Source organism: Pseudorca crassidens, chromosome 5 (genome assembly GCF_039906515.1).
Source record: "Pseudorca crassidens isolate mPseCra1 chromosome 5, mPseCra1.hap1, whole genome shotgun sequence".
Lineage (NCBI taxonomy): Eukaryota > Metazoa > Chordata > Mammalia > Artiodactyla > Delphinidae > Pseudorca > Pseudorca crassidens.
In genome coordinates, this window is record NC_090300.1 from 3,858,429 (window position 1) to 3,930,517 (window position 72,089).

Sequence of the window (72,089 nt, forward strand, 5' to 3'; positions counted from 1 at the left end):
TGGGATGTGGAGGGTGGGAGGGAGATGTAAGAGGGAGGGGATATGGTGATATATGTATATGTATAATTGATTCACTTTGTTATACAGCAGAAACTAACACTCCATTGTAAAGCAATTATACTCCAATAAAGGTGTAAAAGGAAAATAAAAAAGAAAGAAGCCCAGAGATAAACCTACACACCTATGGTCAACTAATCTATGACAAAGTAGGCAAGACTATACAATGGAGAAAAGACAGTGTCTTCAATCAGTGGTGCTGGGAAAAATGGACAGCTACATGTAAAAGAATGAAATTAGAACACCCTCTAACACCATACACAAAAATAAATTCAAAATGGATTAGAGACCTTAATGTAAGACCGGACAGTATAAAACTCTTAGAGGAAAACATAGGAAGAATACTCTAACATAAATCACAGCAAGATCTTTTTTGATCCACCTCCTAGAATAATGACATAAAAAAGAAAACTAAACAAATGGGACCTAATGAAACGTAAAAGCTTTTGCAAAGCAATGGAAACTACAAACACAAAAAGACAACCCTCAGAATGGGAGAATATATTTGCAACTGAATCAATGGACAAAGGATTAATCTCCAATATATATAAACAGCTCATGCAGCTCAATATTAAAAAAACAAACAACCCAATACAAAAATGGGCAGAAGATCTAAATAGACATTTCTTCCAAGAAGACGTAGAGATGGCCAAGGAGCACATGAAAAGCTGCTCTACATCACTAATTATTAGAGAAATGCAAATCAAAACTACAATGAGGTATCACCTCACACGTGTTAGAATGGGCATCATCAGAAAATCTACAAACAACAAATGCTGGAGAGGGTGTGGAGAAAAGGAACCCTCTTCCACGATTGGTGGGAATGTAAATTGATAGTCACTATGGAGAACAGTATGGAGGTTCCTTAAAAAACTAAAAATAGAATTACCATATGATCCAGCAACCCACTACTGGGCATATACCCAGAGAAAACCATAAATCAAAAAGACACATTCACCACAATGTTCATTGCAGCACTATTTACAATAGCCAGGTAATGGAAGCAACCTAAATGCCCACAGACAGACGAATGGATAAAGATGTGGTACATATATAAAATGAACTATTAGCCATAAAAAGGAATGAAATTGGGTCATTTGTAGAGACGTCGATGGATCTAGAGACTGTCATACAGAGTGAAGTAAGTCAGAAAGAGAAAAACAAATATTGTATATTAACGCATATATGTGGAACCTAGAAAAATGGTACAGATGAACCGGTTTGAAGGGCAGAAATAGAGACACAGATGTAGAGAACAAATGTATGGACACAAAGAGGGGAAAGCCATGGGGGGGGGGTGGTGGGAGGAGTTGAGAGATTGGGATTGACATGTATACATTTATATGTATAAAATAGATAACCAATAAGAACCTGCTGTATAAAAAATAAATAAAATAAAATGAAAAATAAAATTTTTTAAAAAACGGAAAAAAGTTATTCCCTTCACATACATGTATTTATATGAATGAATTATTTCCATGCTTACATCCATAACAACAAAAAAGAGGAATAAAACCTACCTTGAAACAAAAAAGAAAAAAACAAAACAGAACCCACCAGTTATACAGATGAAAACCCTATCAGGGCACTTGCTCCAGTGGTAGACAATTCTGAAGTTGGTCAGAGGTGGGGAATCATCTCGCATGCAGCCAGCAGCCCCCCCGCAAGGAGTGTCCTCATTACAAGCCTGGGGGACCGTGCCGAGGCATCTGTGAGTAAACGTGAGATGAGCCCCAGGCCAGCTGCTGCTGAACTGTTCCCAACCTTCCCAGGTAAAACACCTGAATATGTACAAGGACTTGAAAGCCTAGAGGAAGGGCCATGGAGCCACACGAGTGACAGCATGCCGGCCGACTTGGTGCCTGCAGGCCAGCCAGGATGGTCCTGGCCCTGGGTGCTCTTCTGGAAGATTTCCATTTCCCTGCCTGAGATACCCGTCCTGTCCCTGCCCCCACTGCTTTTTTCCTTCCTCACCTCTGCCCAGGGAGAAATTCCAGCAGCAGGTATGGGTGACACATCCTCTTCTTTAGCAGGTGGCAGCCTGGCAACTGCTGCAGAAAGTCCAGCAGAGCCCCACTCACACTGGGTCACCCACAAAGCCGTGGCCTCTCACTCCCTCCCACCAGCCCAGCCCCGAGACTGCTGACAGGGCAGAGAAAATGGCGTCAGGCACAGCTGCAGGGGCTCTTGCTGCCTGGAGTGGTATTTATATTGATCTCAACCCAGGCACACCTGGGGAGGGCTGGCCGGCACGGTAAGGCTGCCCAGGTCAGCCAATCATCACCCCTCAGGGGCTCACAGTTGCAGAAAATGGAACTTGCTGAACCGGCCAGGTCCAAGGAACAGGTGTGGGCTCCTGAGAGTCAGGATAGACAAGGGGCTGCAGCTTTGGCTTGTTTTCTAATCATTTTATCTGGCCCATGAGTGGGAGACAACTTCAAGAAAACCCTCTCCTAATGAGAGGAACCCAGGAGTCAGGGAGAGGAGGGGTGGGTGGTGGTTGGAGACAGAGGCCTGGTGCCCCAGGTGCAGTGGAAGTCTCTGGAAGACCAGGTGGAGGGAGGCCGCACAGAGTGATGCCCAGGGTCACAGACCTGTGGCAGCTGCTGTTTGTTAGTTCAAGTCCTGCTCTGAGGTGCTCTGTGTCAGCTCTGAGTGACAGGTGAGCTGGGGGTGCTCTGCAATGAGGGCTATGTGCATGGTTCCTGTGTGCCCAGCCCTGCCACGGTACCTGCAAGGGTAACTCTGTATCCGGGGATTGGTCTGACTATGAGAGCCCCATGGGCTGCTGGGGACCTGGTAAAGGATGTCAGGACAGTCAGTGAAGCCACCGAGGATATACCTCCAGTTGCTCCTAATTCCTACACCCTGCTGGTCATTCTACCAACCACCAGGACATGGTATTCTGTATTAGTCTTCAATGATGCCTTCTTTTGTATTCCATTAGTCCCAGAGTCACAAGAAATTTTGGCTTGTGAGTGGCAGGACTCAACATACAACTAAAACAATACTTCCGGGCCGTCTTGCCCCAAGGGTGCAAAAATTCCCACACCATCTTTGGGGAAAGCTTAGCTAAAGACCTAAAAGTTCTACCTCTGGAAAAGGAAACCCTCCTTCAGTACGCAGACGACATTCTGATCGCCAGCCCTACTAAGGAGGCCTCTGAACTACCAAGCCAATAAAGGATAGAAGTTGTCCAAGAAAAAGCTCAAATATCACAGACTGCGGTGACCTGCCTGGGCTTCATTCTCACAGAAGGTCAGAGAAGCCCATCCCAGGAAAGGGAAGAAACCATTTTCGGCCTTACCCCTTTCTAAAACTAGAAGACAGCTTAGGGGTTCCTGGGGAGGCCAGGGTTTGCTGCTTCTGGATCCCTAACTACAGTCTACTAGCTGGGCCTCTATATGAAACACTGAAAGGAAAAGATGATGATCCTTTTGAATAGAATCCAGAAGTGGCCTTTCAAGAATGGAAAGAGCAGTCAATTCAGATCCTTGCCCTGGAACTCCCTAATTTAGCTAAACCCTTTGACCTTTACATTCCCGGTGAAAGGTGAATCGCCATTGGAGAATTAGTGCAAAAACTGGGACCACTTGAAATGGAACAATGCAAGAATGCCATCCAGGTAGGATAAACTACGGTCACCAAGGGGCTTGGCCCACTGCCGCATCTGGCCAAGATACTGGCGGTATCTAAAAACCTGGAAATCAGCAGCCCAAAAGGCCACCTCCCTCCTAAGGGAAAAGGACCCCACGTGGTGATCCTAACCACCAACCATGCCCTGAAGTTGCAGGGTTCGCTCCGTGGGCACACCGACCTCGAGTGAGGAGGCCCTCCAACTCCAACATCCAGAGAGATAACCGGGGGCAACAGGGCACCATGACGACTCATGTGAACATCACTTGACCTGGAGTTTCTCTCATAAAACAACAAGAGTGTGTCCCAAAAGAGTAGACTACTGCTTGCAGGACTTACTGCACCCAGAGGGGAGCTAATAATCTTGGCGGGGGAACCGTATATCACACTGTCACCATAGAAGAGCCTACAGACACCGTGATGATGGTGGCCAATAAGACCGGCTGGACTCCTGTTTACTTCAAAAGGCTGTTGACTCAGTGGCCATCATGGTCCTTGATCACCACTGACCCTGGACTGTCTGGGAGTTGAGCGGGCAGGGCTCTGACACCTGGTGCTGTTTGTACGTTAATTCAGGGGCCTAATTGAAGAAAGCGCAGACTACTGGTCAGAGCATCTAGGCTGGCAGAAACGGTCAGCCTAAGGTGGCCGAACAAATGTGGGGCGGGGTGAAACCGGCCCCCACAGCGTCTCTGCACATCTCTTTCCTGGACCCTTAAAGGTCATTAGAATCTATAACACTTCCAATGCTGGTGCTCAGGTGGACGAGCAGGGAGGCAGGGGGCCTGGGGACAATCAACGTCACCTGGAGGCTGCTGGGGAGAAGCTCTGACCTTCGCCCCCGGGTATGAGGGCTCCCAACTCAGCACTCAGCAGTTACAGAAGAAGGGTCTGCACCCTCAGCACTCCAAGAATGAGGAACGGGACAAAAGGCAGAGGAGGGGTTTGTCCCCAGCAAAACCCATTAAAAATCCCTGGGAGATAAAAATAGAATCTGGGCAATAAAGTCAAGTCTAACCTTTTTTATCCTTTGTGCTTTGTCTAATTTCATGTGCTCCTAGGGTCCCGCATGCAGAGGTTCCACACCCAGCACTTCAGACCAGATTTCCTAGTGCAGAATGGCTGGGTCAACACCTCAGCTCCTGGGGCCCAGTGCAGACTCCGCGATATAGAGCCTGAGCTGCAGCCAACCCGGCCCTCGAGAGCTCCGCCCCCTCCCTCCCACTGACTCTGACAGGATCTCTACACAGCAGCCCAGCCCACAGCCCACGGGGTAGTGCACGCTCTCACCTCTCCATTCTCTGATCAAAATATAAAGTTTCCTTTGCTTGTGAACCAAACTCAGTCTCGATCTGTTGGCCCCAATGACACAGGGCAGGGGGACACTTGTTGGGGTCCACTCTGGAGGATCAGTCACAGAAATTGAGACTATTGTAACCTCAATGAACAGATGTGTGAGCCAAACTGTAGTTAACATAGAACAGTGTATAAGGCTCGGGTAAAATAAGATGTTTCTAACGCTTCCATTTGATATTTCCATCACTTTATTATAAGCAAGTTCAGTGAAAAGGTTTGTCTTATTTGTCAGGTCAATATTAGAGAAACGAAGTGATTTCTTTCCAAGGATGTACATCTAATAATCTTGGTTAAAGCTTCAATCTTGTTTTAAATGCTTTTCCATTGAAAATGATACCTCTCTTTCAGCTCCCCCATTTCTGAGAAGTATAAAATCTTATAATTTATTATTACCAAAGGGGAAAGGTGGGAGGAGGGATAAATTAACAGTTTGGGATTAACACATACACACTGCTATGTATAAAATAGATCATCAACAAGGAACTACTGTATAGCACAGGGAACTACACTCAACATTTTGCAATAACCTATAAGGGGAAATAATCTGAAAAAGAATAGATATTTTTATTGACATCATCTATCAATGACAGTTAAAGTGTAACCTAAGGGAAGCTGGTGGTGAGTGCTTCTGACCCTGAAGACTTCAATCATCTAAAGTTTGGACTCTGCCTACTTCCCAAGGCCCTTAATGAACATATGTGTAGCCGTAGCTTAAAAAATTCCCCAGTTTGGGTTTCGGGGAGACACTGATTTTGAAAAAGCCCTGGTGTTCTCCTTACATGAATGGGACTCTTCCTACTGCTAAAACATGTCTGTCACACCCCGAGGATGGTATACCGTCTGATCGGGAAGAGTTTGGAAAAGGCATCTCATCTCCTCATCTCCTGGTGCACGGGTTCACCCCTCCAGCGTCTTTACTAACAGTCTCCCCACTTGGAGATGTCAGCACTGTCAACATCCTGTTGCGTACAGTTTGGAATTTGTCCAGAGGATGAAGCAGAAGGATGAGGAACAATGAGAGACAAGTCCTAGGTGTTCAGACAGGCACATGTCACTCTAATTTCCAATCAGGAAGACGAATTGACCAAAAGCTAGGGTTGCCCATGGAAACAGTATAGGGCTTGAGGAAATCCTACTGCTTTGTGGCCAGTTCCCATAAACACAAGTTGAACAATGGAACTCAGGGGCAGTAAAATTCACGAAACTGCAGAGTTGAAAATATCCATCACTGAAAAATGTCTTGAGGAAAGTCAGAGAAAAGGACTTGTAAGCAAGGGAGAATGGCAGGAAAGGGATTTGAGGAGGTAGAAAGGACTCGCCATTAAGCACAAGAAAAGGAGCTGAACATTGCCAACATTGCAGTTGGCCAAAAAGGGTGTATGCGTTTTTTTCTGTATATATTCAAGAAAAGGGCATACACTTTTTTAGCCAACCAAACAGGTGGGCACTGGAAGTCAATACTACAAAAGATATCACTTCGCATCAGTCAGAAGAGCCATCCTCATAAAGCGTAAACAACAGAAATGCAGGACAGGGCAAGGAGAAGAGGGAGCCCTGTGAGACTTATAGTGGAAATGTATATTGCCAACGGCCATTCTGGAGAAGTGTATTGTGTTTACTAAAGCATCTAAAAAATGAGCTACAGAGCATAGGGCACTTGCACTCATGGGCGTATATCTTGAGAAAAACAAAAATCGAGAGGACACAGGCACCCCAATGTTTACCCCCTCTCTGTTTAAAAGATCCTCGACTAGGATATAACTTAAATGTCTCTGGAGGGAAAAAATGGGTAGAGATGTGGTACTTAGGTAGAGTGGAATATTATTCAGCCTGGAAATCAATGAAATATGGCCAGTTGTAACAACTCTGGAGGAGTTACGTATGATCTTTCTAAGTGACATAATTCAAAAAGAAAAAGACACATATCATAAGATATCACTTAAAGGTGGAATCCAAAATGGCTACACATGAAATAAATTACAAAACAAAAACATAGTCAAATATGTAGAAAACATGCATAAGGCTGCTAAATGGGAAAGGTGGGGAGGGGTGAGGCATCACCCAGGAGGTTGAAATTAGTAAAGATACGATTCCAAATACCAAACTGATAATCAACAAGGCCTACACGGTAGCTAAAAGAACTGCACTCAGCACACTCAAGTCACCGGAAAAGAATATATACGACTGGTAAGAATCTGAAAAAGAATTTACTGATGTCTCTCTGTACGTGAATCAAGTGGATGTACAGCAGCAAGAAACAGAGCTTTGAAAATCAGCTGTAACCAATATAGTAATAAATTGAAAAAAATAAACGACAGAGAGACAGAGAAAACCTCTTACAACTTTTCCTCAGGGACGGTGATGCAACATGGATTGAACACATCTAGACCCACAGCAGGATGAGACATAAGGCTGGAAACTGTTTGCGCTAAGAGAAATGTGAGGTTGGGTGAGGAAATGCACACCCTTTAAAGTAATACTACCTGGTGCCCATTCAATGGGTCCCAAATCTGCAGGTTCAAGGGATCTTCCTACAGCTAAAACATGCATGGAAAACCCAGAGGACTGTACACCATGTGATCGGGAGATGTGTCTAAAATGCAGCTCATTTATCCTCTCCTGGTGCTCCTGTTCACCATTCCAGCCACGTTACTTAGAATCTCCCCACTTGGAGAATCAGCACATTTCAACTTCTGTTTCACACATTTTGCAAATTGTGAGGAGGATGAACGGGGAACCAATGAGAGAATAGTTGTAGGGGTTTGGACGGGCACATATCACTCTAATTTCCCATTAAGAATAAGAATTGAAAAAAGGCTCAGCCCGCCTCACCCGAGCCAAAATAGGGCCTGAAGCAATCCTGCGGGTTTGAGGCCAGCTCACAAAAGAGCAACTTAAAAAATGGAGCTCAGGGTCACTGCAATTCACAAACCTGCAGAGTTATAAATGAAAACTAACGTCCAAAAATATGTTGAGGTAAGGCAAAGAAGAGGATCTGAATGCAAGACAGAATTGCAAGAAACAGATTTCAAGAGATAGATTGGACTCGTCTTTAAAGCACATGAAAAGTGGCAGAATTTCGACAATGATGCAGTTGGCCCAAAAGGGCGTATGCGTTTTTTCCTGATTATATCCAGGAAAAAACGCATACGCACTTTATGGGCAACGAAGCAAGCAAGCAATGTGAATGTGCACAACAAAGAAGTCTCATTTCCCACCGGTCAAAAGGGCCATCCTAAAAAATTGTAAAAACCAGAAATGCAGGACAGGCCATGGAGAACAGGGAGCCTTTATACGCTGATGGGCAGTGTGTGAACTGCCGAGAGCCACTCTGGAGAAGTGTATGGTGGTTCCTAAATCATCTAAAAAACAGAGCTACAGAGCATAGGACACTTCCAATCATGGGAGTATATCTAGGTAAGTCTAAAAATCAACAAGAAACAAGCACACCACAGTTTAGGGCTACTCTGTTTACAAGAACCTCAACTTCAGTACACCTTAAATATCCCAGGAAAGAGAACAATGGATAAAGAAGATGTGGTACTTATGTACAATGGAATATCTCTTCACCATGAAGTCAATGTAATAAGGCTAGTAGAAGGATAAAGAGTGGATTTAGGTCCGATAATACTACTTGAAATAAGTCAAACAGAAAAAGAAACATATCATAAGATATCACTTATAGAGGGAGGGTAAATATGGCTGCACAAGAAATGAATTACAGAACAGAACAGTGTCTCACATTTAGAAAACACACTTATTTCAGCTTAAGGGGAAAGGAGAGGTGGGGTGATGCATAAAACCAGAGTTTGAAATTAGCACAGATACCGTTCAATAAACCAAATAGATATTAGACAAGATCTACACCTTGCTCAATGAACTGGCCTCAACACACCCTATACACCACAGAGAAATATATCTGAGTAATAAGAATCTTAAAACCCATGTATTGATATATCTCCATAAGGGAATCAAGTGTGTGCAGAGCGGCACAAACACAGCAGTGAAAATGAGCTAAACCCCATTATAGAAATAAATTTTAAAAACAAAACGCAGAAACAATGAAAGAGAGAAAAATTCTTACAAAATTCGCTCAGGGGCTGTGATGCAACCTGGATTGACCACATATAAACCCACAGCTGGATAAGACATAAGGCTGGACACTTGGGGCTGAGAGGATTGGTGAGCTTTGGTGAGCAACTGCCAAAAGTTTAATGCAATACTTCATGCTACTCATTCCAAGGGTCCCAACACTCCAGGTTGAAGGGAATCTTCCTACAGCTAAACCATGCTTGGGAAACCCAGCGACTGGTATACCATATGATCGGGAAAGGTTTCTAAAACGCACCTCATTTTTCCTCTCCTGGGACTCCGGATCGACATTCCAGCCACTTTACCAAAAATATCCCCACATGGAGAGTCAATGCCTTTAAGTTCTGGTATCGCACAGTCTGCAGTTAGTGCGGAGGATGAATGGGAATAGGGGGAACCAGTGAGAAACTAGCTGTAGCAGTTTCAATGGGCACATGTCACTCTAATTTCACATCAGTAAGAAGAATAAACCAAAGGCACAGCGAGGTGCCCCAGAAGAAGAATAGGGCCTGAAGGAATCCTGTGGTTATGAGGCAAGATCACAAAAATAAGAGCTGAAAAATGGAGCTAAGAGCCACTGCAATTCAAAAATCTGCAGAGTTATGAAGGCCAACTATTTTCAAAAAATATATTGAGGTAAGGCTATGAAGAGGAATTGAAAGCAAGGCAGAATTGCAGGAAACCGATTTCAGGAGGTAGACTGGAATTGCATTTAAAGCATAGGAAAGAGGCAGAACGTTGACAATGATGCACTTGGCCAAAAAGGGTGTATGCGTTTTTTCCTGAATATATTCAGGAAAAAACGCATAAGCCCTTTTTGGCCAACCAAGCAAGCTTGCAAAGGAAATCTGCTCTACAATGAAGTCTCACTTCCCCCCGGTCAAAAGGGCCATCTGAAAAAAGTGTAAAATGCAGAAAGGCAGGACAGGCCATGGAGAACTGGGAGCCTTGTTATGCTGATGAGCGGGATATAAATTGCCAACAGCCACTGGGAAGAAGTGTATGGTGTTTCCTGAAACATCTAAAACACAAAGCAACAGAGCCTAGGGCACTTCCACTTATGGTCCTATAGCTTAGGGAAATTAAAATCAAAACGACACAGCCACCCCAAAGTTTGGGAAGGCTCTGTTTACAAGAACCTCGTTTACGGTACAAGTTCAATCTCGCAGAAAGTGAAAAATGGATAAAGAAGTTGTGGTACTTACGTACAATGCAATATCACTCAGCAATGAAATCTATGTCATCAGGCCCGTAGCAGCATAATGAGTGGATTCAGGTATGATGACTCTAACTGAAATAAGTCACACAGAAAAAGAACCATCATAAGATATCACTAATACACGGAATGTAAACTTGGCTACACAGGAACTGAATTTCAAAACAGAACAGGGTCTCAAATTTAGAAAACCAACTTATGCTTGCTTAAGGGGAAAGGTGAGTTGGGGTGCTGCATAAAACCACAGATTGAAATGAGCACAGATAAAGTTCCTTAAGCCAAATATGGAATAGACAAGAGCTACTCCTTGCTCAACGAAATGGACTCAACACCCCATATTAAACGCCTAAGAATGTTCCTGACTAGTAAGTATCTTAAAACCTATGGATTGCTATGTCTCCGAAAGAGAATCCAGCGTGTGTACAGGGGCATAAACGCAGCAGTGATAGGATTGGAGAGGTTCAGTGAGCAAATGAAGACCCTTTGAAGTCATATTGCATGGTACCCATTCCACGGGTCTCAACTCTCCAGTTTTCAGGGATTCTTCCTTCAGCTAAAACATGCATGTGGAACCCAGAGTATGATCAACCGTGTGATCGAGAGACGTGTTCAAATATGTCTCAGTTCTCGTCCCCTGGTACTCAGGTGCAACAATCCAGATGCTTTACTAACACTCTCCCGACTTGGAGAGTCAGTGCCTTTAACCTCCTGTTTGGCCCAGTTTGCAATTTCTGCGGAAGATGATCAGGAATAGGGAGAACCAATGAGAGACTAGCTGGAGGTGTCTGGACGGGCAAATTTAACTCTCATATCCCACCAGGAAGAGGAATTAACCAAAGGCTCAGCGTGCCGTGCCGGAACCAGATTAGGGCCTGAAGCAATCATGCGGTGTTGCGGCCAGCTCACAAGAAAGCGAGTTGAAGAAAGGAGCTCAGGGGCACTGTAATTCACAAACCTGCAGACTTATAAATAACAGCTATCGTCCAAAAATATACTGAAGTAAGGCTGCCAAGAGGACTTGAAAGCGGGGCAGAATTGCAGGAAACCGATTTCAGGAGGTAAACAGGAATTGCATTGAAAGCATAGGAAAAGAGGCAGAACGTCCACAATGATGCACTTGGCCAAAAAGGGCGTATGCGTTTCTTCCTGAATATATTCAGGAAAAAACGCATACGCCCTTTTTGGCCAACCAAGCAAGCTTGCAAAGGAAATCTGCACTACAATGAAGTCTCACTTCCCCCCGGTCAAAAGGGCCATCTGAAAAAAGTGTAAAATCCAGAAAGGCAGGACAGGCCATGGAGAACTGGGAGCCTTGTTATGCTGATGGGCGGGATGTAAATTGCCAACAGCCACTCAGGAGAAGTGTATGGTGTTTCCTGAAACATCTAAAACACAAAGCAACAGAGCCTAGGGCACTTCCACTTATGGTCCTATAGCTTAGGGAAATTAAAATCAAAAAGACACAGCCACCCCAAAGTTTGGGACGGCTCTGTTTACAAGAACCTCGTTTACGGTACAAGTTCAATATCGCAGAAAGTGAAAAATGGATAAAGAAGTTGTGGTACTTACGTACAATGCAATATCATTCAGCAATGAAATCTATGTCATCAGGCCCATAGCAGCATAATGAGTGGATTCAGGTATGATGATTCTAACTGAAATAAGTCACACAGAAAAAGAAACATCATAAGATATCACTAATACACGGAATGTAAACTTGACTACACAGGAACTGAATTCCAAAACAGAACAGGGTCTCAAATTTAGAAAACCAACTTATGCTTGCTTAAGGGGAAAGGTGAGTTGGGGTGCTGCATAAAACCAGAGATTGAAATGAGCACAGATAAAGTTCCTTAAGCCAAATATGGAATAGACAAGAGCTACTCCTTGCTGAACGAAATGGACTCAACACCCCATATTAAACGCCTAAGAATGTACCTGAGTAGTAAGTATCTGAAAACCTATGGATTGCTATGTCTCCAAAAGAGAATCAAGCATGTGTACAGGGGCATAAATGCAGCAGTGATAGGATTGGACAGGTACGGTGAGCAAATGAAGACCCTTTGAAGTCATATTGCATGGTACCCATTCCACGGGTCTCAACTCTCCAGGTTTCAGGGATTCTTCCTTCAGCTAAAACATGCATGTAGAACCCAGAGTATGATCCACCGTGTGATCGGGAGACGTGTTCAAATATGTTTCAGTTTTCGTCCCCTGGTACTCTGGTGCAACATTTCAGACGCTTTACTAACACTCTCCCGACTTGGAGAGTCAGTGCCTTTAACCTCCTGTTTGGCCCAGTTTGCAATTTCTGCAGAAGATGAACAGGAATAGGGAGAACCAATGAGAGACTAGCTGGAGGTGTCTGGACGGGCAAATTTAACTCTCATTTCCCACCAGGAAGAGAAATTAACCAAAGGCTCAGCGTGCCGTGCCGGAACCAGATTAGGGCCTGAAGCAATCCTGCGGTGTTGCGGCCAGCTCACAAGAAAGCGAGTTGAAGAAAGGAGCTCAGGGGCACTGTAATTCACAAACCTGCAGAGTTATAAATGACAGCTATCGTCCAAAAATATACTGAAGTAAGGCTGCCAAGAGGACTTGAAAGCGGGGCAGAATTGCAGGAAACCGATTTCAGGAGGTAGACTGGAATTGCATTGAAAGCATAGGAAAAGAGGCAGAACGTCCACAATGATGCACTTGGCCAAAAAGGGCGTATGCGTTTTTTCCTGAATATATTCAGGAAAAAACGCATACGCACTTTTTGGCCAACCAAGCAAGCTTGCAAAGGAAATCTGCACTACAATGAAGTCTCACTTCCCCCCGGTCAAAAGGGCCATCTGAAAAAAGTGTAAAATCCAGAAAGGCAGGACAGGCCATGGAGAACTGGGAGCCTTGTTATGCTGATGGGCGAGATGTAAATTGCCAACAGCCACTCGGGAGAAGTGTATGCTCTTTCCTGAAACATCTAAAAAACAAAGCAACAGAGCCTAGGGCACTTCCACTTATGGTCCTATAGCTTAGGGAAATTAAAATCAAAAAGACACAGCCACCCCAAAGTTTGGGACGGCTCTGTTTACAAGAACCTCGTTTACGGTACAAGGTCAATATCGCAAAGAGCGAAAAATAGATAAAGAAGTTGTGGTACTTACGTACAATGCAATATCACTCAGCAATGAAATCTATGTCATCAGGCTCATAGCAGCATAATGACTGGATTCAGGTATGATGATTGTACATCATAAGATATCACTAATACACGGAATGTAAACTTGGCTACACAGAAACTGAATTACAAAACAGAACAGGGTCTGAAATTTACAAAACCAACTTATGCTTGCTTAAGGGGAAAGGTGAGTTTGGGTGCTGCATAAAACCAGAGATTGAAATGAGCACAAATAAAGTTCCTTAAGCCAAATATGTAATAGACAAGAGCTACTCCTTGCTCAACGAAATGGACTCAACACCCCATATTAAATGCCTAAGAATGTACGTGACTAGTAAGTATTTTAAAACCTATGGATTGCTATGTCTCCAAAAGAGAATCAAGTGTGTGTACAAGGGCATAAATACAGCAGTGATAGGATTGGAGAGGTTCGGTGAGCAAATGAAGACCCTTTGAAGTCATATTGCATGGTACCCATTCCACGGGTCTGAACTCTCCAGGTTTCAGGGATTCTTCCTTCAGCTAAAACATGCATGTGGAACCCAGAGTATGATCAACCATGTGATCGGGAGATGTGTACAAAAATGTCTCAGTTTTCGTCCCCTGGTACTCGGGTGCAACATTGCAGACGCTTTACTAACACTCTCCCGACTTGGAGAGTCAGTGCCTTTAACCTCCTGTTTGGCCCAGTTTGCTATTCTGCGGAAGATGAACAGGAATAGGGAGAACCAATGAGAGACTAGCTGGAGGTGTCTGGACGGGCAAATTTAACTCTCATTTCCCACCAGGAAGAGAAATTAACCAAAGGCTCAGCGTGCCGTGCCGGAACCAGATTAGGGCCTGAAGCAATCTATCGTTGTTGCGGCCAGCTCACAAGAAAGAGAGTTGAAGAAAGGAGCTCAAGGGCACTGTAATTCACAAACCTGCAGAGTTATAAATGACAGCTATCATCCAAAAATATACTGAAGTAAGGCTGCCAAGAGGACTTGAAAGCAGGGCAGAATTGCAGGAAACCGATTTCAGGAGGTAGACTGGAATTGCAATGAAAGCATAGGAAAAGAGGCAGAACGTCCACAATGATGCACTTGGCCAAAAAGGGCGTATGCGTTTTTTCCTGAATATATTCAGGAAAAATCGCATACGCCCTTTTTGGCCAACCAAGCAAGCTTGCAAAGGAAATCTGCACTACAATGAAGTCTCACTTCCCCCCGGTCAAAAGGGCCATCTGAAAAAAGTGTAAAATCCAGAAAGGCAGGACAGGCCATGGAGAACTGGGAGCCTTGTTATGCAGATGGGCGGGATGTAAATTGCCAACAGCCACTCCGGAGAAGTGTATGGTGTTTCCTGAAACATCTAAAACACAAAGCAACAGAGCCTAGGACACTTCCACTTATGGTCCTATAGGTTAGGGAAATTAAAATCAAAAAGACACAGCCACCCCAAAGTTTGGGACGGCTCTGTTTACAAGAACCTCGTTTACGGTACAAGTTCAATATCGCAGAAAGTGAAAAATGAATAAAGAAGTTGTGGTACTTACGTACAATGCAATATCATTCAGCAATGAAATCTATGTCATCAGGCCCGTAGCAGCATAATGAGTGGATTCAGGTATGATGATTCTAACTGAAATAAGTCACACAGAAAAAGAAACATCATAAGATATCACTAATACACGGAATGTAAACTTGGCTACACAGGAACTGAATTACAAAACAGAACAGGGTCTCAAATTTAGAAAACCAACTTATGCTTGCTTAAGGGGAAAGGTGAGTTGGGGTGCTGCATAAAACCAGAGATTGAAATGAGCACAGATAAAGTTCCTTAAGCCAAATATGTAATAGACAAGAGCTACTCCTTGCTCAACGAAATGGACTCAACACCCCATATTAAACGCAAAGAATGTACCTGACTATTAAGTATCTTAAAACCTACGGATTGCTATGTCTCCAAAAGAGAATCAAGCGTGTGTCCAGGGGCATAAATGCAGCAGTGATAGGATTGGAGAGGTTCGGTGAGTAAATGAAGACCCTTTGAAATCATATTGCATGGTACCCATTCCACGGGTCTCAACTCTCCAGGTTTCAGGGATTCTTCCTTCAGCTAAAACATGCATGTGGAACCCAGAGTATGATCAACCGTGTGATCGGGAGACATGTTCAAATATGTCTCAGTTTTCGTCCCCTGGTACTCGGGTGCAACATTCCAGACGCTTTACTAACACTCTCCCGACTTGGAGAGTCAGTGCCTTTAACCTCCTGTTTGGCCCAGTTTGCAATTTCTGTGGAAGATGAACAGGAATAGGGAGAACCAATGAGAGACTAGCTGGAGGTGTCTGGACGGGCAAATTTAACTCTCATTTCCCACCAGGAAGAGGAATTAACCAAAGGCTCAGCATGCCGTGCCGGAACCAGATTAGGGCCTGAAGCAATCCTGCGGTGTTGCAGCCAGCTCACAAGAAAGCGAGTTGAAGAAAGGAGCTCAGGGGCACTGTCATTCACAAACGTGCAGAGTTATAAATGACAGGTATCGTCCAAAAATATATTGAATTAAGGCTGCCAAGAGGACTTGAAAACGGGGCAGAATTGCAGGAAACCGATTTCAGGAGGTAGACTGGAATTGCATTGAAAGCATAGGAAAAGAGGCAGAACGTCCTCAATGATGCACTTGGCCAAAAAGGGCGTATGCGTTTTTTCCTGGGAAAAAACGCATAAGCCCTTTTTGGCCAACAAGCAAGCTTGCAAAGGAAATCTGCACTACAATGAAGTCTCACTTCCCCCTGGTCAAAAGGGCCATCTGAAAAACGTGTAAAATCCAGAAAGGCAGGACAGGCCATGGAGAACTGGGAGCCTTGTTATGCTGATGGGCGGGATGTAAATTGCCAACAGCCACTCAGGAGAAGTGTGTGGTGTATCCTGAAACATCTGAAACACAAAGCAACAGAGCCTAGGGCACATCCACTTATGGTCCTATAGCTTAGGGAAATTAAAATCAAAAAGACATAGCCACCCCAAAGTTTGGGACGGCTCTGTTTACAAGAACCTCGTTTACGGTACAAGTTCAATATCGCAGAAAGTGAAAAATGGATAAAGAAGCTGTGGTACTTACGTACAATGCAATATCACTCAGCAATGAAATCTATGTCATCAGGCCCGTAGCAGCATAATGAGTGGATTCAGGTATGATGATTCTAACTGAAATAAGTCACACAGAAAAAGAAACAGCATAAGATATCACTAATACACGGAATGTAAACTTGGCTACACAGGAACTGAATTCCAAAACAGAACAGGGTCTCAAATTTAGAAAACCAACTTATGCTTGCTTAAGGGGAAAGGTGAGTTGGGGTGCTGCATAAAACCAGAGATTGAAATGAGCACAGATAAAGTTCCTTAAGCCAAATATGTAATAGACAAGAGCTATTCCTTGCTCAACGAAATGGACTCAACACCCCATATTAAACGCCTAAGAATGTACCTGACTAGTAAGTAACTTAAAACCTATAGATTGCTATGTCTCCAAAAGAGAATCAAGCGTGTGTAGAGGGGCATAAACGCAGCAGTGAAAGGATTGGACAGGTTCAGTGAGCAAATGAAGACCCTTTGAAGTCATATTCCATGGGACCCATTCCACGGGTCTCAACTCTCCAGGATTCAGAGATTCTTCCTTCAGCTAAAACATGTATGTGGAACCCAGAGTATATTCCACCGTGTGATCGGGAAACGTGTTCAAATGTGTCTCAGTTTTCATCCCCTGGTACTCGGGTGCAACATTCCAGACGCTTTACTAACACTCTCCCGACTTGGAGAGTCAGTGCCTTTAACATCCTGTTTGGCCCAGTTTGCAATTTCTGCGGAAAATGAACAGGAATAGGGAGAACCAATGAGAGACTAGCTGGAGGTGTCTGGACGGACAAATTTAACTCTCATTTCCCACCAGGAAGAGGAATGAACCAAAGGCTGAGCGTGTCGTGCCGGAACCAGATTAGGGCCTGAAGCAATCCTGCGGTGTTGCGGCCAGCTCACAAGAAAGCGAGTTGAAGAAAGGAGCTCAGGGGCACTGTCATTCACAAACCTGCAGAGTTATAAATGACAGCTATCGTCCAAAAATATACTGAAGTAAGGCTGCCAAGAGGACTTGAAAGCGGGGCAGAATTGCAGGAAACCGATTTCACGAGGTAGACTGGAATTGCACTGAACGCATAGGAAAAACGGCAGAAAGTCCACAATGATGCACTTGGCCAAAAAGGGCGTATGCGTTTTTTCCTGAATATATTCAGGAAAAAACGCATACGCCCTTTTTGGCCAACAAAGCAAGCTTGCAAAGGAAATCTGCACTACAATGAAGTCTCACTTCCCCACAGTCAAAAGGGCCATCTGAAAAAAGTGTAAAATCCAGAAAGGCAGGACAGGCCATGGAGAACTGGGAGGCTTGTTATGCTGATGGGCGGGATGTAAATTGCCAACAGCCACTGTGGAGAAGTGTATGGTGTTTCCTGAAACATATAAAAAACAAAGCAACAGAGCCTAGGGCACTTCCACTTATGGTCCTATAGCTTAGGGAAATTAAAATCAAAAAGACACAGCCACCCCAAAGTTTGGGACGGCTCTGTTTACAAGAACCTCGTTTACGGTACAAGGTCAATATCGCAAAGAGCGAAAAATAGATAAAGAAGTTGTGGTACTTACGTACAATGCAATATCACTCAGCAATGAAATCTATGTCATCAGGCTCATAGCAGCATAATGACTGGATTCAGGTATGATGATTGTACATCATAAGATATCACTAATACACGGAATGTAAACTTGGCTACACAGAAACTGAATTACAAAACAGAACAGGGTCTGAAATTTACAAAACCAACTTATGCTTGCTTAAGGGGAAAGGTGAGTTTGGGTGCTGCATAAAACCAGAGATTGAAATGAGCACAAATAAAGTTCCTTAAGCCAAATATGTAATAGACAAGAGCTACTCCTTGCTCAACGAAATGGACTCAACACCCCATATTAAATGCCTAAGAATGTACGTGACTAGTAAGTATTTTAAAACCTATGGATTGCTATGTCTCCAAAAGAGAATCAAGTGTGTGTACAAGGGCATAAATACAGCAGTGATAGGATTGGAGAGGTTCGGTGAGCAAATGAAGACCCTTTGAAGTCATATTGCATGGTACCCATTCCACGGGTCTGAACTCTCCAGGTTTCAGGGATTCTTCCTTCAGCTAAAACATGCATGTGGAACCCAGAGTATGATCAACCATGTGATCGGGAGATGTGTACAAAAATGTCTCAGTTTTCGTCCCCTGGTACTCGGGTGCAACATTGCAGACGCTTTACTAACACTCTCCCGACTTGGAGAGTCAGTGCCTTTAACCTCCTGTTTGGCCCAGTTTGCTATTCTGCGGAAGATGAACAGGAATAGGGAGAACCAATGAGAGACTAGCTGGAGGTGTCTGGACGGGCAAATTTAACTCTCATTTCCCACCAGGAAGAGGAATTACCAAAGGCTCAGCGTGCCGTGCCGGAGCCAGATTAGGGCCTGAAGCAATCCTGTGGTGTTGTGGCCAGCTCACAAGAAAGCGAGTTGAAGAAAGGAGCTCAGGGGCACTGTAATTCACAAACCTGCAGACTTATAAATGACAGCTATCGTCCAAAAATATACTGAAGTAAGGCTGCCAAGAGGACTTGAAAGCGGGGCAGAATTGCAGGAAACCGATTTCAGGAGGTAGACTGAAATTGCATTGAAAGCATAGGAAAAGAGGGAGAACGTCCAAAATGATGCACTTGGCCAAAAAGGGCGTATGCGTTTTATCCTGAATATATTCAGGAAAAAACGCATACGCCCTTTTTGGCCAACCAAGCAAGCGTGCAAAGGAAACCTGCACTACAATGAAGTCTCACTTCCCCCCAGTCAAAAGGGCCATCTGAAAAAAGTGTAAAATCCAGAAAGGCAGGACAGGCCATGGAGAACTGGGAGCCTTGTTATGCTGATCGGCAGGATGTAATTTGCCAACAGCCACTCGGGAGAAGTGTATGGTGTTTCCTGAAACATCTAAAAAACAAAGCAACAGAGCCTAGGGCACTTCAACTTATGGTCTTATAGCTTAGGGAAATTAAAATCAAAAAGACACAGCCACCCCAAAGTTTGGGACGGCTCTGATTAAAAGAACCTCGTTTATGGTACAAGTTCAATATCGAAGAAAGTGAAAAATAGATAAAGAAATTGTGGTACATACGTAAAATGCAATATCACTCAGCAATGAAATCTATGTCATCAGGCCTGTAGCAGCATCATGAGTGGATTCAGGTATGATGATTCTAACTGAAATAAGTCACACAGAAAAAGAACCATCATAAGATATCACTAATACAGGGAATGTAATCTTGGCTACACAGGAACTGAATTACAAAACAGAACAGGGTCTGAAATTTCGAAAACCAACTTATGCTTGCTTAAGGGGAAAGGTGAGTTGGGGTGCTGCATAAAACCAGAGATTGAAATGAGCACAGATAAAGTTCCTTAAGCCAAATATGGAATAGACAAGAGCTACTCCTTGCTCAACGAAATGGACTCAACACCCCATATTAAATGCCTAAGAATGTACCTGACTAGTAAGTATCTGAAAACCTATGGATTGCTATGTCTCCGAAAGAGAATCAAGCGTGTGTACAGGGGCATAAACGCAGCAGTGAAAGTATTGGAAAGGTTCGGTGAGCAAATGAAGACCCTTTGAATTCATATTGCATGGTACCCATTCCACGGGTCTCAACTCTCAAGGTTTCAGGGATTCTTCCTTCAGCTAAAACATGCATGTGGAACCCAGAGTATGATCCACCGTGTGATCGGGAGACGTGTTCAAATATGTCTCAGGTTTCATCCCCAGGTACTCGGGTGCAACATTCCAGACGCTTTACTAACACTCTCCCGCCTTGGAGAGTCAGTGCCTTTAACATCTTGTTTGGCCCAGTTTGCAATTTCTGCGGAAGATGAACAGGAATAGGGAGGACCAATGGGAGACTAGCTGGAGGTGTCTGGACGGGCAAATTTATCTCTCATTTCCCACCAGGAAGAGGAATTAACCAAAGGCTCAGCGTGCCGTGCCGGAATCAGATTAGGGCCTGAAGCAATCCTCCGGTGTTGCGGCCAGCTCACAAAAAATCGAGTTGAAGAAAGGAGCTCAGGGGCACTGTAATTCACAAACCTGCAGACTTATAAATGACAGCTATTGTCCAAAAATATACTGAAGTAAGGCTGCCAAGAGGACTTGAAAGCGGGGCAGAATTGCAGGAAACCGATTTCACGAGGTAGACTGGAATTCCATTGAAAGCATAGGAAAAGAGGCAGAACGTCCACAATGATGCACTTGGCCAAAAAGAGCATACGCGCTTTTTCCTGAATATATTCAGGAAAAAACGCATACGCCCTTTTTGGCCAACCAAGCAAGCTTGCAAAGGAAATCTGCACTACAATGAAGTCTCACTTCCCCCCGGTCAAAAGGGCCAACTGAAAAAAGTGTAAAATCCAAAAAGGCAGGACAGGCCATGGAGAACTGGGAGCCTTGTTATGCTGATGGGCGGGATGTAAATTGCCAACAGCCACTCGGGAGAAGTTTATGGTGTTTCCTGAAACATCTAAAACACAAAGCAACGGAGCCTAGGGCACTTCCACTTATGGTCCTATAGCTTAGGGAAATTAAAATCAAAAAGACACAGCCACCCCAAAGTTTCAAGCGGCTCTGTTTACAAGAATCTCGTTTACGGTACAAGTTCAATATCGCAGAAATTGAAAAATGGATAAAGAAGTTGTGGTACTTACGTACAATGCAATATCACTCAGCAATGAAATCTATGTCATCAGTCCCATAGCAGCATAATGAGTGGATTCAGGTATGATGATTGTAACTGAAATAAGTCACACAGAAAAAGAAACATATCATAAGATATCACTTATAGAGGGAGGGTAAATATGGCTGCACAAGAAATGAATTACAGAACAGAACAGTGTCTCACATTTAGAAAACACACTTATTTCAGCTTAAGGGGAAAGGAGAGGTGGGGTGATGCATAAAACCAGAGTTTGAAATTAGCACAGATACCGTTCAATAAACCAAATAGATATTAGACAAGATCTACACCTTGCTCAATGAACTGGCCTCAACACACCCTATACACCACAGAGAAATATATCTGAGTAATAAGAATCTTAAAACCCATGTATTGATATATCTCCATAAGGGAATCAAGTGTGTGCAGAGCGGCACAAACACAGCAGTGAAAATGAGCTAAATCCCATTATAGAAATAAATTTTAAAAACAAAACGCAGAAACAATGAAAGAGAGAAAAATTCTTACAAAATTTGCTGAGGGGCTGTGAGGCAACCAGGATTGACCACATATAAACCCACAGCTGGATAAGACATAAGGCTGGACACTTGGGGCTGAGAGGATTGGTGAGCTTTGGTGAGCAACTGCCAAAAGTTTAATGCAATACTTCATGCTACTCATTCCAAGGGTCCCAAAACTCCAGGTTGAAGGGAATCTTCCTACAGCTAAACCACGCTTGGGAAACCCAGCGACTGGTATACCATATGATCGGGAAAGGTTTCTAAAACGCACCTCATTTTTCCTCTCCTGGGGCTTTGGATCGACATTCCAGCCACTTTACCAAAAATATCCCCACATGGAGAGTCAATGCCTTTAAGTTCTGGTATCGCACAGTCTGCAGTTAGTGCGGAGGATGAATGGGAATAGGGGGAACCAGTGAGAAACTAGCTGTAGCAGTTTCAATGGGCACATGTCACTCTAATTTCACATCATTAAGAAGAATAAACCAAAGGCACAGCAAGGTGCCCCAGAAGAAGAAAAGGGCCTGAAGGAATCCTGTGGTTATGAGGCAAGATCACAAAAATAAGAGCTGAAAAATGGAGCTAAGGGCCACTGCAATTCAAAAACCTGCAGAGTTATAAAGACCAACTATTTTCAAAAAATATATTGAGGTAAGGCTATGAAGAGGCATTGAAAGCAAGGCAGAATTGCAGGAAACCGATTTCAGGAGGTAGACTGGAATTGCATTTAAAGCATAGGAAAAGAGGCAGAACGTTGACAATGATGCAATTGGCCAAAAAGGGCGTATGCGTTTTTTCCTGAATATATTCAGGAAAAAACGCATACGCCCTTTTTGGCCAACCAAGCAAGCTTGCAAAGGAAATCTGCACTACAATGAAGTCTCACTTACCCCAGTCAAAAGGGCCATCTGAAAAAAGTGTAAAATCCAGAAAGGCAGTACAGGCCATGGAGAACTGGGAGCCTTGTTATGCTGATGGGCGGGATGTAAATTGCCAACAGCCACTGGGAAGAAGTGTATGGTGTTTCCTGAAACATCTAAAAAACAAAGCAACAGAGCCTAGGGCACTTCCACTTATGGTCTTATAGTTTAGGGAAATTAAAATAAAAAAGACACAGCCACCCCAAAGTTTGGGACGCCTCTGTTTATAAGAACCTCGTTTACGGTACAAGTTCAATCTCGCAGAAAGTGAAAAATGGATAAAGAAGTTGTGGTACTTACATACAATGCAATATCACTCAGCAATGAAATCTATGTCATCAGGCCCATAGCAGCATAATGAGTGGATTCAGGTATGATGATTCTAACTGAAATAAGTCACACAGAAAAAGAAACATCATAAGATATCTCTAATACACGGAATGTAAACTTGGCTACACAGGAACTGAATTACAAAACAGAACAGGGTCTCAAATTTAGAAAACAAACTTATGCTTGCTTAAGGGGAAAGGTGAGTTGGGGTGCTGCATAAAACCAGAGATTGAAATGAGAACAGATAAAGTTCCTTAAGCCAAATATGGAATAGACAAGAGCTACTCCTTGCTGAACGAAATGGACACAACACCCCATATTAAACGCCTAAGAATGTACCTGACTAGTAAGTATCTTAAAACCTATGGATTTCTATGCCACCGAAAGAGAATCAAGCGTGTGTACAGGGGCATAAAGGCAGCAGTGATAGGATTGGAGGGGTTCGGTGAGCAAATGAAGACCCTTTGAAGTCATATTGCATGGTAACCATGCCATGGGTCTCAACTCTCCAGGTTTAAGGGGTTCTTCCTTCAGCTAAAACATGCATGTGGAACCCAGAGTATGATCCACCGTGTGATCGGGAGACGTGTTCAAATATGTCTCAGTTTTCCTCCCCTGGTACTGGAGCGCAACATTCCAGATGCTTTACTAACACTCTCCCGACTTGGAGAGTCAGTGCCTTTAACCTCCTGTTTGGCCCAGTTTGCAATTTCTGCGGAAGATGAACAGGAATAGGGAGAACCAATGAGAGACTAGCTGGAGGTGTCTGGATGGGCAAATTTAACTCTCATTTCCCACCAGGAAGAGGAATTAACCAAAGGCTCAGCGTGCCGTGCCGGAACCAGATTAGGGCCTGAAGCAATCCTGCGGTGTTGCGGCCAGCTCACAAGAAAGCGAGTTGAAGAAAGGAGCTCAGGGGCACTGTAATTCACAAACCTGCAGAGTTATAAATGACAGCTATCGTCCAAAAATATACTGAAGTAAGGCTGCCAAGAGGACTTGAAAGTGGGGCAGAATTGCAGGAAACCGATTTAGGAGGTAGACTGGAATTGCAATGAAAGCATAGGAAAAGAGGCAGAACGTCCACAATGATGCACTTGGCCAAAAAGGGCGTATGCGTTTTTTCCTGAATATATTCCGGAAAATACGCATAAGCCCTTTTTGGCCAAGCAAGCAAGCTTGCAAAGGAAATCTGCACTACAATGAAGTCTCACTTCCCCCCGGTCAAAAGGGCCATCTGAAAAAAGTGTAAAATCCAGAAAGGCAGGACAGGCCATGGAGAAATGGGAGCCTTGTTATGCTGATGGGCAGGATGTAAACTGCCAACAGACACTCGGGAGAAGTGTATGGTGTTTCCTGAAACATCTAAAAAACAAAGCAACAGAGCCTAGGGCACTTCCACTTATGGTCCTGAAGCTCAGGGAAATTAAAATCAAAAAGACACAGCAACCCCAATGTTTGGGACGGCTCTTTTTACAGGAATCTCTTCTACAGCACAAGTTAAATATCCCAGAGAGCAAATAATGGATAAAGAAGTTGCGGTACTTACGTACAACAGAATACCACTCAGCAATCAAATCTATGTCACCAGGCCCATACCAGCATAATGAGTAGATTGAGGCACGATGATTCTAAGTGAAATAAGTCACACAGAAAAAGAAACATCGTAAGGTATCACTAATACACGGAATGTGAACTTGGCTACACATGAACTGAATTACAAAACAGAACAGGGTCTCAAGTTTAGAAAACCAACTTATGCTTGCTTAAGGGGGAAGGTGAGTTGGGGTGCTGCATAAAACCAGAGTTTGAAATTAGCACAGATACCGTTCCATAAGCCAAATATGTAATAGACAAGACCTACCCCTTGCTCAACAAAATGGACTCAACAATGAAGTATCACCTCACACCTGGTAGCATGGGCATCATCAGAAATTCTACAAACGAAAAATGCTGGAAAGGGTGTGGAGAAAAGGAACCCTCTTCCACTATTGTTGGGAATATAAATTGATACAGTCACTATGGAGAACAATATGGAGTTTCTTAAGATACTAACAATAGAATTACCATATGATACAGCAATCCCAGTACTGGACATATTCCCAGACAAAACCATAAATCAAAAAGAGACATTCACCGCAATGTTCATTGCATCACTATTTACAATATCGAGGTAATGGAAGCAACCTAAATGCCCACAGACAGACGAATGCATAAAGCTGTGGTACCTATATAAAATGGAATATTACTAAGCCATGAAAAGGAATGAAATTGGGTCATTTGTAGAGACGTCGATAGATCTAGAGACTGTCATACAGAGTGAAGTAAGTCAGAAAGAGAAAAACAAATCTTGTATATTCATGCATGTATATGGAACCTAGAAAAACTGTACAGATTAACCATTTTGCAAGGTATAAATAGAGCAACAGATGTAGACAACAAACGTATGGACAACAAGGGGGAAAGCTGTTGGGGGGGTGGTGGTGGGAGGAGTTGAGAGACTGGGATTGGCATGTATACATTTATATGTATAAAATAGATAGCCAATAAGAACCTGCTGTATAAAAATATAAAATAAAATTCAAAATTAAAAAGAAATAAAATTTAAAAAATAAAACAGAAAAAACAATTATTCCCTTCACATACATGTATTTATATGAATAAATTATTTCCATGCTTATCTCTGTAAATACAAAAAAGAGGAATAAAATCTACCTTGAACCAAAAACGAAAAAGAGAAAAAAAACACAGAACCCACCAGTTCCACAGAGGAAAACCGTAACAGGGCACTTGCTCCAGTTGTAAACAATTCTGAAGTTGGTCAGTGGTGGGGAATCGTCTCCCATTCAGCCAGCAGCCCCCACGCAACAAGCGTCCTCATTGCAAAGCTGGGGCACCGTGCCGAGGCATCTGTGAGTAAACGTGAGCTGAGCCCCAGGCCAGTTGCTGCTGAACTATTCCCACCCGTCCCAGGTAAAACACCTGAATATATACAAGGACTTGAAAGCCTAGAGGAAGGGCCATAGAGCCACACGAGTGACAGCATGCCGGCCGACTTGGTGCCTGCAGGCCAGCCAGGATGGTCCTGGCCCTGGGTGCTCTTCTGGAAGATTTCCATTTCCCTGCCTGAGATACCCGTCCTGTCCCTGCCCCCACTGCTTTTTTCCTTCCTCACCTCTGCCCAGGGAGAAATTCCAGCAGCAGGTATGGGTGACACATCCTCTTCTTTAGCAGGTGGCAGCCTGGCAACTGCTGCAGAAAGTCCAGCAGAGCCCCACTCACACTGGGCCACCCACAAAGCCGTGGCCTCTCACTCCCTCCCACCAGCCCAGCCCCGAGACTGCTGACAGGGCAGAGAAAATGGCGTCAGGCACGGCTGCAGGGGCTCTTGCTGCCTGGAGTGGTATTTATATTGATCTCAACCCAGGCACACCTGGGGAGGGCTGGCCGGCACGGTAAGGCTGCCCAGGTCAGCCAATCATCACCCCTCAGGGGCTCACAGTTGCAGAAAATGGAACTTGCTGAACCGGCCAGGTCCAAGGAACAGGTGTGGGCTCCTGAGAGTCAGGATAGACAAGGGGCTGCAGCTTTGGCTTGTTTTCTAATCATTTTATCTGGCCCATGAGTGGGAGACAACTTCAAGAAAACCCTCTCCTAATGAGAGGAACCCAGGAGTCAGGGAGAGGAGGGGTGGGTGGTGGTTGGAGACAGAGGCCTGGTGCCCCGGGTGCAGTGGAAGTCTCTGGAAGACAAGGTGGAGGGAGGCCACACAGAGTGATGCCCAGGGTCACAGACCTGTGGCAGCTGCTGTTTGTTAGTTCAAGTCCTGCTCTGAGGTGCTCTGTGTCAGCTCTGAGCGACAGGTGAGCTGGGGGTGCTCTGCAATGAGGGCTATGTGCACGGTTCCTGTGTGCCCAGCCCTGCCACAGTACCTGCAAGGGTAGCTCTGTATCCTGGGAGGGGCCTGACCACGAGAGCCCCGTAGGCTGGGGTGGGGGTGGGGTACCTGCCCAGGTGAGCTCCATATTCTGGGATTGGTCTGACCACGAGAGCCCCATGGGCTGCTGGGGACCTGGTAAAGGATGTCAGGACAGTCAGTGAAGCCACCGAGGATATACCTCCAGTTGCTCCTAATTCCTACACCCTGCTGGTCATTCTACCAACCACCAGGACATGGTATTCTGTATTAGTCTTCAATGATGCCTTCTTTTGTATTCCATTAGTCCCAGAGTCACAAGAAATTTTGGCTTGTGAGTGGCAGGACTCAACATACAACTAAAACAATACTTCCGGGCCGTCTTGCCCCAAGGGTGCAAAAATTCCCACACCATCTTTGGGGAAAGCTTAGCTAAAGACCTAAAAGTTCTACCTCTGGAAAAGGAAACCCTCCTTCAGTACGCAGACGACATTCTGATCGCCAGCCCTACTAAGGAGGCCTCTGAACTACCAAGCCAATAAAGGATAGAAGTTGTCCAAGAAAAAGCTCAAATATCACAGACTGCGGTGACCTGCCTGGGCTTCATTCTCACAGAAGGTCGGAGAAGCCCATCCCAGGAAAGGGAAGAAACCATTTGCAGCCTTACCCCTTTCTAAAACTAGAAGACAGCTTAGGGGTTCCTGGGGAGGCCAGGGTTTGCTGCTTCTGGATCTCTAACTACAGTCTACTAGCTGGGCCTCTATATGAAACACTGAAAGGAAAAGATGATGATCCTTTTGAATAGAATCCAGAAGTGGCCTTTCAAGAATGGAAAGAGCAGTCAATTCAGACCCTTGCCCTGGAACTCCCTAATTTAGCTAAACCCTTTGACCTTTACATTCCCAGTGAAAGGTGAATCGCCATTGGAGAATTAGTGCAAAAACTGGGACCACTTGAAATGGAACAATGCAAGAATGCCATCCAGGTAGGATAAACTACAGTCACCAAGGGGCTTGGCCCACTGCCACATCTGGCCAAGATACTGGCGGTATCTAAAAACCTGGAAATCAGCAGCCCAAAAGGCCACCTCCCTCCTAAGGGAAAAGGACCCCACGTGGTGATCCTAACCACCAACCATGCCCTGAAGTTGCAGGGTTCGCTCCGTGGGCACACCGACCTCGAGTGAGGAGGCCCTCCAACTCCAACATCCAGAGAGATAACCGGGGGCAACAGGGCACCATGACGACTCGTGTGAACATCACTTGACATGGAGTTTCTCTCATAAAACAACAAGAGTGTGTCCCAAAAGAGTAGACTACTGCTTGCAGGACTTACTGCACCCAGAGGGGAGCTAATAATCTTGGCGGGGGAACCGTATATCACACTGTCACCATAGAAAAGCCTACAGACACCGTGATGATGGTGGCCAATAAGACCGGCTGGACTCCTGTTTACTTCAAAAGGCTGTTGACTCAGTGGCCATCATGGTCCTTGATCACCACTGACCCTGGACTGTCTGGGAGTTGAGCGGGCAGTGCTCTGACACCTGGTGCTGTTTGTACGTTAATTCAGGGGCCTAACTGAAGAAAGCGCAGACTACTGGTCAGAGCATCTAGGCTGGCAGAAACGGTCAGCCTAAGGTGGCCGAACAAATGTGGGGCGGGGTGAAACCGGCCCCCACAGCGTCTCTGCACATCTCTTTCCTGGACCCTTAAAGGTCATTAGAATCTATAACACTTCCAATGCTGGTGCTCAGGTGGACGAGCAGGGAGGCAGGGGGCCTGGGGACAATCAACGTCACCTGGAGGCTGCTGGGGAGAAGCTCTGACCCTCGCCCCAGGTATGAGGGCTCCCAACTCAGCACTCAGCAGTTACAGAAGAAGGGTCTGCACCCTCAGCACTCCAAGAATGAGGAACGGGACAAAAGGCAGAGGAGGGGTTTGTCCCCAGCAAAGCCCATTAAAAATCCCTGGGAGATAAAAATAGAATCTGGGCAATAAAGTCAAGTCTAACCTTTTTTATCCTTTGTGCTTTGTCTAATTTCATGTGCTCCTAGGGTCCCGCATGCAGAGGTTCCACACCCGGCACTTCAGACCAGATTTCCTAGTGCAGAATGGCTGGGTCGACACCTCAGCTCCTGGGGCCCAGTGCAGACTCTGCGATATAGAGCCTGAGCTGCAGCCAACCCGGCCCTCGAGAGCTCTGCCCCCTCCCTCCCTCCCACTGACTCTGACAGGATCTCTACACAGCAGCCCAGCCCACAGCCCACGGGGTAGTGCATGCTCTCACCTCTCCATTCTCTGATCAAAATATAAAGTTTCCTTTGCTTGTGAACCAAACTCAGTCTCGATCTGTTGGCCCCAATGACACTGGGCAGGGGGACACTTGTTGGGGTCCACTCTGGAGGATCAGTCACAGAAATTGAGACTATTGTAACCTCAATGAACAGATGTGTGAGCCAAACTGTAGTTAACATAGAACAGTGTATAAGGCTCGGGTAAAATAAGATGTTTCTAACACTTCCATTTGATATTTCCATCACTTTATTATAAGCAAGTTCAGTGAAAAGGTTTGTCTTATTTGTCAGGTCAATATTAGAGAAACGAAGTGATTTCTTTCCAAGGATGTACATCTAATAATCTTGGTTAAAGCTTCAATCTTGTTTTAAATGCTTTTCCATTGAAAATGATACCTCTCTTTCAGCTCCCCCATTTCTGAGAAGTATAAAATCTTATAATTTATTATTACCAAAGGGGAAAGGTTGGAGGAGGGATAAATTAACAGTTTGGGATTAACACATACACACTGCTATGTATAAAATAGATCATCAACAAGGAACTACTGTATAGCACAGGGAACTACACTCAACATTTTGCAATAACCTATAAGGGGAAATAATCTGAAAAAGAATAGATATTTTTATTGACATCATCTATCAATGACAGTTAAAGTGTAACCTAAGGGAAGCTGGTGGTGAGTGCTTCTGACCCTGAAGACTTCAATCATCTAAAGTTTGGACTCTGCCTACTTTCCAAGGCCCTTAATGAACATATGTGTAGCCGTAGCTTAAAAAATTCCCCAGTTTGGGTTTCGGGGAGACACTGATTTTGAAAAAGCCCTGGTGTTCTCCTTACATGAATGGGACTCTTCCTACTGCTAAAACATGTCTGTCACACCCAGAGGATGGTATACCGTCTGATCGGGAAGAGTTTGGAAAAGGCATCTCATCTCCTCATCCCCTGGTGCTCGGGTTCACCCCTCCAGCGTCTTTACTAACAGTCTCCCCACTTGGAGATGTCAGCACTGTCAACATCCTATTGCGTACAGTTTGGAATTTGTCCAGAGGATGAAGCGGAAGGATGAGGAACAATGAGAGACAAGTCCTAGGTGTTCAGACAGGCACATGTCACTCTAATTTCCAATCAGGAAGACGAATTGACCAAAGGCTAGGGTTGTCCATGGAAACAGTATAGGGCTTGAGGAAATCCCGCTGCTTTGTGGCCAGTTCCCATAAACACAAGTTGAACAATGGAACTCAGGGGCAGTAAAATTCACGAAACTGCAGAGTTGAAAATATCCATCACTGAAAAATGTCTTGAGGAAAGTCAGAGAAAAGGACTTGTAAGCAAGGGAGAATGGCAGGAAAGGGATTTGAGGAGGTAGAAAGGACTCGCCATTAAGCACAAGAAAAGGAGCTGAACATTGCCAACATTGCAGTTGGCCAAAAAAGGGTGTATGCGTTTTTTTCTGTATATATTCAAGAAAAGGGCATACACTTTTTTAGCCAACCAAACGGGTGGGCACTGGAAGTCAATACTACAAAAGATATCACTTCGCATCGGTCAGAAGAGCCATCCTCATAAAGTGTAAACAACAGAAATGCAGGACAGGGCAAGGAGAAGAGGGAGCCCTGTGAGACTTATAGTGGAAATATATATTGCCAACGACCATTCTGGAGAAGTGTATTGTGTTTACTAAAGCATCTAAAAAATGAGCTACAGAGCATAGGGCACTTGCACTCATGGGCGTATATCTTGGGAAAAACAAAAATCGAGAGGACACAGGCACCCCAATGTTTACCCCCTCTCTGTTTAAAAGATCCTCGACTAGGATATAACTTAAATGTCTCTGGAGAGGAAAAATGGATAGAGATGTGGTACTTAGGTAGAGTGGAATATTATTCAGCCTGGAAATCAATGAAATATGGCCAGTTGTAACAACTCCGGAGGAGTTACGTATGATCATTCTAAGTGACATAATTCAAAAAGAAAAAGACACATATCATAAGATATCACTTAAAGGTGGAATCCAAAATGGCTACACATGAAATAAATTACAAAACAAAAACATAGTCAAATATGTAGAAAACATGCATAAGGCTGCTAAACGGGAAAGGTGGGGAGGGGTGAGGCATCACCCAGGAGGTTGAAATTAGCAAAGATACGATTCCAAATACCAAACTGATAATCAACAAGGCCTACACGGTAGCTAAAAGAACTGCACTCAGCACACTCAAGTCACCGGAAAAGAATATATACGACTGGTAAGAATCTGAAAAAGAATTTACTGATGTCTCTCTGTACGTGAATCAAGTGGATGTACAGCAGCAAGAAACAGAGCTTTGAAAATCAGCTGTAACCAATATAGTAATAAATTGAAAAAAATAAACGACAGAGAGACAGAGAAAACCTCTTACAACTTTTCCTCAGGGACGGTGATGCAACATGGATTGAACACATCTAGACCCACAGCAGGATGAGACATAAGGCTGGAAACTGTTTGCACTAAGAGAAATGTGAGGTTGGGTGAGGAAATGCACACCCTTTAAAGTAATACTACCTGGTACCCATTCAATGGGTCCCAAATCTGCAGGTTCAAGGGATCTTCCTACAGCTAAAACATGCATGGAAAACCCAGAGGACTGTACACCATGTGATCGGGAGATGTGTCTAAAATGCAGCTCATTTATCCTCTCCTGGTGCTCCTGTTCACCATTCCAGCCACGTTACTTAGAATCTCCCCACTTGGAGAATCAGCACATTTCAACTTCTGTTTCACACATTTTGCAAATTGTGAGGAGGATGAACGGGAAGAGGGGGAACCAATGAGAGAATAGTTGTAGGGGTTTGGACGGGCACATATCACTCTAATTTCCCATTAAGAATAAGAATTGAAAAAAGGCTCAGCCTGCCTCGCCAGAGCCAAAATAGGGCCTGAAGCAATCCTGCGGGTTTGAGGCCAGCTCACAAAAGAACAACTTAAAAAATGGAGCTCAGGGTTACTGCAATTCACAAACCTGCAGAGTTATAAATGAAAACTAACGTCCAAAAATATGTTGAGGTAAGGCAAAGAAGAGGATCTGAATGCAAGACAGAATTGCAAGAAACAGATTTCAAGAGATAGATTGGACTCGTCTTTAAAGCACATGAAAAGCGGCAGAATTTCGACAATGATGCAGTTGGCCCAAAAGGGCGTATGCGTTTTTTCCTGATTATATCCAGGAAAAAACGCATACGCGCTTTATGGGCAACGAAGCAAGCAAGCAATGCGAATGTGCACAACAAAGAAGTCTCATTTCCCACCGGTCAAAAGGGCCATCCTAAAAAATTGTAAAAACCAGAAATGCAGGACAGGCAATGGAGAACAGGGAGCCTTTATACGCTGATGGGCAGTGTGTGAACTGCCGAGAGCCACTCTGGAAAAGTGTATGGTGGTTCCTAAATCATCTAAAAAACAGAGCTACAGAGCATAGGACACTTCCAATCATGGGAGTATATCTAGGTAAGTCTAAAAATCAACAAGACACAAGAACACCACAGTTTAGGGCTACTCTGTTTACAAGAACCTCAACTTCAGTACACCTTAAATATCCCAGGAAAGAGAACAATGGATAAAGAAGATGTGGTGCTTATGTACAATGGAATATCTCTTCACCATGAAATCAATGTAATAAGGTTAGTAGAAGGATAAAGAGTGGATTTAGGTCCGATAATACTACTTGAAATAAGTCAAACAGAAAAAGAAACATATCATAAGATATCACCTATAGAGGGAGGGTAAATATGGCTGCACAAGAAATGAATTACAGAACAGAACAGTGTCTCACATTTAGAAAACACACTTATGTCAGCATAAGGGAAAAGGAGAGGTGGGGTGATGCATAAAACCAGAGTTTGAAATTAGCACAGATACTGTTCAATAAACCAAATAGGTATTAGACAAGATCTACATCTTGCTCAATGAACTGGCCTCAACACACCCTATACACCGCAGAGAAATATATCTGATTAAAAGAATCTTAAAACCCATGAATTGATATATCTCCATAAGGGAATCAAGTGTGTGCAGAGCGGCACAAACACAGCAGTGAAAATGAGCTAAACCCCATTATAGAAACAAATTTTAAAAACAAAACGCAGAAACAATGAAAGAGAGAAAAATTCTTACAAAATTTGCTCAGGGGCTGTGATGCAACCTGGATTGACCACATATAAACCCACAGCTGGATAAGACATAAGGCTGGACACTTGGGGCTGAGAGGAATGGTGAGCTTTGGTGAGCAACTGCTGAAAGTTTAATGCAATACTTCATGCTACTCATTCCAAGGGTCCCAACACTCCAGGTTGAAGGGAATCTTCCTACAGCTAAACCATGCTTGGGAAACCCAGCGACTGGTATACCATATGATCGGGAAAGGTTTCTAAAACGCACCTAATTTTCCTCTCCTGGGAATCCGGATCGACATTCCAGTTGCTTTACTAACAACATCCCCTCATGGAGAGTCAGTGCCTTTAACCTCCTGTTTGGCCCAGTTTGCAATTTCTGCGGAAGATGAACAGGAATACGGAGAACCAATGAGAGACTAGCTGGAGGTGTCTGGACGGGCAAATTTAACTCTCATTTCCCACCAGGAACAGGAATTAACCAAAGGCTCAGCGTGCCGTGACGGAACCAGATTAGGGCTTGAAGCAATCCTGCGGTGTTGCGGCCAGCTCACAAGAAAGCGAGTTGAAGAAAAGAGCTCAGGGACACTGTAATTCACAGACCTGCAGAGTTATAAATGACAGCTACCGTCCAAAAATATACTGAAGTAAGGCTGCCAAGCGGACTTGAAAGCGGGGCAGAATTGCAGGAAACCGATTTCAGGAGGTAGACTGGAATTGCATTGAAAGCATAGGAAAAGAGGCAGAACGTCCACAATGATGCACTTGGCCAAAAAGGGCGTATGCGTTTTTTCCTGAATATATTCAGGAAAAAACGCATACGCCCTTTTTGGCCAACCAAGCAAGCTTGCAAAGGAAATCTGCACTACAATGAAGTCTCACTTCCCACCGGTCAAAAGGGCCATCTGAAAAAAGTGTAAAATCCAGAAAGGCAGGACAGGCCATGGAGAACTGGGAGCCTTGTTATGTTGATGGGTGGGATGTAAATTGCCAACAGCCACTCAGGAGAACTGTATGGTGTTTCCTGAAACATCTGAAAAACAAAGCAACAGAGCCTAGGGCACTTCCACTTATGGTCCTATAGCTTAGGGAAATTAAAATCAAAAAGACACAGCCACCCCAAAGTTTGGGAGGGCTCTCTTTACAAAAACCTCATTTACGGTACAAGTTCAATATCACAGAAAGTGAATAATGGATAAAGAGGTTGTGGTACTTATGTACAATGCAATATCACTCAGCAATGAAATCTATGTCATCAGGCCCGTAGCAGCATAATGAGTGGATTCAGGTATGATGATTCTAACTGAAATAAGTCACACAGAAAAAGAAACATCATAAGATATCACTAATACACGGAATGTAAACTTGGCTACACAGGAACTGAATTACAAAACAGAACAGGGTCTCAAATTTAGAAAACCAACTTATGCTTGCTTAAGGGGAAATGTGAGTTGGGGTGTTGCATAAAACCAGAGATTGAAATGAGCACAGATACAGTTCCTTAAGCGAAATATGGAATAGACAAGAGCTACTCCTTGCTCAACGAAATGAACTCAACACCGCATATTAAATGCCTAAGAATGTACCTGACTAGTAAGTATCTTAACACCTATGGATTGCTATGTCTCCGAAAGAGAATCAAGCATGTGTACAGGGACATAAACGCAGCAGTGATAGGATTGGAGAGGTTCGGTGAGCAAATGAAGACCCTTTGAAGTCATATTGCATGGTACCCATTCCACGGGTTTCAACTACCCAGTTTTAAGGTATTCTTCCTTAAGCTAAAACATGCATGTGGAACCTAGAGTATGATCAACCATGTGATCGGGAGATGTGTTCAAATATGTCTCAGTTTTCTTACCCTGGTACTCGGGTGCAACATTCCAGACGCTTTACTAACACTCTCCCGACTTGGAGAGTCAGTCCCTTTAACCTCCTGTTTGGCCCAGTTTGCAATTTCTGCGGATGATGAACAGGAATAGCGAGAACCAATGAGAGACTAGCTGGAGGTGTCTGGACGGGCAAATTTAACTCTCATTTCCCACCAGGAAGAGGAATTAACCAAAGGCTCAGCGTGCCGTGCCAGAACCAGATTAGGGCCTGAAGCCATCCTGCGGTGTTGCGGCCAGGTCACAAGAAAGCGAGTTGAAGAAAGAAGCTCAGGGGCACTGTAATTCACAAACCTGCAGAGTTATAAATGACAGCTATCGTCCAAAAATATACTGAAGTAAGGCTGCCAAGAGGACTTGAAAGCGGGGCAGAATTGCAGGAAACCGATTTCAGGAGGTAGACTGGAATTGCATTGAAAGCATAGGAAAAGAGGCAGAACGTCCACAATGATGCACTTGGCCAAAAAGGGCGTATGCGTTTTTTCCTGAATATATTCAGGAAAAAACGCATACACCCTTTTTGGCGAACCAAGCAAACTTGCAAAGGAAATCTGCACTACAATGAAGTCTCACTTCCCACCGGTCAAAAGGGCCATCTGAAAAAAGTGTAAAATCCAGAAAGGCAGGACAGGCCATGGAGAACTGGGAGCCTTGTTATGCTGATGGGCGGGATGTAAATTGCCAACAGACACTCGGGAGAAGTGTATGGTGCTTCCTGAAACATCTAAAAAACAAAGCAACAGAGCCTAGGGCACTTCCACTTATGGTCCTATAGCTTAGGGAAATTAAAATCAAAAAGACACAGCCACCCCAAAGTTTGGGACGCCTCTGTTTACAAGAACCTCGTTTACCGTACAAGTTCAATATCACAGAAAGTGAAAAATGGATAAAGAAGTTGTGGTACTTACGTACAATGCAGTATCACTCAGCAATGAAATCTATGTCATCAGGCCCGTAGCAGCATAATGAGTGGATTCAGGTACGATGATTCTAACTGAAATAAGTCACACAGAAAAAGAAACATCATGAGATATCAGTAATACACGGAATGTAAACTTGGCTACACAGGAACTGAATTACAGAACAGAACAGGGTCTCAAATTTAGAAAACCAACTTATGCTTGCTTAAGGGTAAAGGTGAGTTGGGGTGCTGCATAAAACCAGAGATTGAAATGAGCACAGATAAAGTTCCTTAAGCCAAATATGGAATAGACAAGAGCTACTCCTTGCTCAACGAAATGGACTCAACACCGCATATTAAACGCCTAAGAATGTACCTGACTAGTAAGTATCTTAAAACGTATGGATTGCTATGTCTCCGAAAGAGAATCAAGCATGTGTACAGGGGCATAAACGCAGCAGTGATAGGATTGGTGAGGTTTGGTGAGCAAATGAAGACCCTTTGAAGACATATTGCATGGTACCCATTACACGGGTTTCAACTACCCAGGTTTAAGGTATTCTTCCTTCAGCTAAAACATGCATGTGGAACCTAGAGTATGATCAACCATGTGAACGGGAGACGTGTTCAAATATGTCTCAGTTTTCCTCCCCTGGTACTCGGGTGCAACATTCCAGACGCTTTACTAACACTCTCCCCACTTGGAGAGTCATCGCCTTTAACCTCCTGTTTGGCCCAGTTTGCAATTTCTGCGGAAGATGAACAGGAATAGGGAGAACCAATGAGAGACTAGCTGGAGGTGTCTGGACGGGCAAATTTAACTCTCATTTCCCACCAGGAAGAGGAATTAACCAAAGGCTCAGCGTGCGTTGCCGGAACCAGATTAGGGCCTGAAGCCATCCTGTGGTGTTGCGGCCAGCTGAAAAGAAAGCGAGTTGAAGAAAGGAGCTCAGGGGCACTGTAATTCACAAACCTGCAGAGTTATAAATGACAGCTATCGTCCAAAAATATACTGAAGTAAGGCTGCCAAGAGGACTTGAAAGCGGGGCAGAATTGCAGGAAACCGATTTCAGGAGGTAGACTGGAATTGCATTGAAAGCAAAGGAAAAGAGGCAGAACGTCCACAATGATGCACTTGGCCAAATAGGCCGTATGCGTTTTTTCCTGAATATATTCAGGAAAAAACGCATACGCCCTTTTTGGCCAACCAAGCAAACTTGCAAAGGAAATCTGCACTACAATGAAGTCTCACTTCCCCCCGGTCAAAAGGGCCATCTGAAAAAAGTGTAAAATCCAGAAAGGCAGGACAGGCCATGGAGAACTGGGAGCCTTGTTATGCTGATGGGTGGGATGTAAATTGCCAACAGACACTCGGGAGAAGTGTATGGTGTTTCCTGAAACATCTAAAAAACAAAGCAACAGAGCCTAGGGCACTTCCACTTATGGTCCTATAGCTTAGGGAAATTAAAATCAAAAAGACACAGCCACCCCAAAGTTTGGGACGCCTCTGTTTACAAGAACCTCATTTACAGTACAAGTTCAACATCGCAGAAAGTGAAAAATTGATAAAGAAGTTGTGGTATTTACTTACAAAGCAATATCACTCAGCAATGAAATCTATGTCATCAGGCCCTTAGCAGCACAATGAGTGGATTCAGGTATGATGATTCTAACTGAAATAAGTCACACAGAAAAAGAAACATCATAAGATCTCAGTAATACACGGAATGTAAACTTGGCTACACAGGAACTGAATTACAGAACAGAACAGGGTCTCAAATTTAGAAAACCAACTTATGTTTGCTTAAGGGTAAAGGTGAGTTGGGGTGCTGCATAAAACCAGAGATTGAAATGAGCACAGATAAAGTTCCTTAAGCCAAATATGGAATAGACAAGAGCTACTCCTTGCTCAACGAAATGAACTCAACACCGCATATTAAACGCCTAAGAATGTACCTGACTAGTAAGTATCTTAAAACCTATGGATTGCTATGTCTCTGAAAGAGAATCAAGCATGTGTACAGGGGCATAAACGCAGCAGTGATAGGATTGGAGAGGTTCGGTGAGCAAATGAAGACCCTTTGAAGTCATATTGCATGGTACCCATTCCACGGGTTTCAACTACCCAGGTTTAAGGTATTCTTCCTTCAGCTAAAACATGCATGTGGATCCTAGAGTATGATCAACCATGTGAACGGGAGACGTGTTCAAATATGTCTCAGTTTTCGTACCCTGGTACTCGGGTGCAACATTCCAGATGCTTTACTAACACTCTCCCAACTTGGAGAGTCAGTCCCTTTAACCTCCTGCTTGGCCCAGTTTGCAATTTCTGCGGAAGATGAACAGGAATAGCGAGAACCAATGAGAGACTAGCTGGAGGTGTCTGGACGGGCAAATTTAACTCTCATTTCCCACCAGGAAGAGGAATTAACCAAAGGCTCAGCGTGCCGTGCCAGAACCAGATTAGGGCCTGAAGCCATCCTGCGGTGTTGCGGCCAGGTCACAAGAAAGCGAGTTGAAGAAAGGAGCTCAGGGGCACTGTAATTCACAAACCTGCAGAGTTATAAATGACAGCTATCGTCTAAAAATATACTGAAGTAAGGCTGCCAAGAGGACTTGAAAGCGGGGCAGAATTGCAGGAAACCGATTTCAGGAGGTAGACTGGAATTGCATTGAAAGCATAGGAAAAGAGGCAGAACGTCCACAATGATGCACTTGGCCAAAAAGGGCATATGCGTTTTTTCCTGAATATATTCAGGAAAAAACGCATATGCACTTTTTGGCCAACCAAGCAAACTTGCAAAGGAAATCTGCACTACAATGAAGTCTCACTTCCCCCCGGTCAAAAGGGCCATCTGAAAAAAGTGTAAAATCCAGAAAGGCAGGACAGGCCATGGAGAACTGGGAGCCTTGTTATGCTGATGGGCGGGATGTAAATTGCCAACAGACACTCGGGAGAAGTGTATGGTGTTTCCTGAAACATCTAAAAAACAAAGCAACAGAGCCTAGGGCACTTCCACTTATGGTCCTATAGCTTAGGGAAATTAAAATCAAAAAGACACAGCCACCCCAAAGTTTGGGACGCCTCTGTTTACAAGAACCTCGTTTACCATACAAGTTCAATATCACAGAAAGTGAAAAATGGATAAAGAACTTGTGGTACTTACGTACAATGCAGTATCACTCAGCAATGAAATCTATGTCATCAGGGCCGTAGCAGCATAATGAGTGGATTCAGGTACGATGATTCTAACTGAAATAAGTCACACAGAAAAAGAAACATCATAAGATATCACTAATACACGGAATGTAAACTTGGCTACACAGGAACTGAATTCCAAAACAGAACAGGGTCTCAAATTTAGAAAACCAACTTATGCTTGCTTAAGGGGAAAGGTGAGTTGGGGTGCTGCATAAAACCAGAGATTGAAATGAGCACAGATAAAGTTCCTTAAGCCAAATATGGAATAGACGAGAGCTACTCCTTGCTCAATGAAATGGACTCAACACCCCATATTAAACGCCTAAGAATGTACCTGACTAGTACGTATCTTAAAACCTATGGATTGCTATGTCTCCAAAAGAGAATCAAGCGTGTGTACAGGGGCATAAACGCAGCAGTGATAGGATTGGAGAGGTTCGGTGAGCAAATGAAGACCCTTTGAAGTCATATTGCATGGTACCCATTACACAGGTCTCAACTCTCCAGGTTTAAGGTATTCTTCCTTCAGCTAAAACATGCATGTGGAACCCAGAGTATGATCAACCATGTGAACGGGAGACGTGTTCAAATATGTCTCAGTTTTCCTCCCCTGGTACTCGGGTGCAACATTCCAGACTCTTTACTAACACTCTCCCCACTTGGAGAGTCATCGCCTTTAACCTCCTGTTTGGCCCAGTTTGCAATTTCTGCGGAAGTTGAACAGGAATAGGGAGAACCAATGAGAGACTAGCTGGAGGTGTCTGGACGGGCAAATTTAACTCTCATTTCCCACCAGGAAGAGGAATTAACCAAAGGCTCAGCGTGCGTTGCCGGAAGCAGATTAGGGCCTGAAGCCATCCTGTGGTGTTGCGGCCAGCTCAAAAGAAAGCGAGTTGAAGAAAGGAGCTCAGGGGCACTGTAATTCACAAACCTGCAGAGTTATAAATGACAGCTATCGTCCAAAAATATACTGAAGTAAGGCTGCCAAGAGGACTTGAAAGCGGGGCAGAATTGCAGGAAACCGATTTCAGGAGGTAGACTGGAATTGCATTGAAAGCAAAGGAAAAGAGGCAGAACGTCCACAATGATGCACTTGGCCAAATAGGCCGTATGCGTTTTTTCCTGAATATATTCAGGAAAAAACGCATACGCCCTTTTTGGCCAACCAAGCAAACTTGCAAAGGAAATCTGCACTACAATGAAGTCTCACTTCCCCCCGGTCAAAAGGGCCATCTGAAAAAAGTGTAAAATCCAGAAAGGCAGGACAGGCCATGGAGAACTGGGAGACTTGTTATGCTGATGGGCGCGATGTAAATTGCCAACAGACACTCGGGAGAAGTGTATGGTGTTTCCTGAAACATCTAAAAAACAAAGCAACAGAGCCTAGGGCACTTCCACTTATGGTCCTATAGCTTAGGGAAATTAAAATCAAAAAGACACAGCCACCCCAAAGTTTGGGACGCCTCTGTTTACAAGAACCTCGTTTACAGTACAAGTTCAACATCGCAGAAAGTGAAAAATGGATAAAGAAGATGTGGTATTTACTTACAAAGCAATATCACTCAGCAATGAAATCTATGTCATCAGGCCCTTAGCAGCACAATGAGTGGATTCAGGTATGATGATTCTAACTGAAATAAGTCACACAGAAAAAGAAACATCATAAGATCTCAGTAATACACAGAATGTAAACTTGGCTACACAGGAACTGAATTACAGAACAGAACAGGGTCTCAAATTTAGAAAACCAACTTATGTTTGCTTAAGGGTGAAGGTGAGTTGGGGTGCTGCATAAAACCAGAGATTGAAATGAGCACAGATAAAGTTCCTTAAGCCAAATATGGAATAGACAAGAGCTACTCCTTGCTCAACGAAATGAACTCAACACCGCATATTAAACGCCTAAGAATGTACCTGACTAGTAAGTATCTTAAAACCTATGGATTGCTATGTCTCTGAAAGAGAATCAAGCATGTGTACAGGGGCATAAACGCAGCAGTGATAGGATTGGAGAGGTTCGGTGAGCAAATGAAGACCCTTTGAAGTCATATTGCATGGTACCCATTCCACGGGTCTCAACTCTCCAGGTTTAAGGTATTCTTCCTTCAGCTAAAACATGCATGTGGAACCTAGAGTATGATCAACCATGAGATCGGGAGACGTGTTCAAATATGTCTCAGTTTTCCTCCCCTGGTACTCGGGTGCAACATTCCAGACGCTTTACTAACACTCTCCCCACTTGGAGAGTCATCGCCTTTAACCTCCTGTTTGGCCCAGTTTCCAATTTCTGCAGAAGATGAACAGGAATAGGGAGAACGAATGAGAGACTAGCTGGAGGTGTCTGGACGGGCAAATTTAACTCTCATTTCCCACCAGGAAGAGGAAATAACCAAAGGCTCAGCGTGCCGTGCCGGAACAAGATTAGGAACTGAAGCCATCCTGCGGTGTTGTGGCCAGGTCACAAGAAAGCGAGTTAAAGAAAGGAGCACAGGGTCACTGTAATTCACAAACCTGCAGAGTTATAAATGACAGCTATCTTCCAAAAATATACTGACGTAAGGCTGCCAAGAGGACTTGAAAACGGCAGAATTGCAGGAAACCGATTTCAGGAGGTAGACTGGAATTGCATTGAAAGCATAGGAAAAGAGGCAGAACGTCCACAATAATGCACTTGGCCAAAAAGGGCGTATGCGTTTTTTCCTGAATATATTCAGGAAAAAACGCATACGCCCTTTTTGGCCAACCAAGCAAACTTGCAAAGGAAATCTGCACTACAATGAAGTCTCACTTCACCCCGGTCAAAAGGGCCATCTGAAAAAAGTGTAAAATCCAGAAAGGCAGGACAGGCCATGGAGAACTGGGAGCCTTATGCTGATGGGCGGGATGTAAATTGCCAACAGACACTCGGGAGAAGTGTATGGTGTTTCCTGAAACATCTAAAAAACAAAGCAACAGAGCTTAGGGCACTTCCACTTATGGTCCTATAGCTTAGGGAAATTAAAATCAAAAAGACACAGCCACCCCAAAGTTTGGGACGCCTCTGTTTACAAGAACCTCGTTTACCGTACAAGTTCAATATCACAGAAAGTGAAAAATGGATAAAGAACTTGTGGTACTTACGTACAATGCAGTATCACTCAGCAATGAAATCTATGTCATCAGGCCCGTAGCAGCATAATGAGTGGATTCAGGTACGATGATTCTAACTGAAATAAGTCACACAGGAAAAGAAACATCATAAGATATCACTAATACACGGAATGTAAACTTGGCTACACAGGAACTGAATTCCAAAACAGAACAGGGTCTCAAATTTAGAAAACCAACTTATGCTTGCTTAAGGGGAAAGGTGAGTTGGGGTGCTGCATAAAACCAGAGATTGAAATGAGCACAGATAAAGTTCCTTAAGCCAAATATGGAATAAGCAAGAGCTACTCCTTGCTCAACGAAATGGACTCAACACCCCATATTAAACGCCTAAGAATGTACCTGACTAGTAAGTATATTAAAACCTATGGATTGCTATGTCTCCAAAAGAGAATCAAGCGTGTGTACAGGGGCATTAACGCAGCAGTGATAGGATTGGAGAGGTTCGGTGAGCAAATGAAGACCCTTTGAAGTCATATTGCATGGTACCCATTCCACGGGTTTCATCTACCCAGCTTTAAGTTATTCTTCCTTCAGCTAAAACATGCATGTGGAACCTAGAGTATGATCAACCATGTGATCGGGAGACGTGTTCAAATATGTCTCAGTTTTCCTCCCCTGGTACTCGGGTGCAACATTCCAGACGCTTTACTAACACTCTCCCGACTTGGAGAGTCAGTCCCTTTAACCTCCTGTTTGGCCCAGTTTGCAATTTCTGCGGAAGATGAACAGGAATAGGGAGAACCAATGAGAGACTAGCTGGAGGTGTCTGGACGGGCAAATTTAACTCTCATGTCCCACCAGGAAGAGGAATTAACCAAAGGCTCAGCGTGCCGTGCTGGAAGCAGATTAGGGCCTGAAGCCATCCTGCGGTGTTGCGGCCAGGTCACAAGAAAGCGAGTTGAAGAAAGGAGCTCAGGGGCACTGTAATTCACAAACCTGCAGAGTTATAAATGACAGCTATCGTCCAAAAATATACTGAAGTAAGGCTGCCAAGAGGACTTGAAAGCGGGGCAGAATTGCAGGAAACCGATTTCAGGAGGTAGACTGGAATTGCATTGAAAGCATAGGAAAAGAGCCAGAACGTCCGCAATGATGCACTTGGCCAAAAAGGGCGTATGCGTTTTTTCCTGAATATATTCAGGAAAAAACGCATACGCCCTTTTTGGCCAACCTAGCAAGCTTGCAAAGGAAATCTGCACTACAATGAAGTCTAACTTCCCCCCAGTCAAAAGGGCCATCTGAAAAAAGTGTAATATCCAGAAAGGCAGGACAGGCCATGGAGAACTGGGAGCCTTGTTATGCTGATGGGCGGGATGTAAATTGCCAACAGACACTCGGGAGAAGTGTATGGTGTTTCCTGAAACATCTAAAAAACAAAGCAACAGAGCCTAAGGCACTTCCACTTATGGTCCTATAGCTTAGGAAAATTAAAATCAAAAAGACACAGCCACCCCAAAGTTTGGGACGGCTCTGTTTACAAGAACTTGGTTTACGGTACAAGTTCAGTATTGCAGAAAGTGAAAAATGGATAAAGAAGATGTGGTATTTACTTACAAAGCAATATCACTCAGCAATGAAATCTATGTCATCAGGCCCGTAGCAGCACAGTGAGTGGATTCAGGTATGATGATTCTAACTGAAATAAGTCACACAGAAAAAGAAACATCATAAGATATCACTAATACACGGAATGTAAACTTGGCTACACAGGAACTGAATTCCAAAACAGAACAGGGTCTCAAATTTAGAAAACCAACTTATGCTTGCTTAAGGGTAAAGGTGAGTTGGGGTGCTGCATAAAACCAGAGATTGAAATGAGCACAGATAAAGTTCCTTAAGCCAAATATGGAATAGACAAGAGCTACTCCTTGCTCAACGAAATGGACGCAACACCCCATATTAAACGCCTAAGTATGTACCTGACTAGTAAGTATCTTAAAACCTATGGATTGCTATGTCTCCGAAAGAGTATCAAGCGTGTGTACAGGGGCATAAACGCAGCAGTGATAGGATTGGAGAGGTTCGGTGAGCAAATGAAGACCCTTTGAAGTCATATTGCATGGTACCCATTCCACGGGTTTCAACTCTCCAGGTTTAAGGTATTCTTCCTTCAGCTAAAACATGCATGTGGATCCCAGAGTATGATCAACCGTGTGAACGGGAGACGTGTTTAAATATGTCTCAGTTTTCCTCCCCTGGTCCTTGCGTGCAACATTCCAGACGCTTTACTAACACTCTCCCCACTTGGAGAATCAGCGCCTTTAACCTCCTGTTTGGCCCAGTTTGCAATTTCTGCGGAAGATGAACAGGAATAGGGAGAACCAATGAGAGACTAGCTGGAGGTGTCTGGACGGGCAAATTTAACTCTCATGTCCCACCAGGAAGAGGAAATAACCAAAGGCTCAGCGTGCCGTGCCGGAACCAGATTAGGGCCTGAAGCTATCCTGCGGTGTTGCGGCCAGCTCAAAAGAAAGCGAGTTGAAGAAAGGAGCTCAGGGGCACTGTAATTCACAAACCTGCAGAGTTATAAATGACAGCTATCGTCCAAAAATATACTGAAGTAAGGCTGCCAAGAGGACTTGAAAGCGGGGCAGAATTGCAGGAAACCGATTTCAGGAGGTAGACTGGAATTGCATTTAAAACAAAGGAAAAGAGGCAGAACGTCCACAATGATGCACTTGGCCAAAAAGGGCGTATGCGTTTTTTCCTGAATATATTCAGGAAAAAACGCATACGCCCTTTTTGGCCAACCAAGCAAGCTTGCAAAGGAAATCTGCACTACAATGAAGTCTCACTTCCCCCCGGTCAAAACTGCCATGTGAAAAAAGTGTAAAATCCAGAAAGGCAGGATAGGCCATGGAGAACTGGGAGCCTTGTTATGCTGATGGGCGGGATGTAAATTGCCAACAGACACTCGGGAGAAGTGTATGGTGTTTCCTGAAACATCTAAAAAACAAAGCAACAGAGCTTAGGGCACTTCCACTTATGGTCCTATAGCTTAGGGAAATTAAAATCAAAAAGACACAGCCACCCCAAAGTTTGGGACGCCTCTGTTTACAAGAACCTCGTTTACCGTACAAGTTCAATATCACAGAAAGTGAAAAATGGATAAAGAACTTGTGGTACTTACGTACAATGCAGTATCACTAAGCAATGAAATCTATGTCATCAGGCCCTTAGCAGCATAATGAGTGGATTCAGGTACGATGATTCTAACTGAAATAAGTCACACAGGAAAAGAAACATCATAAGATATCACTAATACACGGAATGTAAACTTGGCTACACAGGAACTGAATTCCAAAACAGAACAGGGTCTCAAATTTAGAAAACCAACTTATGCTTGCTTAAGGGGAAAGGTGAGTTGGGGTGCTGCATAAAACCAGAGATTGAAATGAGCACAGATAAAGTTCCTTAAGCCAAATATGGAATAAGCAAGAGCTACTCCTTGCTCAACGAAATGGACTCAACACCCCATATTAAACGCCTAAGAATGTACCTGACTAGTAAGTATCTTAAAACCTATGGATTGCTATGTCTCCGAAAGAGAATCAAGCATGTGTACAGGGGCATAAACGCAGCAGTGATAGGATTGGAGAGCTTTGGTGAGCAAATGAAGACCCTTTGAAGTCATATTGCATGGTACCCATTACACGGGTCTCAACTCTCCAGGTTTAAGGTATTCTTCCTTCAGCTAAAACATGCATGTGGAACCCAGAGTATGATCAACCGTGTGAACTGGAGACGTGTTCAAATATGTCTCAGTTTTCCTCCCCTGGTACTCGGGTGCAACATTCCAGACGCTTTACTAACACTCTCCCCACTTGGAGAGTCAGCGCCTTTAACCTCCTGTTTGGCCCAGTTTGCAATTTCTGTGGAAAATGAACAGGAATAGGGAGAACCAATGAGAGACTAGCTGGAGGTATCTGGACGGGCAAATTTAACTCTCATGTCCCACCAGTAAGAGGAAATAACCAAAGGCTCAGCGTGCCGTGCCGGAACCAGATTAGGGCCTGAAGCTATCCTGCGGTGTTGCGGCCAGGTCACAAGAAAGCGAGTTGTAGAAAGGAGCTCAGGGGCACTGTAATTCACAAACCTGCAGAGTTATAAATGACAGCTATCGTCCAAAAATATACTGAAGTAAGGCTGCCAAGAGGACTTGAAAGCGGGGCAGAATTGCAGGAAACCGATTTCAGGAGGTAGACTGGAATTGCATTGAAAGCATAGGAAAAGAGGCAGAACGTCCACAATGATGCACTTGGCCAAAAAGGGCGTATGCATTTTTTCCTGAATATATTCAGGAAAAAACGCATACGCCCTTTTTGGCCAACCTAGCAAGCTTGCAAAGGAAATCTGCACTACAATGAAGTCTAACTTCCCCCCAGTCAAAAGGGCCATCTGAAAAAAGTGTAATATCCAGAAAGGCAGGACAGGCCATGGAGAACTGGGAGCCTTGTTATGCTGATGGGCGGGATGTAAATTGCCAACAGACACTCGGGAGAAGTGTATGGTGTTTCCTGAAACATCTAAAAAACAAAGCAACAGAGCCTAAGGCACTTCCACTTATGGTCCTATAGCTTAGGAAAATTAAAATCAAAAAGACACAGCCACCCCAAAGTTTGGGACGGCTCTGTTTACAAGAACTTGGTTTACGGTACAAGTTCAGTATTGCAGAAAGTGAAAAATGGATAAAGAAGTTGTGGTACTTACGTACAATGCAGTATCACTCAACAATGAAATCTATGTCATCAGGCCCGTAGCAGCATAATGAGTGCATTCAGGTACAATGATTCTAACTGAAATAAGTCACACAGAAAAAGAAACATCATAAGATATCACTAATACACGGAATGTAAACTTGGCTACACAGGAACTGAATTCCAAAACAGAACAGGGTCTCAAATTTAGAAAACCAACTTATGCTTGCTTAAGGGTAAAGGTGAGTTGGGGTGCTGCATAAAACCAGAGATTGAAATGAGCACAGATAAAGTTCCTTAAGCCAAATATGGAATAGACAAGAGCTACTCCTTGCTCAACGAAATGGACGCAACACCCCATATTAAACGCCTAAGAATGTACCTGACTAGTAAGTATCTTAAAACCTATGGATTGCTATGTCTCCGAAAGAGAATCAAACGTGTGTACAGGGGCATAAACGCAGCAGTGATAGGATTGGAGAGGTTCGGTGAGCAAATGAAGACCCTTTGAAGTCATATTGCATGGTACCCATTACACGGGTCTCAACTCTCCAGATTTAAGGTATTCTTCCTTCAGCTAAAACATGCATGTGGATCCCAGAGTATGATCAACCGTGTGAACGGGAGACGTGTTTAAATATGTCTCAGTTTTCCTCCCCTGGTACTTGCGTGCAACATTCCAGACGCTTTACTAACACTCTCCCCACTTGGAGAGTCAGAGCCTTTAACCTCCTGTTTGGCCCAGTTTGCCATTTCTGCGGAAGATGGACAGGAATAGGGAGAACCAATGAGAGACTAGCTGGAGGTGTCTGGACTGGCAAATTTAACTCTCATTTCCCACCAGGAAGAGGAAATAACCAAAGGCTCAGCGTGCCATGCTGGAACCAGATTAGGACCTGAAGCCATCCTGCGGTGTTGCGGCCAGGTCACAAGAAAGCGAGTTGAAGAGAGGAGCTCAGGGGCACTGTAATTCACAAACCTGCACAGTTATAAATGACAGCTATCGTCCAAAAATATACTGAAGTAAGGCTGCCAAGAGGACTTGAAAGCGGGGCAGAATTGCAGGAAACCGATTTCAGGAGGTAGACTGGAATTGCATGGAAAGCATAGGAAAAGAGGCAGAACGTCCACAATAATGCACTTGGCCAAAAAGGGCGTATGCGTTTTTTCCTGAATATATTCAGGAAAAAACGCATACACCCTTTTTGGCCAACCAAGCAAGCTTGCAAAGGAAATCTGCACTACAATGAAGTCTCACTTCCCCCCGGTCAAAAGGGCCATCTGAAAAAAGTGTAAAATCCAGAAAGGCAGGACAGGCCATGGAGAACTGGGAGCCTTGTTATGCTGATGGGCGGGATGTAAATTGCCAACAGACACTCGGGAGAAGTGTATGGTGTTTCCTGAAACATCTAAAAAACAAAGCAACAGAGCTTAGGGCACTTCCACTTATGGTCCTATAGCTTAGGGAAATTAAAATCAAAAAGACACAGCCACCCCAAAGTTTGGGACGCCTCTGTTTACAAGAACCTCGTTTACCGTACAAGTTCAATATCACAGAAAGTGAAAAATGGATAAAGAACTTGTGGTACTTACGTACAATGCAGTATCACTCAGCAATGAAATCTATGTCATCAGGCCCGTAGCAGCATAATGAGTGGATTCAGGTACGATGATTCTAACTGAAATAAGTCACACAGAAAAAGAAACATCATAAGATATCACTAATACACGGAATGTAAACTTGGCTACACAGGAACTGAATTCCAAAACAGAACAGGGTCTCAAATTTAGAAAACCAACTTATGCTTGCTTAAGGGGAAAGGTGAGTTGGGGTGCTGCATAAAACCAGAGATTGAAATGAGCACAGATAAAGTTCCTTAAGCCAAATATGGAATAAGCAAGAGCTACTCCTTGCTCAACGAAATGGACTCAACACCCCATATTAAACGCCTAAGAATGTACCTGACTAGTAAGTATCTTAAAACCTATGGATTGCTATGTCTCCGAAAGAGAATCAAGCGTGTGTACAGGGGCATAAACGCAGCAGTGATAGGATTGGAGAGGTTTGGTGAGCAAATGAAGACCCTTTGAAGTCATATTGCATGGTACCCATTACATGGGTCTCAACTCTCCAGGTTTAAGGTATTCTTCCTTCAGCTAAAACATGCATGTGGAACCCAGAGTATGATCAACCGTGTGAACGGGAGACGTGTTCAAATATGTCTCAGTTTTCCTCCCCTGGTACTCGGGTGCAACATTCCAGACGCTTTACTAACACTCTCCCCACTTGGAGAGTCAGCGCCTTTAACCTCCTGTTTGGCCCAGTTTGCCATTACTGCGGAAGATGAACAGGAATAGGGAGAACCAATGAGAGACTAGCTGGAGGTGTCTGGACTGGCAAATTTAACTCTCATTTCCCACCAGGAAGAGGAAATAACCAAAGGCTCAGCGTGCCATGCCGGAACCAGATTAGGACCTGAAGCCATCCTGCGGTGTTGCGGCCAGGTCACAAGAAAGCGAGTTGAAGAGAGGAGCTCAGGGGCACTGTAATTCACAAACCTGCAGAGTTATAAATGACAGCTATCGTCCAAAAATATACTGAAGTAAGGCTGCCAAGAGGACTTGAAAGCGGGGCAGAATTGCAGGAAACCGATTTCAGGAGGTAGACTGGAATTGCATTGAAAGCATAGGAAAAGAGGCAGAACGTCCACAATGATGCACTTGGCCAAAAAGGGCGTATGCGTTTTTTCCTGAATATATTCAGGAAAAAACGCATACGCCCTTTTTGGCCAACCAAGCAAGCTTATAAAGGAAATCTGCACTACAATGAAGTCTCACTTCCCCCCCGCTCAAAAGGGCCATCTGAAAAAAGTGTAAAATCCAGAAAGGCAGGACAGGCCATGGAGAACTGGGAGCCTTGTTATGCTGATGGGAGGGATGTAAATTGCCAACAGACACTCGGGAGAAGTGTATGGTGTTTCCTGAAACATCTAAAAAACAAAGCAACAGAGCCTAGGGCACTTCCACTTATGGTCCTATAGCTTAGGGAAATTAAAATCAAAAAGACACAGCCACCCCAAAGTTTGGGACGCCTCTGTTTACAAGAACCTCGTTTATGGTACAAGTTCAATATTGCAGAAAGTGAAAAATGGATAAAGAAGATGTGGTATTTACTTACAAAGCAATATCACTCAGCAATGAAATCTATGTCATCAGGCCCTTAGCAGCACAGTGAGTGGATTCAGGTATGATGATTCTAACTGAAATAAGTCACACAGAAAAAGAAACATCATAAGATATCAGTAATACACGGAATGTAAACTTGGCTACACAGGAACTGAATTACAGAACAGAACAGGGTCTCAAATTTAGAAAACCAACTTATGCTTGCTTAAGGGGAAAGGTGAGTTGGGGTGCTGCATAAAACCAGAGATTAAAATGAGCACAGATAAAGTTCCTTAAGCCAAATATGGAATAGACAAGAGCTACTCCTTGTTCAACGAAATGGACTCAACACCCCATATTAAACGCCTAAGAATGTACCTGACTAGTAAGTATCTTAAAACCTATGGATTGCTATGTCTCCGAAAGAGAATCAAGCGTGTGTACAGGGGCATAAACGCAGCAGTGATAGGATTGGAGAGGTTCGGTGAGCAAATGAAGACCCTTTGAAGTCATATTGCATGGTACCCATTACACGGGTCTCAACTCTCCAGTTTAAGGTATTCTTCCTTCAGCTAAAACATGCATGTGGAACCCAGAGTATGATCAACCGTGTGAACGGGAGACGTGTTCAAATATGTCTCAGTTTTCCTCCCCTGGTACTCGGGTGCAACATTCCAGACGCTTTACTAACACTCTCCCCACTTGGAGAGTCAGCGCCTTTAACCTCCTGTTTGGCCCAGTTTGCAATTTCTGCGGAAGATGAACAGGAATAGGGAGAACCAATGAGAGACTAGCTGGAGGTGTCTGGACGGGCAAATTTAACTCTCATTTCCCACCAGGAAGAGGAAATAACCAAAGGCTCAGCGTGCCGTGCCGGAAGCAGATTAGGGCCTGAAGCCATCCAGCGGTGTTGCGGCCAGCTCAAAAGAAAGCGAGTTGAAGAAAGGAGTTCAGGGGCACTGTAATTCACAAACCTGCAGAGTTATAAATGACAGCTATCGTCCAAAAATATACTGAAGTAAGGCTGCCAAGAGGACTTGAAAGCGGGGCAGAATGGCAGGAAACCGATTTCAGGAGGTAGACTGGAATTGCATTGAAAGCATAGGAAAAGAGGCAGAACGTCCACAATGATGCACTTGGCCAAAAAGGGCGTATACGTTTTTTCCTGAATATATTCAGGAAAAAACGCATACGCCCTTTTTGGCCAACCAAGCAAACTTGCAAAGGAAATCTGCACTACAATGAAGTCTCACTTCCCCCCGCTCAAAAGTGCCATCTGAAAAAAGTGTAAAATCCAGAAAGGCAGGACAGGCCATGGAGAACTGGGAGCCTTGTTATGCTGATGGGCAGGATGTAAATTGCCAACAGACACTCGGGAGAAGTGTATGGTGTTTCCTGAAACATCTAAAAAACAAAGCAACAGAGCTTAGGGCACTTCCACTTATGGTCCTATAGCTTAGGGAAATTAAAATCAAAAAGACACAGCCACCCCAAAGTTTGGGACGCCTCTGTTTACAAGAACCTCGTTTACCGTACAAGTTCAATATCACAGAAAGTGAAAAATGGATAAAGAACTTGTGGTACTTACGTACAATGCAGTATCACTCAGCAATGAAATCTATGTCATCAGGCCCATAGCAGCATAATGAGTGGATTCAGGTACGATGATTCTAACTGAAATAAGTCACACAGAAAAAGAAACATCATAAGATATCAGTAATACACGGAATGTAAACTTGGCTACACAGGAACTGAATTCCAAAACAGAACAGGGTCTCAAATTTAGAAAACCAACTTATGCTTGCTTAAGGGGAAAGGTGAGTTGGGGTGCTGCATAAAACCAGAGATTGAAATGAGCACAGATAAAGTTCCTTAAGCCAAATATGGAATAAGCAAGAGCTACTCCTTGCTCAACGAAATGGACTCAACACCCCATATTAAACGCCTAAGAATGTACCTGACTAGTAAGTATCTTAAAACCTATGGATTGCTATGTCTCCGAAAGAGAATCAAGCATGTGTACAGGGGCATAAACGCAGCAGTGATAGGATTGGAGAGGTTCGGTGAGCAAATGAAGACCCTTTGAAGTCATATTGCATGGTACCCATTACACGGGTCTCAACTCTCCAGGTTTAAGGTATTCTTCCTTCAGCTAAAACATGCATGTGGAACCCAGAGTATGATCAACCGTGTGAACGGGAGACGTGTTCAAATATGTCTCAGTTTTCCTCCCCTGGTACTCGGGTGCAACATTCCAGATGCTTTACTAACACTCTCCCCACTTGGAGAGTCAGCGCCTTTAACCTCCTGTTTGGCCCAGTTTGCAATTTCTGCGGAAGATGAACAGGAATGGGGAGAACCAATGAGAGACTAGCTGGAGGTGTCTGGACGGGCAAATTTAACTCTCATTTCCCACCAGGAAGAGGAAATAACCAAAGGCTCAGCGTGCCGTGCCGGAAGCAGATTAGGGCCTGAAGCCATCCTGCGGTGTTGCGGCCAGCTCAAAAGAAAGCGAGTTGAAGAAAGGAGTTCAGGGGCACTGTAATTCACAAACCTGCAGAGTTATAAATGACAGCTATCGTCCAAAAATATACTGAAGTAAGGCTGCCAAGAGGACTTGAAAGCGGGGCAGAATGGCAGGAAACCGATTTCAGGAGGTAGACTGGAATTGCATTGAAAGCATAGGAAAAGAGGCAGAACGTCCACAATGATGCACTTGGCCAAAAAGGGCGTATGCGTTTTTTCCTGAATATATTCAGGAAAAAACGCATACGCCCTTTTTGGCCAACCAAGCAAACTTGCAAAGGAAATCTGCACTACAATGAAGTCTCACTTCCCCCCGTTCAAAAGTGCCATCTGAAAAAAGTGTAAAATCCAGAAAGGCAGGACAGGCCATGGAGAACTGGGAGCCTTGTTATGCTGATGGGCGGGATGTAAATTGCCAACAGACACTCGGGAGAAGTGTATGGTGTTTCCTGAAACATCTAAAAAACAAAGCAACAGAGCTTAGGGCACTTCCACTTATGGTCCTATAGCTTAGGGAAATTAAAATCAAAAAGACACAGCCACCCCAAAGTTTGGGACGCCTCTGTTTACAAGAACCTCGTTTACCGTACAAGTTCAATATCACAGAAAGTGAAAAATGGATAAAGAACTTGTGGTACTTACGTACAATGCAGTATCACTCAGCAATGAAATCTATGTCATCAGGCCCGTAGCAGCATAATGAGTGGATTCAGGTACGATGATTCTAACTGAAATAAGTCACACAGAAAAAGAAACATCATAAGATATCACTAATACACGGAATGTAAACTTGGCTACACAGGAACTGAATTCCAAAACAGAACAGGGTCTCAAATTTAGAAAACCAACTTATGCTTGCTTAAGGGGAAAGGTGAGTTGGGGTGCTGCATAAAACCAGAGATTGAAATGAGCACAGATAAAGTTCCTTAAGCCAAATATGGAATAAGCAAGAGCTACTCCTTGCTCAACGAAATGGACTCAACACCCCATATTAAACGCCTAAGAATGTACCTGACTAGTAAGTAACTTAAAACCTATGGATTGCTATGTCTCCGAAAGAGAATCAAGCATGTGTACAGGGGAATAAACGCAGCAGTGATAGGATTGGAGAGGTTCGGTGAGCAAATGAAGACCCTTGGAAGTCATATTGCATGGTACCCATTCCACGGGTCTCAACTCTCCAGGTTTAAGGTATTCTTCCTTCAGCTAAAACATGCATGTGGAACCCAGAGTATGATCAACCGTGTGAACGGGAGACGTGTTCAAATATGTCTCAGTTTTCCTCCCCTGGTACTCGGGTGCAACATTCCAGACGCTTTACTAACACTCTCCCCACTTGGAGAGTCAGCGCCTTTAACCTCCTGTTTGGCACAGTTTGCAATTTCTGCGGAAGATGAACAGGAATAGGGAGAACCAATGAGAGACTAGCTGGAGGTGTCTGGACGGGCAAATTTAACTCTCATTTCCCACCAGGAAGAGGAAATAACCAAAGGCTCAGCGTGCCGTGCCGGAAGCAGATTAGGGCCTGAAGCCATCCTGCGGTGTTGCGGGCAGCTCAAAAGAAAGCGAGTTGAAAAAGGAGTTCAGGGGCACTGTAATTCACAAACCTGCAGAGTTATAAATGACAGCTATCGTCCAAAAATATACTGAAGTAAGGCTGCCAAGAGGACTTGAAAGCGGGGCAGAATGGCAGGAAACCGATTTCAGGAGGTAGACTGGAATTACATTGAAAGCATAGGAAAAGAGGCAGAACGTCCACAATGATGCACTTGGCCAAAAAGGGCGTATGCGTTTTTTCCTGAATATATTCAGGAAAAAACGCATACGCCCTTTTTGGCCAACCAAGCAAGCTTGCAAAGGAAATCTGCACTACAATGAAGTCTCACTTCCCCCCGGTCAAAAGGGCCATCTGAAAAAAGTGTAAAATCCAGAAAGGCAGGACAGGCCATGGAGAACTGGGAGCCTTGTTATGCTGATGGGCGGGATGTAAATTGCCAACAGACACTCGGGAGAAGTGTATGGTGTTTCCTGAAACATCTAAAAAACAAAGCAACAGAGCCTAGGGCACTTCCACTTATGGTCCTATAGCTTAGGGAAATTAAAATCAAAAAGACACAGCCACCCCACAGTTTGGGACAGCTCTGTTTACAAGAACCTCGTTTACAGTACAAGTTCAACATCGCAGAAGGTGAAAAATGGATAAAGAAGTTGTGGTATTTACTAACAAAGCAATATCACTCAGCAATGAAATCTATGTCATCAGGCCCTTAGCAGCACAATGAGTGGATTCAGGTATGATGATTCTAACTGAAATAAGTCACACAGAAAAACAAACATCATAAGATATCACTAATATACGGAATGTAAACTTGGCTACACAGGAACTGAATTCCAAAACAGAACAGGGTCTCAAATTTAGAAAACCAACTTATGCTTGTTTAATGGGAAAGGAGAGTTGGGGTGCTGCATAAAACCAGAGATTGAAATGAGCACAGATAAAGTTCCTTAAGCCAAATGTGGAATAGACAAGAGCTACTCCTTGCTCAACGAAATGGACTCAACACCCCATATTAAACGCCTAAGAATGTACCTGACTAGTAAGTATCTTAAAACCTATGGATTGCTATGTCTCCAAACGAGAATCAAGCGTGTGTACAGGGGCATAAACGCAGCAGTGATAGGATTGCAGAGGTTCAGTGAGCAAATGAAGACCCTTTGAAGTCATATTGCATGGTACCCATTACACGGGTCTCAACTCTCCAGGTTTAAGGTATTCTTTCTAAAGCTAAAATATGCATGTGGAACCCAGAGTATGATCAACCGTGTGAACGGGAGACGTGTTCAAATATGTCTCAGTTTTCCTCCCCTGGTACTCGGGTGCAACATTCCAGACGCTTTACTAACACTCTCCCCACTTGGAGAGTCAGCGCCTTTAACCTCCTGTTTGGTCCAGTTTGCAATTTCTGCGGAAGATGAACAGGAATAGGGAGAACCAATGAGAGACTAGCTGGAGGTGTCTGGACGGGCAAATTTAACTCTCATTTCCCACCAGGAAGAGGAAATAACCAAAGGCTCAGCGTGACGTGCCGGAACCAGATTAGGGCCTGAAGCCATCCTGCGGTGTTGCGGCCAGCTCAAAAGAAAGCGAGTTGAAGAAAGGAGCTCAGGGGCACTGTAATTCACAAACCTGCAGAGTTATAAATGACAGCTATCGTCCAAAAATATACTGAAGTAAGGCTGCCAAGAGGACTTGAAAGCGGGGCATAATTGCAGGAAACCGATTTCAGGAGGTAGACTGGAATTGCATTGAAAGCATAGGAAAAGAGGCAGAACGTCCACAATGATGCACTTGGCCAAAAAGGGCGTATGCGTTTTTTCCTGAATATATTCAGGAAAAAACGCATACGCCCTTTTTGGCCAACCAAGCAAGCTTGCAAAGGAAATCTGCACTACAATGAAGTCTCACATCCCCCCGGTCAAAAGGGCCATCTGAAAAAAGTGTAAAATCCAGAAAGGCAGGACAGGCCATGGAGAACTGGGAGCCTTGTTATGCTGATGGGCGGGATGTAAACTGCCAACAGACACTCCGGAGAAGTGTATGGTGTTTCCTGAAACATCTAAAAAACAAAGCAACAGAGCCTAGGGCCCTTCCACTTATGGTCCTATAGCTTAGGGAAATTAAAATCAAAAAGACACAGCCACCCCAAAGTTTGGGACGCCTCTGTTTACAAGAACCTCGTTTACCGTACAAGTTCAATATCACAGAAAGTGAAAAATGGATAAAGAAATTGTGGTACTTACGTACAATGCAGTATCACTCAGCAATGAAATCTATGTCATCAGGCCCGTAGCAGCATAATGAGTGGATTCAGGTACGATGATTCTAACTGAAATAAGTCACACAGAAAAAGAAACATCATAAGATATCACTAATACACGGAATGTAAACTTGGCTACACAGGAACTGAATTCCAAAACAGAACAGGGTCTCAAATTTAGAAAACCAACTTATGCTTGTTTAATGGGAAAGGAGAGTTGGGGTGCTGCATAAAACCAGAGATTGAAATGAGCACAGATAAAGTTCCTTAAGCCAAATGTGGAATAGACAAGAGCTACTCCTTGCTCAACGAAATGGACTCAACACCCCATATTAAACGCCTAAGAATGTACCTGACTAGTAAGTATCTTAAAACCTATGGATTGCTATGTCTCCAAACGAGAATCAAGCCTGTGTACAGGGGCATAAACGCAGCAGTGATAGGATTGCAGAGGTTCAGTGAGCAAATGAAGACCCTTTTAAGTCATATTGCATGGTACCCATTACACGGGTCTCAACTCTCCAGGTTTAAGGTATTCTTTCTAAAGCTAAAACATGCATGTGGAACCCAGAATATGATCAACCGTGTGAACGGGAGACGTGTTCAAATATGTCTCAGTTTTCCTCCCCTGGTACTCGGGTGCAACATTCCAGACGCTTTACTAACACTCTCCCGACTTGGAGAGTCAGCGCCTTTAACCTCCTGTTTGGTCCAGTTTGCAATTTCTGCGGAAGATGAACAGGAATAGGGAGAACCAATGAGAGACTAGCTGGAGCTGTCTGGACGGGCAAATTTAACTCTCATTTCCCACCAGGAAGAGGAAATAACCAAAGGCTCAGCGTGCCGTGCCGGAACCAGATTAGGGCCTGAAGCCATCCTGCGGTGTTGCGGCCAGCTCAAAAGAAAGCGAGTTGAAGAAAGGAGCTCAGGGGCACTGTAATTCACAAACCTGCAGAGTTATAAATGACAGCTATCGTCCAAAAATATACTGAAGTAAGGCTGCCAAGAGGACTTGAATGCGGGGCATAATTGCAGGAAACCGATTTCAGGAGGTAGACTGGAATTGCATTGAAAGCATAGGAAAAGAGGCAGAACGTCCACAATGATGCACTTGGCCAAAAAGGGCGTATGCGTTTTTTCCTGAATATATTCAGGAAAAAACGCATACGCCCTTTTTGGCCAACCAAGCAAGCTTGCAAAGGAAATCTGCACTACAATGAAGTCTCACATCCCCCCGGTCAAAAGGGCCATCTGAAAAAAGTGTAAAATCCAGAAAGGCAGGACAGGCCATGGAGAACTGGGAGCCTTGTTATGCTGATGGGCGGGATGTAAATTGCCAACAGACACTCGGGAGAAGTGTATGGTGTTTCCTGAAACATCTAAAAAACAAAGCAAAAAAGCCTAGGGCACTTCCACTTATGGTCCTATAGCTTAGGGAAATTAAAATCAAAAAGACACAGCCACCCCAAAGTTTGGAACGGCTCTGTTTGCAAGAACCTCATTTACAGTACAAGTGCAACATCGCAGAAAGTGAAAAATGGATAAAGAAGTTGTGGTATTTACTTACAAAGCAATATCACTCAGCAATGAAATCTATGTCATCAGGCCCGTAGCAGCATAATGAGTGGATTCAGGTATGATGATTCTAACTGAAATAAGTCACACAGAAAGAGAAACATCATAAGATATCAGTAATACACGGAATGTAAACTTGGCTACACAGGAACTGAATTACAGAACAGAAAAGGGTCTCAAATTTAGAAAACCAACTTATGCTTGCTTAAGGGTAAAGGTGAGTTGGGGTGCTGCATAAAACCAGAGATTGAAGTGAGCACAGATAAAGTTCCTTAAGCCAAATATGGAATAGACAAGAGCTACTCCTTGCTCAACGAAATGGACTCAACACCGCATATTAAACGCCTAAGAATGTAACTGACTAGTAAGTATCTTAAAACCTATGGATTGCTATGTCTCCGAAAGAGAATCAAGCGTGTGTACAGGGGCATAAACGCAGCAGTGATAGGATTGGAGAGGTTCGGTGAGCAAATGAAGACCCTTTGAAGTCATATTGCATGGTACCCATTACACGGGTCTCAACTCTCCAGGTTTAAGGTATTCTTCCTTCAGCTAAAACATGCATGTGGAACCCAGAGTATGATCAACCGTGTGAACGGGAGACGTGTTCAAATATGTCTCAGTTTTCCTCCCCTGGTACTCGGGTGCAACATTCCAGACGCTTTACTAACACTCTCCCCACTTGGAGAGTCAGCGCCTTTAACCTCCTGTTTGGCCCAGTTTGCCATTTCTGCGGAAGATGAACAGGAATGGGGAGAACCAATGAGAGACTAGCTGGAGGTGTCTGGACTGGCAAATTTAACTCTCATTTCCCACCAGGAAGAGGAAATAACCAAAGGCTCAGCGTGCCATGCCGGAACCAGATTAGGGCCTGAAACCATCCTGCGGTGTTGCGGCCAGGTCACAAGAAAGCGAGTTGAAGAGAGGAGCTCAGGGGCACTGTAATTCACAAACCTGCAGAGTTATAAATGACAGCTATCGTCCAAAAATATACTGAAGTAAGGCTGCCAAGAGGACTTGAAAGCGGGGCAGAATGGCAGGAAACCGATTTCAGGAGGTAGACTGGAATTACATTGAAAGCATAGGAAAAGAGGCAGAACGTCCACAATGATGCACTTGGCCAAAAAGGGCATACGTGCTTTTTCCTGAATAGATTCAGGAAAAAACGCGTACGCCCTTTTTGGCCAACCAAGCAAGCTTGCAAAGGAAATCTGCACTACAATGAAGTCTCACTTCCCCCCGGTCAAAAGTGCCATCTGAAAAAAGTGTAAAATCCAGAAAGGCAGGACAGGCCATGGAGAACTGGGAGCCTTGTTATGCTGATGGGCGGGATGTAAATTGCCAACAGACACTCGGGAGAAGTGTATGGTGTTTCCTGAAACATCTAAAAAACAAAGCAACAGAGCTTAGGGCACTTCCACTTATGGTCCTATAGCTTAGGGAAATTAAAATCAAAAAGACACAGCCACCCCAAAGTTTGGGACGCCTCTGTTTACAAGAACCTCGTTTACCGTACAAGTTCAATATCACAGAAAGTGAAAAATGGATAAAGAACTTGTGGTACTTACGTACAATGCAGTATCACTCAGCAATGAAATCTATGTCATCAGGCCCGTAGCAGCATAATGAGTGGATTCAGGTACGATGATTCTAACTGAAATAAGTCACACAGAAAAAGAAACATCATAAGATATCACTAATACACGGAATGTAAACTTGGCTACACAGGAACTGAATTCCAAAACAGAACAGGGTCTCAAATTTAGAAAACCAACTTATGCTTGCTTAAGGGGAAAGGTGAGTTGGGGTGCTGCATAAAACCAGAGATTGAAATGAGCACAGATAAAGTTCCTTAAGCCAAATATGGAATAGACAAGAGCTACTCCTTGCTCAACGAAATGGACTCAACACCGCATATTAAACGCCTAAGAATGTACCTGACGAGTAAGTATCTTAAAACCTATGGATTGCTATGTCTCCGAAAGAGAATCAAGCATGTGTACAGGGGCATAAACGCAGCAGTGATAGGATTGGAGAGGTTCGGTGAGCAAATGAAGACCCTTTGAAGTCATATTGCATGGTACCCATTACACGGGTCTCAACTCTCCAGGTTTAAGGTATTCTTCCTTCAGCTAAAACATGCATGTGGAACCCAGAGTATGATCAACCGTGTGAATGGGAGACGTGTTCAAATATGTCTCAGTTTTCCTCCCCTGGTACTCGGGTGCAACATTCCAGACGCTTTACTAACACTCTCCCCACTTGGAGAGTCAGCGCCTTTAACCTCCTGTTTGGGCCAGTTTGCAATTTCTGCGGAAGATGAACAGGAATGGGGAGAACCAATGAGAGACTAGCTGGAGGTGTCTGGACGGGCAAATTTAACTCTCATTTCCCACCAGGAAGAGGAAATAACCAAAGGCTCAGCGTGCCGTGCCGGAAGCAGATTAGGGCCTGAAGCCATCCTGCGGTGTTGCGGCCAGCTCAAAAGAAAGCGAGTTGAAGAAAGGAGTTCAGGGGCACTGTAATTCACAAACCTGCAGAGTTATAAATGACAGCTATCGTCCAAAAATATACTGAAGTAAGGCTGCCAAGAGGACTTGAAAGCGGGGCAGAATGGCAGGAAACCGATTTCAGGAGGTAGACTGGAATTGCATTGAAAGCATAGGAAAAGAGGCAGAACGTCCACAATGATGCACTTGGCCAAAAAGGGCATACGCGCTTTTTCCTGAATAGATTCAGGAAAAAACGCGTACGCCCTTTTTGGCCAACCAAGCAAGCTTGCAAAGGAAATCTGCACTACAATGAAGTCTCACTTCCCCCCGGGCAAAAGGGCCATCTGAAAAAAGTGTAAAATCCAGAAAGGCAGGACAGGCCATGGAGAACTGGGAGCCTTGTTATGCTGATGGGCGGGATGTAAATTGCCAACAGACACTCGGGAGAAGTGTATGGTGTTTCCTGAAACATCTAAAAAACAAAGCAACAGAGCTTAGGGCACTTCCACTTATGGTCCTATAGCTTAGGGAAATTAAAATCAAAAAGACACAGCCACCCCAAAGTTTGGGACGCCTCTGTTTACAAGAACCTCGTTTACCGTACAAGTTCAATATCACAGAAAGTGAAAAATGGATAAAGAACTTGTGGTACTTACGTACAATGCAGTATCACTCAGCAATGAAATCTATGTCATCAGGTCCGTAGCAGCATAATGAGTGGATTCAGGTACGATGATTCTAACTGAAATAAGTCACACAGAAGAAGAAACATCATAAGATATCAGTAATACACGGAATGTAAACTTGGCTACACAGGAACTGAATTCCAAAACAGAACAGGGTCTCAAATTTAGAAAACCAACTTATACTTGCTTAAGGGGAAAGGTGAGTTGGGGTGCTGCATAAAACCAGAGATTGAAATGAGCACAGATAAAGTTCCTTAAGCCAAATATGGAATAAGCAAGAGCTACTCCTTGCTCAACGAAATGGACTCAACACCCCATATTAAACGCCTAAGAATGTACCTGACTAGTAAGTAACTTAAAACCTATGGATTGCTATGTCTCCGAAAGAGAATCAAGCATGTGTACAGGGGCATAAACGCAGCAGTGATAGGATTGGAGAGGTTCGGTGAGCAAATGAAGACCCTTTGAAGTCATATTGCATGGTACCCATTACACGGGTCTCAACTCTCCAGGTTTAAGGTATTCTTCCTTCAGCTAAAACATGCATGTGGAACCCAGAGTATGATCAACCGTGTGAACGGGAGACGTGTTCAAATATGTCTGAGATTTCCTCCCCTGGTACTCGGGTGCAACATTCCAGACGCTTTACTAACACTCTCCCCACTTGGAGAGTCAGCGCCTTTAACCTCCTGTTTGGCCCAGTTTGCAATTTCTGCGGAAGATGAACAGGAATAGGGAGAACCAATGAGAGACTAGCTGGAGGTGTCTGGACGGGCAAATTTAACTCTCATTTCCCACCAGGAAGAGGAAATAACCAAAGGCTCAGCGTGCCGTGCCGGAAGCAGATTAGGGCCTGAAGCCATCCTGCGGTGTTGCGGCCAGCTCAAAAGAAAGCGAGTTGAAAAAGGAGTTCAGGGGCACTGTAATTCACAAACCTGCAGAGTTATAAATGACAGCTATCGTCCAAAAATATACTGAAGTAAGGCTGCCAAGAGGACTTGAAAGCGGGGCAGAATGGCAGGAAACCGATTTCAGGAGGTAGACTGGAATTGCATTGAAAGCATAGGAAAAGAGGCAGAACGTCCACAATGATGCACTTGGCCAAAAAGGGCATACGTGCTTTTTCCTGAATAGATTCAGGAAAAAACGCGTACGCCCTTTTTGGCCAACCAAGCAAGCTTGCAAAGGAAATCTGCACTACAATGAAGTCTCACTTCCCCCCGGTCAAAAGGGCCATCTGAAAAAAGTGTAAAATCCAGAAAGGCAGGACAGGCCATGGAGAACTGGGAGCCTTGTTATGCTGATGGGCGGGATGTAAATTGCCAACAGACACTCGGGAGAAGTGTATGGTGTTTCCTGAAACATCTAAAAAACAAAGCAACAGAGCTTAGGGCACTTCCACTTATGGTCCTATAGCTTAGGGAAATTAAAATCAAAAAGACACAGCCACCCCAAAGTTTGGGACGCCTCTGTTTACAAGAACCTCGTTTACCGTACAAGTTCAATATCACAGAAAGTGAAAAATGGATAAAGAATTTGTGGTACTTACGTACAATGCAGTATCACTCAGCAATGAAATCTATGTCATCAGGCCCGTAGCAGCATAATGAGTAGATTCAGGTATGATGATTCTAACTGAAATAAGTCACACAGAAAAAGAAACATCATAAGATATCAGTAATACACGGAATGTAAACTTGGCTACACAGGAACTGAATTCCAAAACAGAACAGGGTCTCAAATTTAGAAAACCAACTTATGCTTGCTTAAGGGGAAAGGTGAGTTGGGGTGCTGCATAAAACCAGAGATTGAAATGAGCACAGATAAAGTTCCTTAAGCCAAATATGGAATAGACAAGAGCTACTCCTTGCTCAACGAAATGGACTCAACACCCCATATTAAACGCCTAAGAATGTACCAGACGAGTAAGTATCTTAAAACCTATGGATTGCTATGTCTCCGAAAGAGAATCAAGCATGTGTACAGGGGCATAAATGCAGCAGTGATAGGATTGGAGAGGTTCGGTGAGCAAATGAAGACCCTTTGAAGTCATATTGCATGGTACCCATTACACGGGTCTCAACTCTCCAGGTTTAAGGTATTCTTCCTTCAGCTAAAACATGCATGTGGAACCCAGAGTATGATCAACCGTGTGAACGGGAGATGTGTTCAAATATGTCTCAGTTTTCCTCCCCTGGTACTCGGGTGCAACATTCCAGACGCTTTACTAACACTCTCCCCACTTGGAGAGTCAGCGCCTTTAACCTCCTGTTTGGCCCAGTTTGCAATTTCTGCGGAAGATGAACAGGAATAGGGAGAACCAATGAGAGACTAGCTGGAGGTGTCTGGACGGGCAAATTTAACTCTCATTTCCCACCAGGAAGAGGAAATAACCAAAGGCTCAGCGTGCCGTGCCGGAAGCAGATTAGGGCCTGAAGCCATCCTGCGGTGTTGCAACCAGCTCAAAAGAAAGCGAGTTGAAGAAAGGAGTTCAGGGGCACTGTAATTCACAAACCTGCAGAGTTATAAATGACAGCTATCGTCCAAAAATATACTGAAGTAAGGCTGCCAAGAGGACTTGAAAGCGGGGCAGAATGGCAGGAAACCGATTTCAGGAGGTAGACTGGAATTGCATTGAAAGCATAGGAAAAGAGGCAGAACGTCCACAATGATGCACTTGGCCAAAAAGGGCGTATGCGTTTTTTCCTGAATATATTCAGGAAAAAACGCATACGCACTTTTTGGCCAAGCAAGCAAACTTGCAAATGAAATCTGCACTACAATGAAGTCTCACTTCCCCCCGCTCAAAAGTGCCATCTGAAAAAAGTGTAAAATCCAGAAAGGCAGGACAGGCCATGGAGAACTGGGAGCCTTGTTATGCTGATGGGCGGGATGTAAATTGCCAACAGACACTCGGGAGAAGTGTATGGTGTTTCCTGAAACATCTAAAAAACAAAGCAACAGAGCTTAGGGCACTTCCACTTATGGTCCTATAGCTTAGGGAAATTAAAATCAAAAAGACACAGCCACCCCAAAGTTTGGGACGCCTCTGTTTACAAGAACCTCGTTTACCGTACAAGTTCAATATCACAGAAAGTGAAAAATGGATAAAGAACTTGTGGTACTTACGTACAATGCAGTATCACTCAGCAATGAAATCTATGTCATCAGGCCCGTAGCAGCATAATGAGTGGATTCAGGTACGATGATTCTAACTGAAATAAGTCACACAGAAAAAGAAACATCATAAGATATCAGTAATACACGGAATGTAAACTTGGCTACACAGGAACTGATTCCAAAACAGAACAGGGTCTCAAATTTAGAAAACCAACTTATGCTTGCTTAAGGGGAAAGGTGAGTTGGGGTGCTGCATAAAACCAGAGATTGAAATGAGCACAGATAAAGTTCCTTAAGCCAAATATGGAATAAGCAAGAGCTACTCCTTGCTCAACGAAATGGACTCAACACCCCATATAAAACGCCTAAGAATGTACCTGACTAGTAAGTATCTTAAAACCTATGGATTGCTATGTCTCCGAAAGAGAATCAAGCATGTGTACAGGGGCATAAACGCAGCAGTGATAGGATTGGAGAGGTTCGGTGAGCAAATGAAGACCCTTTGAAGTCATATGCATGGTACCCTTTACACGGGTCTCAACTTTCCAGGTTTAAGGTATTCTTCCTTCAGCTAAAACATGCATGTGGAACCCAGAGTGTGATCAACAGTGTGAACGGGAGACGTGTTCAAATATGTCTCAGTTTTCCTCCCCTGGTACTCGGGTGCAACATTCCAGACGCTTTACTAACACTCTCCCGACTTGGAGAGTCAGCGCCTTTAACCTCCTGTTTGGCCCAGTTTGAAATTTCTGCGGAAAATGAACAGGAATAGGGAGAACCAATGAGAGACTAGCTGGAGGTGTCTGGACGGGCAAATTTAACTCTCATTTCCCACCAGGAAGAGGAAATAACCAAAGGCTCTGCGTGCCGTGCCGGAACCAGATTAGGGCCTGAAGCCATCATGCGGTGTTGCGGCCAGCTCAAAAGAAAGCGAGTTGAAGAAAGGAGCTCAGGGGCACTGTAATTCACAAACCTGCAGAGTTATAAATGACAGCTATCATCCAAAAATATACTGAAGTAAGGCTGCCAAGAGGACTTGAAAGCGGGGCAGAATTGCAGGAAACCGCTTTCAGGAGGTAGACTGGAATTGCATTGAAAGCATAGGAAAAGAGGCAGAACGTCCACAATGATGCACTTGGCCAAAAAGGGCGTATGCGTGTTTTCCTGAATATATTCAGGAAAAAACGCATACGCCCTTTTTGGCCAACCAAGCAAGCTTGCAAAGGAAATCTGCACTACAATGAAGTCTCACTTCCCCCCGGTCAAAAGGGCCATCTGAAAAAAGTGTAAAATCCAGAAAGGCAGGACAGGCCATGGAGAACTGGGAGCCTTGTTATGCTGATGGGCGGGATGTAAACTGCCAACAGACACTCGGGAGAAGTGTATGGTGTTTCCTGAAACATCTAAAAAACAAAGCAACAGAGCCTAGGGCACTTCCACTTATGGTCCTATAGCTTAGGGAAATTAAAATCAAAAAGACACAGCCACCCCAAAGTTTGGGACGCCTCTGTTTACAAGAACCTCGTTTACAGTACAAGTTCAATATCACAGAAAGTGAAAAATGGATAAAGAACTTGTGGTACTTACGTACAATGCAGTATCACTCAGCAATGAAATCTATGTCATCAGGCCCGTAGCAGCATAATGAGTGGATTCAGGTACGATGATTCTAACTGAAATAAGTCACACAGAAAAAGAAACATCATAAGATATCACTAATACACGGAATGTAAACTTGGCTACACAGGAACTGAATTCCAAAACAGAACAGGGTCTCAAATTTAGAAAACCAACTTATGCTTGCTTAAGGGGAAAGGTGAGTTGGGGTGCTGCATAAAACCAGAGATTGAAATGAGCACAGATAAAGTTCCTTAAGCCAAATATGGAATAGACAAGAGCTACTCCTTGCTCAACGAAATGGACTCAACACCGCATATTAAACGCCTAAGAATGTACCTGACTAGTAAGTATCTTAAAACCTATGGATTGCTATGTCTCCAAAAGAGAATCAAGCATGTGTACAGGAGCATAAACGCAGCAGTGATAGGATTGGAGAGGTTCGGTGAGCAAATGAAGACCCTTTGAAGTCATATTGCATGGTACCCATTCCACGGGTTTCAACTACCCAGGTTTAAGGTATTCTTCCTTCAGCTAAAACATGCATGTGGAACCCAGAGTATGATCAACTGTGTGAACGGGAGACGTGTTCAAATATGTCTCAGTTTTCGTACCCTGGTACTCGGGTGCAACATTCCAGATGCTTTACTAACACTCTCCCGACTTGGAGAGTCAGCGCCTTTAACCTCCTGTTTGGCCCAGTTTGCAATTTCTGCGGAAGATGAACAGGAATAGGGAGAACCAATGAGAGACTAGCTGGAGGTGTCTGGACGGGCAAATTTAACTCTCATTTCCCACCAGGAAGAGGAAATAACCAAAGGCTCAGCGTGCCGTGCCGGAAGCAGATTAGGGCCTGAAGCCATCCTGCGGTGTTGCAACCAGCTCAAAAGAAAGCGAGTTGAAGAAAGGAGTTCAGGGGCACTGTAATTCACAAACCTGCAGAGTTATAAATGACAGCTATCGTCCAAAAATATACTGAAGTAAGGCTGCCAAGAGGACTTGAAAGCGGGGCAGAATGGCAGGAAACCGATTTCAGGAGGTAGACTGGAATTGCATTGAAAGCATAGGAAAAGAGGCAGAACGTCCACAATGATGCACTTGGCCAAAAAGGGCGTATGCGTTTTTTCCTGAATATATTCAGGAAAAAACGCATACGCACTTTTTGGCCAAGCAAGCAAACTTGCAAATGAAATCTGCACTACAATGAAGTCTCACTTCCCCCCGCTCAAAAGTGCCATCTGAAAAAAGTGTAAAATCCAGAAAGGCAGGACAGGCCATGGAGAACTGGGAGCCTTGTTATGCTGATGGGCGGGATGTAAATTGCCAACAGACACTCGGGAGAAGTGTATGGTGTTTCCTGAAACATCTAAAAAACAAAGCAACAGAGCTTAGGGCACTTCCACTTATGGTCCTATAGCTTAGGGAAATTAAAATCAAAAAGACACAGCCACCCCAAAGTTTGGGACGCCTCTGTTTACAAGAACCTCGTTTACCGTACAAGTTCAATATCACAGAAAGTGAAAAATGGATAAAGAACTTGTGGTACTTACGTACAATGCAGTATCACTCAGCAATGAAATCTATGTCATCAGGCCCGTAGCAGCATAATGAGTGGATTCAGGTACGATGATTCTAACTGAAATAAGTCACACAGAAAAAGAAACATCATAAGATATCAGTAATACACGGAATGTAAACTTGGCTACACAGGAACTGATTCCAAAACAGAACAGGGTCTCAAATTTAGAAAACCAACTTATGCTTGCTTAAGGGGAAAGGTGAGTTGGGGTGCTGCATAAAACCAGAGATTGAAATGAGCACAGATAAAGTTCCTTAAGCCAAATATGGAATAAGCAAGAGCTACTCCTTGCTCAACGAAATGGACTCAACACCCCATATAAAACGCCTAAGAATGTACCTGACTAGTAAGTATCTTAAAACCTATGGATTGCTATGTCTCCGAAAGAGAATCAAGCATGTGTACAGGGGCATAAACGCAGCAGTGATAGGATTGGAGAGGTTCGGTGAGCAAATGAAGACCCTTTGAAGTCATATGCATGGTACCCTTTACACGGGTCTCAACTTTCCAGGTTTAAGGTATTCTTCCTTCAGCTAAAACATGCATGTGGAACCCAGAGTGTGATCAACAGTGTGAACGGGAGACGTGTTCAAATATGTCTCAGTTTTCCTCCCCTGGTACTCGGGTGCAACATTCCAGACGCTTTACTAACACTCTCCCGACTTGGAGAGTCAGCGCCTTTAACCTCCTGTTTGGCCCAGTTTGAAATTTCTGCGGAAAATGAACAGGAATAGGGAGAACCAATGAGAGACTAGCTGGAGGTGTCTGGACGGGCAAATTTAACTCTCATTTCCCACCAGGAAGAGGAAATAACCAAAGGCTCTGCGTGCCGTGCCGGAACCAGATTAGGGCCTGAAGCCATCATGCGGTGTTGCGGCCAGCTCAAAAGAAAGCGAGTTGAAGAAAGGAGCTCAGGGGCACTGTAATTCACAAACCTGCAGAGTTATAAATGACAGCTATCATCCAAAAATATACTGAAGTAAGGCTGCCAAGAGGACTTGAAAGCGGGGCAGAATTGCAGGAAACCGCTTTCAGGAGGTAGACTGGAATTGCATTGAAAGCATAGGAAAAGAGGCAGAACGTCCACAATGATGCACTTGGCCAAAAAGGGCGTATGCGTGTTTTCCTGAATATATTCAGGAAAAAACGCATACGCCCTTTTTGGCCAACCAAGCAAGCTTGCAAAGGAAATCTGCACTACAATGAAGTCTCACTTCCCCCCGGTCAAAAGGGCCATCTGAAAAAAGTGTAAAATCCAGAAAGGCAGGACAGGCCATGGAGAACTGGGAGCCTTGTTATGCTGATGGGCGGGATGTAAACTGCCAACAGACACTCGGGAGAAGTGTATGGTGTTTCCTGAAACATCTAAAAAACAAAGCAACAGAGCCTAGGGCACTTCCACTTATGGTCCTATAGCTTAGGGAAATTAAAATCAAAAAGACACAGCCACCCCAAAGTTTGGGACGCCTCTGTTTACAAGAACCTCGTTTACAGTACAAGTTCAATATCACAGAAAGTGAAAAATGGATAAAGAACTTGTGGTACTTACGTACAATGCAGTATCACTCAGCAATGAAATCTATGTCATCAGGCCCGTAGCAGCATAATGAGTGGATTCAGGTACGATGATTCTAACTGAAATAAGTCACACAGAAAAAGAAACATCATAAGATATCACTAATACACGGAATGTAAACTTGGCTACACAGGAACTGAATTCCAAAACAGAACAGGGTCTCAAATTTAGAAAACCAACTTATGCTTGCTTAAGGGGAAAGGTGAGTTGGGGTGCTGCATAAAACCAGAGATTGAAATGAGCACAGATAAAGTTCCTTAAGCCAAATATGGAATAGACAAGAGCTACTCCTTGCTCAACGAAATGGACTCAACACCGCATATTAAACGCCTAAGAATGTACCTGACTAGTAAGTATCTTAAAACCTATGGATTGCTATGTCTCCAAAAGAGAATCAAGCATGTGTACAGGAGCATAAACGCAGCAGTGATAGGATTGGAGAGGTTCGGTGAGCAAATGAAGACCCTTTGAAGTCATATTGCATGGTACCCATTCCACGGGTTTCAACTACCCAGGTTTAAGGTATTCTTCCTTCAGCTAAAACATGCATGTGGAACCCAGAGTATGATCAACTGTGTGAACGGGAGACGTGTTCAAATATGTCTCAGTTTTCGTACCCTGGTACTCGGGTGCAACATTCCAGATGCTTTACTAACACTCTCCCGACTTGGAGAGTCAGCGCCTTTAACCTCCTGTTTGGCCCAGTTTGCAATTTCTGCGGAAGATGAACAGGAATAGGGAGAACCAATGAGAGACTAGCTGGAGGTGTCTGGACGGGCAAATTTAACTCTCATGTCCCACCAGGAAGAGGAAATAACCAAAGGCTCAGCGTGCCGTGCCGGAATCAGATTAGGGCCTGAAGCCATCCTGTGGTGTTGCGGCCAGCTCAAAAGAAAGCGAGTTGAAGAAAGGAGCTCAGGGGCACTGTAATTCACAAACCTGCAGAGTTATAAATGACAGCTATCGTCCAAAAATATACTGAAGTAAGGCTGCCAAGAGGACTTGAAAGCGGGGCAGAATTGCAGGAAACCGCTTTCAGGAGGTAGACTGGAATTGCATTGAAAGCAAAGGAAAAGAGGCAGAACGTCCACAATGATGCACTTGGCCAAAAAGGGCGTATGCGTTTTTTCCTGAATATATTCAGGAAAAAACGCATACGCCCTTTTTGGCCAACCAAGCAAGCTTGCAAAGGAAATCTGCACTACAATGAAGTCTCACTTCCCCCCGGTCAAAAGGGCCATCTGAAAAAAGTGTAAAATCCAGAAAGGCAGGACAGGCCATGGAGAACTGGGAGCCTTGTTATGCTGATGGGCGTGATGTAAATTGCCAACAGACACTCGGGAGAAGTGTATGGTGTTTCCTGAAACATCTAAAAAACAAAGCAACAGAGCCTAGGGCACTTCCACTTATGGTCCTATAGCTTAGGGAAATTAAAATCAAAAAGACACAGCCACCCCAAAGTTTGGGACGCCTCTGTTTACAAGAACCTCGTTTACAGTACAAGTTCAACATCGCAGAAAGTGAAAAATGGATAAAGAAGTTGTGGTATTTACTTACAAAGCAATATCACTCAGCAATGAAATCTATGTCATCAGGCCCTTAGCAGCACAATGAGTGGATTCAGGTATGATGATTCTAACTGAAATAAGTCACACAGAAAAAGAAACATCATAAGATATCAGTAATACTCGGAATGTAAACTTGGCTACACAGGAACTGAATTACAGAACAGAACAGGGTCTCAAATTTAGAAAACCAACTTATGCATGCTTCAGGGGAAAGGTGAGTTGGGGTGCTGCATAAAACCAGAGATTGAAATGAGCACAGATAAAGTTCCTTAAGCCAAATATGGAATAGACAAGAGCTACTCCTTGCTCAACGAAATGGACTCAACACCGCATATTAAACGCCTAAGAATGTACCTGACTAGTAAGTATCTTAAAACCTATGGACTGCTATGTCTCCAAAAGAGAATCAAGCATGTGTACAGGGGCATAAACGCAGCAGTGATAGGATTGGAGAGGTTCGGTGAAAAAATGAAGACCCTTTGAAGTCATATTGCATGGTACCCATTCCACGGGTTTCAACTACCCAGGTTTAAGGGATTCTTCCTTCAGCTAAAACATGCATGTGGAACCCAGAGTATGATCAACCGTGTGAACGGGAGACGTGTTCAAATATGTCTCAGTTTTCGTACCCTGGTACTCGGGTGCAACATTCCAGACGCTTTACTAACACTCTCCCGACTTGGAGAGTCAGCGCCTTTAAACTCCTGTTTGGCCCAGTTTGCAAATTCTGCGGAAGATGAACAGGAATAGGGAGAACCAATGAGAGACTAGCTGGAGGTGTCTGGATGGGCAAATTTAACTCTCATTTCCCACCAGGAATAGGAATTAACCAAAGGCTCAGCGTGCCGTGCCGGAACCAGATTAGGGCCTGAAGCCATCCTGCGGTGTTGCGGACAGGTCACAAGAAAGCTAGTTGAAGAAAGGAGCTCAGGGGCACTGTAATTCACAAACCTGCAGAGTTATAAATGACAGCTATCGTCCAAAAATATACTGAAGTAAGGCTGCCAAGAGGACTTGAAAGCGGGGCAGAATTGCAGGAAACCGATTTCAGGAGG

At 44.0% G+C, this 72,089-nt stretch overlaps 2 long non-coding RNA genes across 2 annotated transcripts; both read right to left on the minus strand.

Annotated features, from left to right (window-relative positions):
- Positions 1–10,346: 10,346 nt before the first annotated feature.
- LOC137224348 (uncharacterized) lies at positions 10,347–19,848 on the minus strand. The gene is made up of 3 exons (XR_010943308.1): positions 19,756–19,848; positions 11,927–12,008; positions 10,347–10,432 (listed from the first exon to the last, which is right to left on the minus strand). It is a non-coding gene; the product is annotated as an uncharacterized lncRNA (long non-coding RNA).
- Positions 19,849–21,338: 1,490 nt separating this feature from the next.
- LOC137224349 (uncharacterized) lies at positions 21,339–30,752 on the minus strand. Its single transcript, XR_010943309.1, has 4 exons — positions 29,320–30,752; positions 24,664–26,024; positions 23,089–23,170; positions 21,339–21,421 (listed from the first exon to the last, which is right to left on the minus strand). It is a non-coding gene; the product is annotated as an uncharacterized lncRNA (long non-coding RNA).
- Positions 30,753–72,089: the final 41,337 nt, after the last annotated feature.